This window comes from Oryzias latipes, chromosome 6 (assembly GCF_053564925.1).
Source record: "Oryzias latipes strain Hd-rR chromosome 6, Olatipes_Hd-rR_3.1".
Taxonomy (NCBI): domain Eukaryota; kingdom Metazoa; phylum Chordata; class Actinopteri; order Beloniformes; family Adrianichthyidae; genus Oryzias; species Oryzias latipes.
In genome coordinates this window covers 6,612,782-6,684,870 of record NC_136242.1, presented here as the reverse complement: position 1 = coordinate 6,684,870, position 72,089 = coordinate 6,612,782, and the positions used below count along the sequence as shown (strand labels likewise).

At 42.1% G+C, this 72,089-nt stretch overlaps 1 protein-coding gene and 1 long non-coding RNA gene across 2 annotated transcripts; one reads left to right on the top strand and one right to left on the bottom strand.

The window, feature by feature from the left end:
- Nucleotides 1–8,960: 8,960 nt before the first annotated feature.
- LOC100049429 (protamine) lies at nt 8,961–9,119 on the bottom strand. The gene is given in 1 exon segment (NM_001104804.2): nt 8,961–9,119. A coding segment is annotated over 1 exon segment (99 nt). The 3' UTR covers nt 8,961–9,020.
- A 29,632-nt stretch (nt 9,120–38,751) lies between these two features.
- LOC144992400 (uncharacterized) lies at nt 38,752–56,789 on the top strand. Its single transcript, XR_013656308.1, has 3 exons — nt 38,752–38,993; nt 40,956–41,505; nt 56,584–56,789. It is a non-coding gene; the product is annotated as an uncharacterized LOC144992400 (long non-coding RNA).
- Nucleotides 56,790–72,089: the final 15,300 nt, after the last annotated feature.

Here is a 72,089-nt window from a genome sequence, read left to right as displayed (position 1 = left end):
TCGGCTGCGTTCAACTGAATGTGTTTTTAATCTGATCAGGAGAGGTGCAAACAGGTCAATAACGCAGCCAGTTAGTCGGTTGCATATGGCTTGTTTTCCTGACACGTTGATAAATAAGCTGAGTCGTTGAAATGTAATAACATTTCATCAATCATAAGTATTTCGTGCAAAAAGTCAGTCATTTAATTTTAAATAAAATTAAATTAAAAAGCAAGATTTTCTAATGATGGTTAAAATTAATTGATCCTGCACACAATTGAAATGTAATATATTTAATGTTTTTACTGTGAATATGAATGACTTAGACACCAGAAGGATGCTCTGTCCAGATGTTTGTTTATTTGTTGGTGTAAGGGTCATTGAAAGAGGAATGTTGAGTTACAAAGAATTACCAGTTAAATACTTTTGGATGAACGGTGAAATATTCAGTTGTTACAATCACCAGCATCAACCTCACTGCACGTCACTGAGTAGTTGTGTGTGTCAGAGAGGCAGAGAAAAGAGTGAGAGTGTGTGTGTATGAGATGAGAGAGAGGTGCCTGTGTGAGTGGTGGGGGTATCTGACCTCCAGGGTAGTTACTGTGTTAACTCTGGCTAAACTGTATTTGATGTGTGAATTTTGGACACTTGCCTTGAAATAAACACAAGTACAATACTTGCTGTTCTGTTGCAGGGAAAGGAGTGTGTAATGTAAAAAAATACGTTTTTAATTGCGTGTTTGTGTGTGTACGTCTTGGCAGGTCAATGTGTGGTTTGGCTCTTTGATTCTCACAGCGAAAGAATTTGGCTCTTGGTGTCAAACTAGTTCGCCAAACCTGGTATAGTGGGACGTGTATCAGTATACGTATCGTATCCCAAGACACTGGCCAATACACAAAGCTAATTTGAAATGTTTTGATGCAAAACCAAAAACACCGTCTTAAAGTCGGAAATACTCATACCAGACAGCTGGCATTGATTGATAGGTGAATGTGGTTTTTTTTGTTTGTTTTTTTTCGTTGTTGCTACAAAGAGCCTCCCCAAATGGAGGCATGCTACATTAGTAGCAAGCCTCTAATTAAAGGGCTTAGTGTCTGCGACGGCCAACTCTTCGGCGTCTGCGAACAACACGAGTCCTGCGGACTCGACGTCGTCTGCGGGCGGGGAGAGAGGCCTGCCTGCGCATGCGAGTTTGTCTATGTGCAGGTGGCATGCTTTTAATTGTTAACCCAACTTTGGCAAAGAGCTCCTATTTATGTACAATGAAGGCAATATTTCGATGACATCACATCCTGATGTGTCACAATTTCAGATGAAAGACTGACTGAAAGTTAAGACATGTTAGGACATGTCCGGGCCCAATCCTACACAATATCAAGATACGTATCGTATAGTGGGACGTGTATCAGGATACGTATCGTATCCCAAGACACTGACCAATACACAAAGCTAATTTGAAATGTTTTGATGCAAAACCAAAAACACCGTCTTAAAGTCGGAAATACTCATACCAGACAGCTGGCATTGATTGATAGGTGAATGTGTTTTTTTTTGTTTGTTTTTTTTCGTTGTTGCTACAAAGCCTCCCCAAATGGAGGTGTGCTACATTAGTAGCAAGCCTCTAATTAAAGGGCTTAGTATCTGCGACGGCCAACTCTTCGGCGTCTGCGAACAACACGAGTCCTGCGGACTCGACGTCGTCTGCGGGCGGGGAGAGAGGCCTGCCTGGGCATGCGAGTTTGTCTATGTGCAGGTGGCATGCTTTTAATTGTTAACCCAACTTTGGCAAAGAGCTCCTATTTATGTACAATGAAGGCAATATTTCGATGACATCACATCCTGATGTGTCACAATTTCAGATGAAAGACTGACTGAAAGTTAAGACATGTTAGGACATGTCCGGGCCCAATCCTACACAATATCAAGATACGTATCGTATAGTGGGACGTGTATCAGGATACGTATCGTATCCCAAAACACTGGCCAATACACAAAGCTAATTGAAAATGTTTTGATGCAAAACCAAAAATATCGTCTTAAAGTCGGAAATACTCATGCCAGACAGCTGTCATTGATTGATAGGTGAATGTTTTGTTTTTTTTTTGTTGTCGCTGCAAAGCCTCCCCAAATGGAGGTGTGCTACATTAGTAGCAAGCCTCTAATTAAAGGGCTTAATGTCTGCGACGGCCAACTCTTCGGCGTCTGCGAACAACACGAGTCCTGCGGACTCGACGTTGTCTGCGGGCGGGGAGAGAGGCCTGCCTGCGCATGCGAGTTTGTCTACGAGCAGGTGGCATGCTTTTAATTGTTAACCCAACTTTGGCAAAGAGCTCCTATTTATGTACAATGAAGGCAATATTTCGATGACATCACATCCTGATGTGTCACAATTTCAGATGAAAGACTGACTGAAAGTTAAGACATATTAGGACATGTCCGGGCCCAATCCTACACAATATCAAGATGCGTATCGTATAGTGCAGGGGTGGCGAACACGCGGCTCTCTTGGCCAATGAGCTTTCGGCTCTATGCGTCTCATCATATTTTCTATATACTGTGCTTCTTTTCATAGTTTTTTCCCTCTTAAACCACACTCAAATTCATCAGAGAGTCTTAAAACTAAATACTAAAAAAGGAATGTGGCAGTTTGTGTTTGATGCTGCTCCTGACACATACGCAGAGACTGACTGCCTGAGATCCCCGCTTGTCACTGATGAGGCAGCGAGAGAACCGGAGATGATTGAGCTGATATCTCTCTGAAAGAAGGTCCTGTTGTGTTTTGGAGAACAGAGAAATACCCGTGTGTCAAAGAGCTGCTCTCAAGCTGCTGTCGATGTACTCCTAAATATATGTCTGCCAGTCCCTGTTTATTACCTTGAAACACGTGAAATCAAGGCATCGGTCCGTTCTGACTGACACTCACGTAAAGGGACTGATCAGAGAGGATACAACTGGCCTGAGGGTTAGCCCCGCCGTCAGCCCCTAAGAGTCATGGGAAGTGGGAAATCTTGGGTGTAAAACCATGAGCCAGGAGGCTGTCAGCAGAAGTCAGATCCATTTTGTTCGGCTGCGTTCAACTGAATGTGTTTTTAATCTGATCAGGAGAGGTGCAAACAGGTCAATAACGCAGCCAGTTAGTCGGTTGCATATGGCTTGTTTTCCTGACACGTTGATAAATAAGCTGAGTCGTTGAAATGTAATAACATTTCATCAATCATAAGTATTTCGTGCAAGAAGTCAGTCATTTAATTTTAAATAAAATTAAATTAAAAAGCAAGATTTTCTAATGATGGTTAAACTTAATTGATGCTGCACACAACTGAAATGTAATATATTTAATGTTTTTACTGTGAATATGAATGACTTAGACACCAGAAGGATGCTCTGTCCAGATGTTTGTTTATTTGTTGGTGTAAGGGTCATTGAAAGAGGAATGTTGAGTTACAAAGAATTACCAGTTAAATACTTTTGGATGAACGGTGAAATATTCAGTTGTTACAATCACCAGCATCAACCTCACTGCACGTCACTGAGTAGTTGTGTGTGTCAGAGAGGCAGAGAAAAGAGTGAGAGTGTGTGTGTATGAGATGAGAGAGAGGTGCCTGTGTGAGTGGTGGGGGTATCTGACCTCCAGGGTAGTTACTGTGTTAACTCTGGCTAAACTGTATTTGATGTGTGTATTTTGGACACTTGCCTTGAAATAAACACAAGTACAATACTTGCTGTTCTGTTGCAGGGAAAGGAGTGTGTAATGTAAAAAAATACGTTTTTAATCGCGTGTTTGTGTGTGTACGTCTTGGCAGGTCAATGTGTGGTTTGGCTCTTTGATTCTCACAGCGAAAAAATTTGGCTCTTGGTGTCAAACTAGTTCGCCAAACCTGGTATAGTGGGACGTGTATCAGGATACGTATCGTATCCCAAGACACTGGCCAATACACAAAGCTAATTTGAAATGTTTTGATGCAAAACCAAAAACACCGTCCTAAAGTCGGAAATACTCATACCAGACAGCTGGCATTGATTGATAAGTGAATGTGGTTTTTTTTGTTTGTTTTTTTTCGTTGTTGCTACAAAGCCTCCCCAAATGGAGGCATGCTACATTAGTAGCAAGCCTCTAATTAAAGGGCTTAGTATCTGCGACGGCCAACTCTTCGGCGTCTGCGAACAACACGAGTCCTGCGGACTCGACGTCGTCTGCGGGCGGGGAGAGAGGCCTGCCTGGGCATGCGAGTTTGTCTACGTGCAGGTGGCATGCTTTTAATTGTTAACCCAACTTTGGCAAAGAGCTCCTATTTTTGTACAATGAAGGCAATATTTCGATGACATCACATCCTGATGTGTCACAATTTCAGATGAAAGACTGACTGAAAGTTAAGACATGTTAGGACATGTCCGGGCCCAATCCTACACAATATCAAGATACGTATTGTAGAAAATGTATGTTTTAATATCTTATTCTTCATTATGTTATAGCTTTATCTTTAGTGTGAAGTGAACTCATTTTGAACTCATCAGGACTTATTCTCCAGTGACCTTCACTTGTGCTTTGTAGTTGCAGCAGCAACTAGGACTTCTTTGTGCAAATCTAGGAGTTTCCAGAGATGCAATAAATATGTCATGGACTACATTTCTACTATCTGGGTTGAACACCTTATCCTTGGGAAAGTGTTCAGATTCGTGTTCTCATGTGGAGGTTGGAGCTGACTTTTGCTCTGGATACCGGTAAAGGAACCTTGGGTTGTCCAGGAATGATTTACTCTGACCAGATGGGGACTCTTTTGATCATCGGACTGTGTGCGCCGGTGAAAACGGGCCCCCGAGAAGCGGAGCGCATCTGAAGTTGGCAGCCGTCAGCTATTGGCCAGAGGAAGCAGGCGGGCTATCAGCTGACGAATCAGAGGGACCAGGGGCGGAGATCCAGCGACCATGCTCTTTCCGGAAGGCGGAGATTCAAACACATCTTAAAAAGACTGGTTTTAAAGTTTTACATTGTTCTTATGAAAATCTACGAGTAATTCACATGTAACTTGTGCGTCAGTAGATCTTTACTTGAGAATCCAGATATATCTGCATTAATGTTTTAAACTGTGCTTTAGAACTATTGTCAGGGAAATAAACTCCGTGTATTTTTAAACCGGTTGAATCCTTGTTTGTTTTACCACTCTCGACTATCGAACACGCATGGATGGAAAGAACTCAAAAACAGACGATTCTCTTTCCTTCAGTATCGTATAGTGGGACGTGTAAAAGGATACGTATCGTATCCCAAAACACTGGCCAATACACAAAGCTAATTGAAAATGTTTTGATGCAAAACCAAAAATACCGTCTTAAAGTCGGAAATACTTATGCCAGACAGCTGGCATTGATTGATAGGTGAATGTGTTTTTTTGTTTTTTTTGTTGCTGCAAAGCCTCCCCAAATGGAGGTGTGCTACATTAGTAGCAAGCCTCTAATTAAAGGGCTTAGTGTCTGCGACGGCCAACTCTTCGGCGTCTGCGAACAACACGAGTCCGTCGTCTGCGGGCGGGGAGAGAGGCCTGCCTGCGCATGCGAGTTTGTCTACGAGCAGGTGGCATGCTTTTAATTGTTAACCCAACTTTGGCAAAGAGCTCCTATTTATGTACAATGAAGGCAATATTTCGATGACATCACATCCTGATGTGTCACAATTTCAGATGAAAGACTGACTGAAAGTTAAGACATGTTAGGACATGTCCGGGCCCAATCTTACACAATATCAAGATACGTATCGTATAGTGGGACGTGTATCAGGATACGTATCGTATCCCAAAACACTGGCCAATACACAAAGCTAATTGAAAATGTTTTGATGCAAAACCAAAAATACCGTCTTAAAGTCGGAAATACTTATGCCAGACAGCTGGCATTGATTGATAGGTGAATGTGTTTTTTTGTTTTTTTTGTTGCTGCAAAGCCTCCCCAAATGGAGGCGTGCTACATTAGTTGCAAGCCTCTAATTAAAGGGCTTAGTGTCTGCGACGGCCAACTCTTCGGCGTCTGCGAACAACACGAGTCTTGCGGACTCGACGTCTTCTGCGGGCGGGGAGAGAGGCCTGCCTGCGCATGCGAGTTTGTCTACGATCAGGTGGCATGCTTTTAATTGTTAACCCAACTTTGGCAAAGAGCTCCTATTTATGTACAATGAAGGCAATATTTCGATGACATCACATCCTGATGTGTCACAATTTCAGATGAAAGACTGACTGAAAGTTAAGACATGTTAGGACATGTCCAGGCCCAATCCTACACAATATCAAGATGCGTATCGTATAGTGCAGGGGTGGCGAACACGCGGCTCTCTTGGCCAATGAGCTTTCGGCTCTATGCGTCTCATCATATTTTCTATATACTGTGCTTCTTTTCATAGTTTTTTCCCTCTTAAACCACACTCAAATTCATCAGAGAGTCTTAAAACTAAATACTAAAAAAGGAATGTGGCAGTTTGTGTTTGATGCTGCTCCTGACACATACGCGATCCTCTAATGCAGAGACTGACTGCCTGAGATCCCCGCTTGTCACTGATGAGGCAGCGAGAGAACCGGAGATGATTGAGCTGATATCTCTCTGAAAGAAGGTCCTGTTGTGTTTTGGAGAACAGAGAAATACCCGTGTGTCAAAGAGCTGCTCTCAAGCTGCTGTCGATGTACTCCTAAATATATGTCTGCCAGTCCCTGTTTATTACCTTGAAACACGTGAAATCAAGGCATCGGTCCGTTCTGACTGACACTCACGTAAAGGGACTGATCAGAGAGGATACAACTGGCCTGAGGGTTAGCCCCGCCGTCAGCCCCTAAGAGTCATGGGAAGTGGGAAATCTTGGGTGTAAAACCATGAGCCAGGAGGCTGTCAGCAGAAGTCAGATCCATTTTGTTCGGCTGCGTTCAACTGAATGTGTTTTTAATCTGATCAGGAGAGGTGCAAACAGGTCAATAACGCAGCCAGTTAGTCGGTTGCATATGGCTTGTTTTCCTGACACGTTGATAAATAAGCTGAGTCGTTGAAATGTAATAACATTTCATCAATCATAAGTATTTCGTGCAAAAAGTCAGTCATTTAATTTTAAATAAAATTAAATTAAAAAGCAAGATTTTCTAATGATGGTTAAACTTAATTGATGCTGCACACAACTGAAATGTAATATATTTAATGTTTTTACTGTGAATATGAATGACTTAGACACCAGAAGGATGCTCTGTCCAGATGTTTGTTTATTTGTTGGTGTAAGGGTCATTGAAAGAGGAATGTTGAGTTACAAAGAATTACCAGTTAAATACTTTTGGATGAACGGTGAAATATTCAGTTGTTACAATCACCAGCATCAACCTCACTGCACGTCACTGAGTAGTTGTGTGTGTCAGAGAGGCAGAGAAAAGAGTGAGAGTGTGTGTATGAGATGAGAGAGAGGTGCCTGTGTGAGTGGTGGGGGTATCTGACCTCCAGGGTAGTTACTGTGTTAACTCTGGCTAAACTGTATTTGATGTGTGAATTTTGGACACTTGCCTTGAAATAAACACAAGTACAATACTTGCTGTTCTGTTGCAGGGAAAGGAGTGTGTAATGTAAAAAAATACGTTTTTAATCGCGTGTTTGTGTGTGTACGTCTTGGCAGGTCAATGTGTGGTTTGGCTCTTTGATTCTCACAGCGAAAAAATTTGGCTCTTTGTGTCAAACTAGTTCGCCAAACCTGGTATAGTGGGACGTGTATCAGGATACGTATCGTATCCCAAGACACTGGCCAATACACGAAGCTAATTTGAAATGTTTTGATGCAAAACCAAAAACACCGTCTTAAAGTCGGAAATACTCATACCAGACAGCTGGCATTGATTGATAGGTGAATGTGGTTTTTTTTGTTTGTTTTTTTTCGTTGTTGCTACAAAGCCTCCCCAAATGGAGGCATGCTACATTAGTAGCAAGCCTCTAATTAAAGGGCTTAGTATCTGCGACGGCCAACTCTTCGGCGTCTGCGAACAACACGAGTCCTGCGGACTCGACGTCGTCTGCGGGCGGGGAGAGAGGCCTGCCTGCGCATGCGAGTTTGTCTATGTGCAGGTGGCATGCTTTTAATTGTTAACCCAACTTTGGCAAAGAGCTCCTATTTATGTACAATGAAGGCAATATTTCGATGACATCACATCCTGATGTGTCACAATTTCAGATGAAAGACTGACTGAAAGTTAAGACATGTTAGGACATGTCCGGGCCCAATCCTACACAATATCAAGATACGTATCGTATAGTGGGACGTGTATCAGGATACGTATCGTATCCCAAGACACTGACCAATACACAAAGCTAATTTGAAATGTTTTGATGCAAAACCAAAAACACCGTCTTAAAGTCGGAAATACTCATACCAGACAGCTGGCATTGATTGATAGGTGAATGTGTTTTTTTTTGTTTGTTTTTTTTCGTTGTTGCTACAAAGCCTCCCCAAATGGAGGTGTGCTACATTAGTAGCAAGCCTCTAATTAAAGGGCTTAGTGTCTGCTACGGCCAACTCTTCGGCGTCTGCGAACAACACGAGTCCTGCGGACTCGACGTCGTCTGCGGGCGGGGAGAGAGGCCTGCCTGGGCATGGGAGTTTGTCTATGTGCAGGTGGCATGCTTTTAATTGTTAACCCAACTTTGGCAAAGAGCTCCTATTTATGTACAATGAAGGCAATATTTCGATGACATCACATCCTGATGTGTCACAATTTCAGATGAAAGACTGACTGAAAGTTAAGACATGTTAGGACATGTCCGGGCCCAATCCTACACAATATCAAGATACGTATCGTATAGTGGGACGTGTATCAGGATACGTATCGTATCCCAAAACACTGGCCAATACACAAAGCTAATTGAAAATGTTTTGATGCAAAACCAAAAATACCGTCTTAAAGTCGGAAATACTTATGCCAGATAGCTGGCATTGATTGATAGGTGAATGTGTTTTTTTGTTTTTTTTGTTGCTGCAAAGCCTCCCCAAATGGAGGTGTGCTACATTAGTAGCAAGCCTCTAATTAAAGGGCTTAGTGTCTGCGACGGCCAACTCTTCGGCGTCTGCGAACAACACGAGTCCTGCGGACTCGACGTCGTCTGCGGGCGGGGAGAGAGGCCTGCCTGCGCATGCGAGTTTGTCTATGTGCAGGTGGCATGCTTTTAATTGTTAACCCAACTTTGGCAAAGAGCTCCTATTTATGTACAATGAAGGCAATATTTCGATGACATCACATCCTGATGTGTCACAATTTCAGATGAAAGACTGACTGAAAGTTAAGACATGTTAGGACATGTCCGGGCCCAATCCTACACAATATCAAGATACGTATCGTATAGTGGGACGTGTATCAGGATACGTATCGTATCCCAAGACACTGACCAATACACAAAGCTAATTTGAAATGTTTTGATGCAAAACCAAAAACACCGTCTTAAAGTCGGAAATACTCATACCAGACAGCTGGCATTGATTGATAGGTGAATGTGTTTTTTTTTGTTTGTTTTTTTTCGTTGTTGCTACAAAGCCTCCCCAAATGGAGGTGTGCTACATTAGTAGCAAGCCTCTAATTAAAGGGCTTAGTGTCTGCTACGGCCAACTCTTCGGCGTCTGCGAACAACACGAGTCCTGCGGACTCGACGTCGTCTGCGGGCGGGGAGAGAGGCCTGCCTGCGCATGCGAGTTTGTCTACGAGCAGGTGGCATGCTTTTAATTGTTAACCCAACTTTGGCATAGAGCTCCTATTTATGTACAATGAAGGCAATATTTCGATGACATCACATCCTGATGTGTCACAATTTCAGATGAAAGACTGACTGAAAGTCAAGACATGTTAGGACATGTCCGGGCCCAATCCTACACAATATCAAGATACGTATCGTATAGTGCAGGGGTGGCGAACACGCGGCTCTCTTGGCCAATGAGCTTTCGGCTCTTTATGTCTCATCATATTTTCTATATACTGTGCTTCTTTTCATAGTTTTTTCCCTCTTAAACCACACTCAAATCCATCAGAGAGTCTTAAAACTAAATACTAAAAAAGGAATGTGGCAGTTTGTGTTTGATGCTGCTCCTGACACATACGCGATCCTCTAATGCAGAGACTGACTGCCTGATATCCCCGCTTGTCACTGATGAGGCAGCGAGAGAACCGGAGATGATTGAGCTGATATCTCTCTGAAAGAAGGTCCTGTTGTGTTTTGGAGAACTGAGAAATACCCGTGTGTCAAAGAGCTGCTCTCAAGCTGCTGTCGATGTACTCCTAAATATATGTCTGCCAGTCCCTGTTTATTACCTTGAAACACGTGAAATCAAGGCATCGGTCCGTTCTGACTGACACTCACGTAAAGGGACTGATCAGAGAGGATACAACTGGCCTGAGGGTTAGCCCCGCCGTCAGCCCCTAAGAGTCATGGGAAGTGGGAAATCTTGGGTGTAAAACCATGAGCCAGGAGGCTGTCAGCAGAAGTCAGATCCATTTTGTTCGGCTGCGTTCAACTGAATGTGTTTTTAATCTGATCAGGAAAGGTGCAAACAGGTCAATAACGCAGCCAGTTAGTCGGTTGCATATGGCTTGTTTTCCTGACACGTTGATAAATAAGCTGAGTCGTTGAAATGTAATAACATTTCATCAATCATAAGTATTTCGTGCAAAAAGTCAGTCATTTAATTTTAAATAAAATAAAATTATAAAAGCAAGATTTTCTAATGATGGTTAAACTTAATTGATGCTGCACACAACTGAAATGTAATATATTTAATGTTTTTACTGTGAATATGAATGACTTAGACACCAGAAGGATGCTCTGTCCAGATGTTTGTTTATTTGTTGGTGTAAGGGTCATTGAAAGAGGAATGTTGAGTTACAAAGAATTACCAGTTAAATACTTTTGGATGAACGGTGAAATATTCAGTTGTTACAATCACCAGCATCAACCTCACTGCACGTCACTGAGTAGTTGTGTGTGTCAGAGAGGCAGAGAAAAGAGTGAGAGTGTTTGTGTATGAGATGAGAGAGAGGTGCCTGTGTGAGTGGTGGGGGTATCTGACCTCCAGGGTAGTTACTGTGTTAACTCTAGCTAAACTGTATTTGATGTGTGTATTGTGGACACTTGCCTTGAAATAAACACTAGTACAATACTTGCTTTTCTGTTGCAGGGAAAGGAGTGTGTGATGTAAAAAAATACGGTTTTAATCGCCTGTTTGTGTGTGTACGTCTTGGCAGGTCAATGTGTGGTTTGGCTCTTTTGATGCTCACAGCGAAAAAATTTGGCTCTTGGTGTCAAACTAGTTCGCCAAACCTGGTATAGTGGGACGTGTATCAGGATACGTATCGTATCCCAAGACACTGGCCAATACACAAAGTTAATTTAAAATGATTTGATGCAAAACCAAAAATACTGTCTTAAAGTCGGAAATACTCATACCAGACAGCTGGCATTGATTGATAGGTGAATGTGGTTTTTTTTTTTGTTTTTTTTTTCCGTTGTTGCTGCAAAGCCTCCCCAAATGGAGGCATGCTACATTAGTAGCAAGCCTCTAATTAAAGGGCTTAGTGTCTGCGACGGCCAACTCTTCGGCATCTGCGAACAACACGAGTCCTGCGGACTCGACGTCGTCTGCGGGCGGGGAGAGAGGCCTGCCTGCGCATGCGAGTTTGTATACGAGCAGGTGGAATGCTTTTAATTGTTAACCCAACTTTGGCAAAGAGCTCCTATTTATGTACAATGAAGGCAATATTTCGATGACATCACATCCTGATGTGTCACAATTTCAGATGAAAGACTGACTGAAAGTTAAGACATGTTAGGACATGTCCGGGCCCAATCCTACACAATATCAAGATACGTATCGTATAGTGCAGGGGTGGCGAACACGCGGCTCTCTTGGCCAATGAGCTTTCGGCTCTTTATGTCTCATCATATTTTCTATATACTGTGCTTCTTTTCATAGTTTTTTCCCTCTTAAACCACACTCAAATCCATCAGAGAGTCTTAAAACTAAATACTAAAAAAGGAATGTGGCAGTTTGTGTTTGATGCTGCTCCTGACACATACGCGATCCTCTAATGCAGAGACTGACTGCCTGAGATCCCCGCTTGTCACTGATGAGGCAGCGAGAGAACCGGAGATGATTGAGCTGATATCTCTCTGAAAGAAGGTCCTGTTGTGTTTTGGAGAACTGAGAAATACCCGTGTGTCAAAGAGCTGCTCTCAAGCTGCTGTCGATGTACTCCTAAATATATGTCTGCCAGTCCCTGTTTATTACCTTGAAACACGTGAAATCAAGGCATCGGTCCGTTCTGACTGACACTCACGTAAAGGGACTGATCAGAGAGGATACAACTGGCCTGAGGGTTAGCCCCGCCGTCAGCCCCTAAGAGTCATGGGAAGTGGGAAATCTTGGGTGTAAAACCATGAGCCAGGAGGCTGTCAGCAGAAGTCAGATCCATTTTGTTCGGCTGCGTTCAACTGAATGTGTTTTTAATCTGATCAGGAAAGGTGCAAACAGGTCAATAACGCAGCCAGTTAGTCGGTTGCATATGGCTTGTTTTCCTGACACGTTGATAAATAAGCTGAGTCGTTGAAATGTAATAACATTTCATCAATCATAAGTATTTCGTGCAAAAAGTCAGTCATTTAATTTTAAATAAAATAAAATTATAAAAGCAAGATTTTCTAATGATGGTTAAAATTAATCGATGCTGCACACAACTGAAATGTAATATATTTAATGTTTTTACTGTGAATATGAATGACTTAGACACCAGAAGGATGCTCTGTCCAGATGTTTGTTTATTTGTTGGTGTAAGGGTCATTGAAAGAGGAATGTTGAGTTACAAAGAATTACCAGTTAAATACTTTTGGATGAACGGTGAAATATTCAGTTGTTACAATCACCAGCATCAACCTCACTGCACGTCACTGAGTAGTTCTGTGTGTCAGAGAGGCAGAGAAAAGAGTGAGAGTGTTTGTGTATGAGATGAGAGAGAGGTGCCTGTGTGAGTGGTGGGGGTATCTGACCTCCAGGGTAGTTACTGTGTTAACTCTAGCTAAACTGTATTTGATGTGTGTATTGTGGACACTTGCCTTGAAATAAACACAAGTACAATACTTGCTTTTCTGTTGCAGGGAAAGGAGTGTGTGATGTAAAAAAATACGGTTTTAATCGCCTGTTTGTGTGTGTACGTCTTGGCAGGTCAATGTGTGGTTTGGCTCTTTTGATGCTCACAGCGAAAAAATTTGGCTCTTGGTGTGAAACTAGTTCGCCAAACTTGGTATAGTGGGACGTGTATCAGGATACGTATCGTATCCCAAGACACTGGCCAATACACAAAGCTAATTTAAAATGATTTGATGCAAAACCAAAAATACTGTCTTAAAGTCGGAAATACTCATACCAGACAGCTGGCATTGATTGATAGGTGAATGTGTTTTTTTTTTTTGTTTTTTTTTTCCGTTGTTGCATCAAAGCCTCCCCAAATGGAGGCATGCTACATTAGTAGCAAGCCTCTAATTAAAGGGCTTAGTGTCTGCGACGGCCAACTCTTCGGCGTCTGCGAACAACACGAGTCCTGCGGACTCGACGTCGTCTGCGGGCGGGGAGAGAGGCCTGCCTGCGCATGCGAGTTTGTATACGAGCAGGTGGAATGCTTTTAATTGTTAACCCAACTTTGGCAAAGAGCTCCTATTTATGTACAATGAAGGCAATATTTCGATGACATCACATCTTGATGTGTCACAATTTCAGATGAAAGACTGACTGAAAGTTAAGACATGTTAGGACATGTCCGGGCCCAATCCTACACAATATCAAGATACGTATCGTATAGTGCAGGGGTGGCGAACACGCGGCTCTCTTGGCCAATGAGCTTTCGGCTCTTTATGTCTCATCATATTTTCTATATACTGTGCTTCTTTTCATAGTTTTTTCCCTCTTAAACCACACTCAAATCCATCAGAGAGTCTTAAAACTAAATACTAAAAAAGGAATGTGGCAGTTTGTGTTTGATGCTGCTCCTGACACATACGCGATCCTTTAATGCAGAGACTGACTGCCTGAGATCCCCGCTTGTCACTGATGAGGCAGCGAGATGATTGAGCTGATATCTCTCTGAAAGAAGGTCCTGTTGTGTTTTGGAGAACTGAGAAATACCCGTGTGTCAAAGAGCTGCTCTCAAGCTGCTGTCGATGTACTCCTAAATATATGTCTGCCAGTCCCTGTTTATTACCTTGAAACACGTGAAATCAAGGCATCGGTCCGTTCTGACTGACACTCACGTAAAGGGACTGATCAGAGAGGATACAACTGGCCTGAGGGTTAGCCCCGCCGTCAGCCCCTAAGAGTCATGGGAAGTGGGAAATCTTGGGTGTAAAACCATGAGCCAGGAGGCTGTCAGCAGAAGTCAGATCCATTTTGTTCGGCTGCGTTCAACTGAATGTGTTTTTAATCTGATCAGGAGAGGTGCAAACAGGTCAATAACGCAGCCAGTTAGTCGGTTGCATATGGCTTGTTTTCCTGACACGTTGATAAATAAGCTGAGTCGTTGAAATGTAATAACATTTCATCAATCATAAGTATTTCGTGCAAAATGTCAGTCATTTAATTTTAAATAAAATAAAATTATAAAAGCAAGATTTTCTAATGATGGTTAAAATTAATTGATGCTGCACACAACTGAAATGTAATATATTTAATGTTTTTACTGTGAATATGAATGACTTAGACACCAGAAGGATGCTCTGTCCAGATGTTTGTTTATTTGTTGGTGTAAGGGTCATTGAAAGAGGAATGTTGAGTTACAAAGAATTACCAGTTAAATACTTTTGGATGAACGGTGAAATATTCAGTTGTTACAATCACCAGCATCAACCTCACTGCACGTCACTGAGTAGTTGTGTGTGTCAGAGAGGCAGAGAAAAGAGTGAGAGTGTTTGTGTATGAGATGAGAGAGAGGTGCCTGTGTGAGTGGTGGGGGTATCTGACCTCCAGGGTAGTTACTGTGTTAACTCTAGCTAAACTGTATTTGATGTGTGTATTGTGGACACTTGCTTTGAAATAAACACAAGTACAATACTTGCTTTTCTGTTGCAGGGAAAGGAGTGTGTGATGTAAAAAAATACGGTTTTAATCGCCTGTTTGTGTGTGTACGTCTTGGCAGGTCAATGTGTGGTTTGGCTCTTTTGATTATCACAGCGAAAAAATTTGGCTCTTGGTGTCAAACTAGTTCGCCAAACCTGGTATAGTGGGACGTGTATCAGGATACGTATCGTATCCCAAGACACTGGCCAATACACAAAGCTAATTTAAAATGTTTTGATGCAAAACCAAAAATACTGTCTTAAAGTCGGAAATACTCATACCAGACAGCTGGCATTGATTGATAGGTGAATGTGTTTTTTTTTTTGTTTTTTTTTTCCGTTGTTGCTGCAAAGCCTCCCCAAATGGAGGCATGCTACATTAGTAGCAAGCCTCTAATTAAAGGGCTTAGTGTCTGCGACGGCCAACTCTTCGGCGTCTGCGAACAACACGAGTCCTGCGGACTCAACGTCGTCTGCGGGCGGGGAGAGAGGCCTGTCTGCGCATGCGAGTTTGTATACGAGCAGGTGGCATGCTTTTAATTGTTAACCCAACTTTGGCAAAGAGCTCCTATTTATGTACAATGAAGGCAATATTTCGATGACATCACATCCTGATGTGTCACAATTTCAGATGAAAGACTGACTGAAAGTTAAGACATGTTAGGACATGTCCGGGCCCAATCCTACACAATATCAAGATACGTATCGTATAGTGGGACGTGTATCAGGATACGTATCGTATCCCAAAACACTGGCCAATACACAAAGCTAATTGAAAATGTTTTGATGCAAAACCAAAAATACCGTCTTAAAGTCGGAAATACTTATGCCAGACAGCTGGCATTGATTGATAGGTGAATGTGTTTTTTTTTTTTTTTTTTGTTGCTGCAAAGCCTCCCCAAATGGAGGCATGCTACATTAGTAGCAAGCCTCTAATTAAAGGGCTTAGTGTCTGCTACGGCCAACTCTTCGGCGTCTGCGAACAACACGAGTCCTGCGGACTCGACGTCGTCTGCGGGCGGGGAGAGAGGCCTGCCTGCGCATGCGAGTTTGTCTACGAGCAGGTGGCATGCTTTTAATTGTTAACCCAACTTTGGCAAAGAGCTCCTATTTATGTACAATGAAGGCAATATTTCGATGACATCACATCCTGATGTGTCACAATTTCAGATGAAAGACTGACTGAAAGTTAAGACATGTTAGGACATGTCCGGGCCCAATCTTACACAATATCAAGATACGTATCGTATAGTGCAGGGGTGGCGAACACGCGGCTCTCTTGGCCAATGAGCTTTCGGCTCTTTATGTCTCATCATATTTTCTATATACTGTGCTTCTTTTCATAGTTTTTTCCCTCTTAAACCACACTCAAATCCATCAGAGAGTCTTAAAACTAAATACTAAAAAAGGAATGTGGCAGTTTGTGTTTGATGCTGCTCCTGACACATACGCGATCCTCTAATGCAGAGACTGACTGCCTGAGATCCCCGCTTGTCACTGATGAGGCAGCGAGAGAACCGGAGATGATTGAGCTGATATCTCTCTGAAAGAAGGTCCTGTTGTGTTTTGGAGAACTGAGAAATACCCGTGTGTCAAAGAGCTGCTCTCAAGCTGCTGTCGATGTACTCCTAAATATATGTCTGCCAGTCCCTGTTTATTACCTTGAAACACGTGAAATCAAGGCATCGGTCCGTTCTGACTGACACTCACGTAAAGGGACTGATCAGAGAGGATACAACTGGCCTGAGGGTTAGCCCCGCCGTCAGCCCCTAAGAGTCATGGGAAGTGGGAAATCTTGGGTGTAAAACCATGAGCCAGGAGGCTGTCAGCAGAAGTCAGATCCATTTTGTTCGGCTGCGTTCAACTGAATGTGTTTTTAATCTGATCAGGAGAGGTGCAAACAGGTCAATAACGCAGCCAGTTAGTCGGTTGCATATGGCTTGTTTTCCTGACACGTTGATAAATAAGCTGAGTCGTTGAAATGTAATAACATTTCATCAATCATAAGTATTTCGTGCAAAAAGTCAGTCATTTAATTTTAAATAAAATTAAATTAAAAAGCAAGATTTTCTAATGATGGTTAAAATTAATTGATGCTGCACACAACTAAAATGTAATATATTTAATGTTTTTACTGTGAATATGAATGACTTAGACACCAGAAGGATGCTCTGTCCAGATGTTTGTTTATTTGTTGGTGTAAGGGTCATTGAAAGAGGAATGTTGAGTTACAAAGAATTACCAGTTAAATACTTTTGGATGAACGGTGAAATATTCAGTTGTTACAATCACCAGCATCAACCTCACTGCACGTCACTGAGTAGTTGTGTGTGTCAGAGAGGCAGAGAAAAGAGTGAGAGTGTTTGTGTATGAGATGAGAGAGAGGTGCCTGTGTGAGTGGTGGGGGTATCTGACCTCATGGGTAGTTACTGTGTTAACTCTAGCTAAACTGTATTTGATGTGTGTATTGTGGACACTTGCCTTGAAATAAACACAAGTACAATACTTGCTTTTCTGTTGCAGGGAAAGGAGTGTGTGATGTAAAAAAATACGGTTTTAATCGCCTGTTTGTGTGTGTACGTCTTGGCAGGTCAATGTGTGGTTTGGCTCTTTTGATGCTCACAGCGAAAAAATTTGGCTCTTGGTGTCAAACTAGTTCGCCAAACCTGGTATAGTGGGACGTGTATCAGGATACGTATCGTATCCCAAGACACTGGCCAATACACAAAGCTAATTTAAAATGTTTTGATGCAAAACCAAAAATACTGTCTTAAAGTCGGAAATACTCATACCAGACAGCTGGCATTGATTGATAGGTGAATGTGTTTTTTTTTTTGTTTTTTTTTTCCGTTGTTGCTGCAAAGCCTCCCCAAATGGAGGCATGCTACATTAGTAGCAAGCCTCTAATTAAAGGGCTTAGTGTCTGCTACGGCCAACTCTTCGGCGTCTGCGAACAACACGAGTCCTGCGGACTCGACGTCGTCTGCGGGCGGGGAGAGAGGCCTGCCTGCGCATGCGAGTTTGTATATGAGCAGGTGGCATGCTTTTAATTGTTAACCCAACTTTGGCAAAGAGCTCCTATTTATGTACAATGAAGGCAATATTTCGATGACATCACATCCTGATGTGTCACAATTTCAGATGAAAGACTGACTGAAAGTTAAGACATGTTAGGACATGTCCGGGCCCAATCCTACACAATATCAAGATACGTATCGTATAGTGCAGGGGTGGCGAACACGCGGCTCTCTTGGCCAATGAGCTTTCGGCTCTTTATGTCTCATCATATTTTCTATATACTGTGCTTCTTTTCATAGTTTTTTCCCTCTTAAACCACACTCAAATCCATCAGAGAGTCTTAAAACTAAATACTAAAAAAGGAATGTGGCAGTTTGTGTTTGATGCTGCTCCTGACACATACGCGATCCTCTAATGCAGAGACTGACTGCCTGAGATCCCCGCTTGTCACTGATGAGGCAGCGAGAGAACCGGAGATGATTGAGCTGATATCTCTCTGAAAGAAGGTCCTGTTGTGTTTTGGAGAACTGAGAAATACCCGTGTGTCAAAGAGCTGCTCTCAAGCTGCTGTCGATGTACTCCTAAATATATGTCTGCCAGTCCCTGTTTATTACCTTGAAACACGTGAAATCAAGGCATCGGTCCGTTCTGACTGACACTCACGTAAAGGGACTGATCAGAGAGGATACAACTGGCCTGAGGGTTAGCCCCGCCGTCAGCCCCTAAGAGTCATGGGAAGTGGGAAATCTTGGGTGTAAAACCATGAACCAGGAAGCTGTCAGCAGAAGTCAGATCCATTTTGTTCGGCTGCGTTCAACTGAATGTGTTTTTAATCTGATCAGGAAAGGTGCAAACAGGTCAATAACGCAGCCAGTTAGTCGGTTGCATATGGCTTGTTTTCCTGACACGTTGATAAATAAGCTGAGTCGTTGAAATGTAATAACATTTCATCAATCATAAGTATTTCGTGCAAAAAGTCAGTCATTTAATTTTAAATAAAATAAAATTATAAAAGCAAGATTTTCTAATGATGGTTAAAATTAATCGATGCTGCACACAACTGAAATGTAATATATTTAATGTTTTTACTGTGAATATGAATGACTTAGACACCAGAAGGATGCTCTGTCCAGATGTTTGTTTATTTGTTGGTGTAAGGGTCATTGAAAGAGGAATGTTGAGTTACAAAGAATTACCAGTTAAATACTTTTGGATGAACGGTGAAATATTCAGTTGTTACAATCACCAGCATCAACCTCACTGCACGTCACTGAGTAGTTGTGTGTGTCAGAGAGGCAGAGAAAAGAGTGAGAGTGTTTGTGTATGAGATGAGAGAGAGGTGCCTGTGTGAGTGGTGGGGGTATCTGACCTCCAGGGTAGTTACTGTGTTAACTCTAGCTAAACTGTATTTGATATGTGTATTGTGTACACTTGCCTTGAAATAAACACAAGTACAATACTTGCTGTTCTGTTGCAGGGAAAGGAGTGTGTAATGTAAAAAAATACGTTTTTAATCGCGTGTTTGTGTGTGTACGTCTTGGCAGGTCAATGTGTGGTTTGGCTCTTTGATTCTCACAGCGAAAAAATTTGGCTCTTGGTGTCAAACTAGTTCGCCAAACCTGGTATAGTGGGACGTGTATCAGGCTACGTATCGTATCCCAAGACACTGGCCAATACACAAAGTTAATTTAAAATGTTTTGATGCAAAACCAAAAATACTGTCTTAAAGTCGGAAATACTCATACCAGACAGCTGGCATTGATTGATAGGTGAATGTGTTTTTTTTTTGTTTTTTTTTTCCGTTGTTGCATCAAAGCCTCCCCAAATGGAGGCATGCTACATTAGTAGCAAGCCTCTAATTAAAGGGCTTAGTGTCTGCGACGGCCAACTCTTCGGCGTCTGCGAACAACACGAGTCCTGCGGACTCGACGTCGTCTGCGGGCGGGGAGAGAGGCCTGCCTGCGCATGCGAGTTTGTATACGAGCAGGTGGCATGCTTTTATTGTTAACCCAACTTTGGCAAAGAGCTCCTATTTATGTACAATGAAGGCAATATTTCGATGACATCACATCCTGATGTGTCACAATTTCAGATGAAAGACTGACTGAAAGTTAAGACATGTTAGGACATGTCCGGGCCCAATCCTACACAATATCAAGATACGTATCGTATAGTGGGACGTGTATCAGGATACGTATCGTATCCCAAAACACTGGCCAATACACAAAGATAATTGAAAATGTTTTGATGCAAAACCAAAAATACCGTCTTAAAGTCGGAAATACTTATGCCAGACAGCTGGCATTGATTGATAGGTGAATGTGTTTTTTTTTTTTTTTTTTGTTGCTGCAAAGCCTCCCCAAATGGAGGCATGCTACATTAGTAGCAAGCCTCTAATTAAAGGGCTTAGTGTCTGCTACGGCCAACTCTTCGGCGTCTGCGAACAACACGAGTCCTGCGGACTCGACGTCGTCTGCGGGCGGGGAGAGAGGCCTGCCTGCGCATGCGAGTTTGTATACGAGCAGGTGGCATGCTTTTAATTGTTAACCCAACTTTGGCAAAGAGCTCCTATTTATGTACAATGAAGGCAATATTTCGATGACATCACATCCTGATGTGTCACAATTTCAGATGAAATACTGACTGAAAGTTAAGACATGTTAGGACATGTCCGGGCCCAATCTTACACAATATCAAGATACGTATCGTATAGTGCAGGGGTGGCGAACACGCGGCTCTCTTGGCCAATGAGCTTTCGGCTCTTTATGTCTCATCATATTTTCTATATACTGTGCTTCTTTTCATAGTTTTTTCCCTCTTAAACCACACTCAAATCCATCAGAGAGTCTTAAAACTAAATACTAAAAAAGGAATGTGGCAGTTTGTGTTTGATGCTGCTCCTGACACATACGCGATCCTCTAATGCAGAGGCTGACTGCCTGAGATCCCCGCTTGTCACTGATGAGGCAGCGAGAGAACCGGAGATGATTGAGCTGATATCTCTCTGAAAGAAGGTCCTGTTGTGTTTTGGAGAACTGAGAAATACCCGTGTGTCAAAGAGCTGCTCTCAAGCTGCTGTCGATGTACTCCTAAATATATGTCTGCCAGTCCCTGTTTATTACCTTGAAACACGTGAAATCAAGGCATCGGTCCGTTCTGACTGACACTCACGTAAAGGGACTGATCAGAGAGGATACAACTGGCCTGAGGGTTAGCCCCGCCGTCAGCCCCTAAGAGTCATGGGAAGTGGGAAATCTTGGGTGTAAAACCATGAGCCAGGAGGCTGTCAGCAGAAGTCAGATCCATTTTGTTCGGCTGCGTTCAACTGAATGTGTTTTTAATCTGATCAGGAGAGGTGCAAACAGGTCAATAACGCAGCCAGTTAGTCGGTTGCATATGGCTTGTTTTCCTGTCACGTTGATAAATAAGCTGAGTCGTTGAAATGTAATAACATTTCATCAATCATAAGTATTTCGTGCAAAAAGTCAGTCATTTAATTTTAAATAAAATAAAATTATAAAAGCAAGATTTTCTAATGATGGTTAAAATTAATTGATGCTGCACACAACTGAAATGTAATATATTTAATGTTTTTACTGTGAATATGAATGACTTAGACACCAGAAGGATGCTCTGTCCAGATGTTTGTTTATTTGTTGGTGTAAGGGTCATTGAAAGAGGAATGTTGAGTTACAAAGAATTACCAGTTAAATACTTTTGGATGAACGGTGAAATATTCAGTTGTTACAATCACCAGCATCAACCTCACTGCACGTCACTGAGTAGTTGTGTGTGTCAGAGAGGCAGAGAAAAGAGTGAGAGTGTTTGTGTATGAGATGAGAGAGAGGTGCCTGTGTGAGTGGTGGGGGTATCTGACTTCCAGGGTAGTTACTGTGTTAACTCTAGCTAAACTGTATTTGATGTGTGTATTGTGGACACTTGCCTTGAAATAAACACAAGTACAATACTTGCTTTTCTGTTGCAGGGAAAGGAGTGTGTGATGTAAAAGAATACGGTTTTAATCGCCTGTTTGTGTGTGTACGGCTTGGCAGGTCTATGTGTGGTTTGGCTCTTTTGATTCTCACAGCAAAAAAATTTGGCTCTTGGTGTCAAACTAGTTCGCCAAACCTGGTATAGTGGGACGTGTATCAGGATACGTATCGTATCCCAAGACACTGGCCAATACACAAAGCTAATTTAAAATGTTTTGATGCAAAACCAAAAATACTGTCTTAAAGTCGGAAATACTCATACCAGACAGCTGGCATTGATTGATAGGTGAATGTGTTTTTTTTTTTGTTTGTTTTTTTCCGTTGTTGCTGCAAAGCCTCCCCAAATGGAGGCATGCTACATTAGTAGCAAGCCTCTAATTAAAGGGCTTAGTGTCTGCGACGGCCAACTCTTCAGCGTCTGCGAACAACACGAGTCCTGCGGACTCGACGTCGTCTGCGGGCGGGGAGAGAGGCCTGCCTGCGCATGCGAGTTTGTATACGAGCAGGTGGCATGCTTTTAATTGTTAACCCAACTTTGGCAAAGAGCTCCTATTTATGTACAATGAAGGCAATATTTCGATGACATCACATCCTGATGTGTCACAATTTCAGATGAAAGACTGACTGAAAGTTAAGACATGTTAGGACATGTCCGGGCCCAATCCTACACAATATCAAGATACGTATCGTATAGTGGGACGTGTATCAGGATACGTATCGTATCCCAAAACACTGGCCAATACACAAAGCTAATTTAAAATGTTTTGATGCAAAACCAAAAATACTGTCTTAAAGTCGGAAATACTCATACCAGACAGCTGGCATTGATTGATAGGTGAATGTGTTTTTTTGTTTTTTTTTTGTTGCTGCAAAGCCTCCCCAAATGGAGGCATGCTACATTAGTAGCAAGCCTCTAATTAAAGGGCTTAGTGTCTGCTACGGCCAACTCTTCGGCGTCTGCGAACAACACGAGTCCTGCGGACTCGACGTCGTCTGCGGGCGGGGAGAGAGGCCTGCCTGCTGTAGAAAATGTATGTTTTAATATCTTATTCTTCATTATGTTATAGCTTTATCTTTAGTGTGAAGTGAACTCATTTTGAACTCAACAGGACTTATTCTCCAGTGACCTTCACTTGTGCTTTGTAGTTGCAGCAGCAACTAGGACTTCTTTGTGCAAATCTAGGAGTTTCCAGAGACGCAATAAATATGTCATGGACTACATTTCTACTATCTGGGTTGAACACCTTATCCTTGGGAAAGTGTTCAGGTTCGTGTTCTCATGTGGAGGATGAAGCTGACCTCTGATCTCGTGCCGGCGATGGAGTATTCGTTTGGCTGGTATGATTTACTTTGGACCAGAGGAGGACTCCTTTTGATCATGGATTGTGTGCGCCGGTGAATGGCCCCCACCCCTGGAAAGGCGGAGCGGATCTGGACTTTGCAACCTTCAGCTATTGGCCGGTGGAAGCAGGCGGGCTATCAGCTGACGAATCAGAGCGACCAGGGGCGGAGGACCAGCGACCATGATCTTTCCGGAAGGCGGAGATTCAAACACATCTTAAAAAGACTGTTTTCAAAGTTTTCCATTGTTCTTAGGAAAATCTACGAGTAATTCGCATGTAACTTGTGCGTCAGTAGATCTTTACTTGAGAATCCAGATATATCTGCATTAATGTTTTAAACTGTGCTTTAGAACTATTGTCAGGGAAATAAACTCTGTGTATTTTTAAACCGGTTGAATCCTTGTTTGTTTTACCACTCTCGACTATCGAACACGCATGGATGGAAAGAACCCAAAAACGGACGATTCTCTTTCCTTCAATTTGGTGACCTCGAGACGTGAAGTCGGGGGTGAATAGGAAACGCGGACCAGACCGGTTGGACCACATCATAGTGGCTTATTACGAGATTTCTGAGACTTTCGACGTAAAGTCTGGGGATGCTTCCTGCCATGCGGTCGACTTCTTCAGAGGCCTCATTCATAATCATGGTGAGCAGAGCCTTTTGTAAAGTCTGCGTATTGATGATCTCAAATTAAAGGAGAAGTCGATTGTATGAGTGGCACAGTGTACCCTATACGAACGAACGGGCGAGCGCACCCCAGTAAATAAGTGTTGGGTTCACCCTCCCTAGAACAGCGAATTGAACGGTGGCAAAATATACACTTTGGGCGGCAGTAAAAGATTTTGAAAAATTGGACAATTATAATTATGCAGGTTTTTCGTCTGTTCGGCCTGTACAAAATTGAACGTTGGCAAATTGGGAGCTTGTGATATTTGGAAAGCAGCAAATTGACTAGGTTTGTGTCTGTTCAACCTGTTAAGAAATCCCTTACGAAAAACAGAGTTATTATAGGAACTAATTTTGCGCGTCTAGGATTTTCGGAAACACCAAGGAGGCTTCGGCCTCTACAAATTATTTTTTTATACGCGGAGAGAAACCAAAGAAGGATTCAAAATAAACATGAGCGCTGAATTTGACAGAAGATGAGGAAAATTGTGCATTTTGTCAGGACAAAAACGACAACATGACTTGACGACTGACTGATGACAATACAGACGTGATCGCTGATGAACGGACTGAATGTATGAGATTTTGGAGACGTGACTGCTTATGAATGAAATGTATGCATGAGATTTTGGAAAGTATGGGATGAAAAACTGTTTGAAAGTAGCGAATTTTGGCTTTATTTTCCATGTTTCTGTGTGAAATGTTTTCTCTATGGACGTGGCCATCTTGTTTCGAATTAGCCAATAACGGGACGTTTTAGTTTCTTTCGAATGCGTCGACAGCTCTGATTGGCTTTGTTTGTACCATGTGGTCGGCGTGACGGCGTCCATGGAGACCGAAATGTTCAACCTGCGCTAAACTTTCACGTAACAAGGCTTAAGAGTTTGCGAACTAATTTGTGGTAAAATAACAACTGACATTGTAGTTATTGAGCGTGGTCATGACCTCGGTTGTAAGACGTCGATAAAAACAAATTTCAGTGGTCTTAGTTCGACGAAAAAGATTTTTAAGTAGAAAGGGGTCTATGAGCAGCGCTTCCGATGGAAGTTTAAGCCACAACAGCAGCTTGACTGCAGCTGCAGCCTGCAGCAACGGTCTCTGTTCTGCCTCTGTCGAACGTAGCCTAACTTTCTCTGGAATTTGCCTAAAGTTGGGCAAATCTTTCTAAAACACAGTAAGGTAATATCGGTCCAATATATTTTGTGTAAAATGATTTTGCAATTATTTCGGTTTTCTTATTTTGAATAAATGTCTCTACTTTATTTTGTAATTCCTAATTACCATGATTTAGTTAAGTTTTGCTAAAAAGTAATGCTATTGACACTAATTGTAAGTATTTGTTGGTTTAGATCCGGACTCCCTTAAAAAGAATGTTTGCAATGTTTAATTTAGTTTATATGTTTATATGTTTTGATATTTCTCAGATTACTTAGTGTTGGTGTTAAAGGATTTATTGGTGTTTAAAGATAGTTTGCAGCAGATCCCATGTTTTGATGTAATTATAGTTTGAAGACAGTGTAAGTGGATGTTGTACAGAATGGGGAAAGGACAAAGCAGTGAATTAAAGTAGAAATGAACGGCATTGGAAGTGATAGAGGGTCTGTGGACACAGAAAGGTATGGTAAGGTAAGGAAAGGTGCTGGTTCTAGTAGAACAGAAGAAGGGAGAACATGAATGTTAATGCTAGTGATAAACGATTCATTTCAGTGAAATGGTTTATCTTGTTTATCTGTAAGGTGCCTAATTTGTTGTGTTATGTCTTTTGGTGTGGTTTTGAGAAAACGGTTAAAAGTTATTGTCTGCGTATTGATTGTCTGTGTTTTAACGAACCTGTTGTGGTTTAGAGTGTGAATTGTGTTTTTAGTTAAATAAGGAAAAGCTTAAATTGTGGAATTTTGTTGCTTTTAGCACTTCTCAGAATTCTTTTTGTAGGACAGCAAGTCCTTAATGGTAAGTCAAAACAAATTGTCTTTGTTTCTGGATTAAAAGTGAATGATTAGCTGCAAGTATGCATCTAAAACAATGTATTTTTCAAAGATTTTGCTCCACATCCGTCATATAGTTCAGAGAAAAGTTTAAGGTTTTTTTCCTTTGCTGATTTTCATCATTGATTAACCAACTTTAGCATCCATAGAGTTGGTGATGGTGAAAAGAAAGCATGACAGTAACAAATCTGCTTTAACAACATCTGCAGTAACAACATGTTTTTTCCAAGCAGCACATAGCTTTAATGTTGCAGGAAAGGCGCAGAGCCGTCCTGAGACCTCATAAATCTTTACACAGAAAACCCCCTCTGCTTCATTGGGTGAGTGACAAAAAGAGCATTTCTCAGTTCTTTGGCTTCACAGGAAGGAGCCGTGTTAGGGGGGTCTGACCCTCAGGTCAGCTCCGCTAATCAAATGAAGCCATGACTGCATGCATGGAGAATGCATCGGAGCGTCTGCGAGGTGATAAGAGTCGATTTAAAATACATCTGATTCATCACTGCAGAGCACATTTGAAGAAAAAGGACAAAGGGAGGAGTTGAACAACTGAAAAACAGTCATTTACACTGCAGGAACAATCCACTCTGGATAATGAAGGTGTTTAAAAAAAAAAAAGCACATAACATGATGAGTTTAAATACCCTCAGGACCTGTAGCAATGTTCAGGTATCGGAGGCCGGGACGGGAGGACGGGTATCCCCTCCTGGAAGGCGTGGGCCACCCAGGGACCCCCCAGCAGCAGCTGGAAATGGCATCTGTGGCGCTCAGGACATATGGCAACGACTGCCCACAACAAGGTACCCAACAGCAGAATGCACAGACCAGGAGCAGAGGACACGAACAGCACCCACGACCGCTCCAAGCTCCTCCACTGTGGCGAAGACCACAGGTGACAAGTCGGACAATACCACTTGGTGATGTAGGAGCCATGGTCCCTTTCAAGCTCAGAGGTAACTCCATGAATGGACACTGGTGCAATGTGTTCCTCTATAAACTGCCGGTTGCCTCCATCAGCTCTGACAAATGAACATATGACTCCTCAAACCCGGCAAAAGACCATCCAACTGACTTTTGACCAGATGGTGGAACATTCATTTGTGCATTCACCACACACGCCTGTGAATCTGTTGGGACGGAACGTTTTTGTCAAAACAGGAGCCAGCATTCTTTCAGACTGGATGCCATGCCACACCCCACAGCCAACCCCTGCTGCTGACACCTGCTGGATCCAGAGGGCCCTGAAACGCCAGGTGTGTCCATGTATTTCGGGTTTGGATGCCATGAGTCCTGTCCTAGAAGCAATATTTTTCCGCCTCCGATGACCTGAACTGCACATTCTATTATGACAGAGAGGATGATCAACTGTACTGGGAAGCATTTCATCAGGTAGATGGCCATACGTGGTATTTAAACTACACTGACATATAAATTGGTCAAGAGGGTGTATAGTTTATTTTGTATTCACACACTCACATTTGCAATGATACCGGAAGTTAGTCACACCTGTATTGCACATAGAATTAGCACTCCCCTGGTCATGAAGCTCGACAACTCAGACCCATGACTGAGAGGGATGTAAACAAACATCTGTCTAAACTGGGATTTTCAGGTGTTCACTTCTCTCCCTCAATAAATATGTACAGGATAACTTTGTCTTCAAGTACTACCTCCTCAGTTCTGGAGCATTTCTACATCGTCAGTCATCGCAGCAGATAGAAGACAGATCATGAAGATGCAGAGGTGATGTTAAAAACGCTCTCTGATGCTTCATGGTCAACAGGTTCATTTGATGTTTGTTCATGCTCCACCGCTTCCCCGGTGGAGATTCAGGTAACTGTAGGAACAAATGTTTTTAGATCTCAGCGCAGCTGAGTGAAGGATGCAGATGAAGGGATGATGGAAACTCAGTTTGGTTTGTGGAACTCTGGTGTAATTGAGCATTCGTATTTTTCGTGGTGTACTCCTTTTTAGACCGGTTTTACAAGCAGATAATAAAACTTATCGCATGGCACATGATTTAAGGGCTGTTGATGATGTAACCATTACTCCAGTCCTCCCTGTGCCTGATCCACATCATTTCAACTTTAACCCCACCATGTGCGTGGTTCACTGCTATTGCTTTAGAAAGTGCTTTCTTTTGCATTCCATTACATGAAATAGCAGACATCTATTCGCATTTCAGTATAAAGGTATCCGTTTGCAGTACACAGCTTGCCACAAGGATTTAAATATTCTCCTGGCATTTTCAATCACTGTTTAAAGTTTCTCCGACAGGATATTATGCTATTAGAGGGTTGTGTTTTTGATGTAAGGTTGATTAGCTCCTGCTAACGGCACCGACTGCTGAAATCTGCCTGCAAGTAATGAAAGATCTTCTTTTGACGTTGTTTGATTTGGGTTTTGAAGTGTCTAACAGGAATTTGCAACGTTGCAGAAGGGAAGTCCCATTTTTAGGTACAACTGTTTCCAGCACAGGTTCTTCAATGTCTACGGAGCATAGAAAGTCTGTTTTGCAGCATAAATGTCCAGAGACAGTAAGAGAAATGATGGTTTTCTTGAGTCTTTGTGGTTATGGAAGACATTTTCTTCTTTGTTTTGTGGAACCTACTACCCCTTGAGGTCAATGCTAAACGACAAGGGTGACAGACCTCACGGCTGCAAGGCAACGACAATAAGTGGTTTCATTTCTTCACCTTGTGATCTTGCTTTTCACAGGACCGTGGACAAGGATGCCTGTTAATCTGAACTGTGCACTGATCTGTCTGTTGTTCTCCTATTTTATGTTCAATTTCTATTTTTAATCAATTTATATTTTTCCTTTCAATTAATCTGGTTGTGTGTTTGTGCCTTATCTCTGTTTGACTCTGCAATGTTTCCACTCCAAGAGAGGGAGATGGACATTAGGGAGTCTTAAGGAAATTGTTTTATTATCATCGTCAAATTGTTTTATTATTATCATTTAAATGTATTTGTTTAGAAGGGATGTTTAAATGGTAACTCAGATTGACCTTTTTCACTTTTTCTACAGCTTTGTGTGTGTGTTCCTCTCGTTCACTCATCCTGGGCACGGATGAGGAAGTTTTACGACACTGTCCTGGGTTGATAAGGCAGTTATACGACTGTCTCTAATGAACTTTTCTTTTTGTCTTGAATTTTTTTCTTCCCCACTTGTGTTCTTAATGACAGCATGAGGAGAAGCAGACCTTTGAGAAGAGAAACACTGATGGACTTTTTCCCATCACATTTGCTGCTCTCCCCTCCGCAGGCGTAACATGATTCTTGTGTCTTGTGTTTTGTTTTTCTAATATGGTTTTTGGATTATTGTTTTTTATATTTAAGTTACTGACCCTAACGCTAATCAATATTTAGATCCACAGCAGATTCATCTTTGGGAGAAGGTACATATGTGTGGACACTCCAATTCTTTTACAGCTGTTCTGTTGTGTCCTCTGTATCAGATCTCTAATTACCAGGTTTATTGAGAAGTTCATAGGAGGCCTGGTCCAAGCTGGTCAGAGCTTGTGGGACATACAGAAGGACGCGAGTGTTCGAGGCCCTGAAGGATCTTTTGGATTTTGTTGCATTTTACTTATTGCTATTCTTATTTAGGTAGAGCGCATGTATCACAGCCCCTCCAATGGGACCCCATGGAGGAGATGGAAGTAATTTCCTGAATTACGCTTGCTGTTCTGTTTAACAATTCTGTTTTTCTTTTAGTCATCTGTGGGATTTTGTTCTGCCTTAACATGTCTCGCTTTCCTCCCCCTTAATTCCAGGTGTTCTTTTGCTTCACAGGAACTGTTGTCTTTTTTACTATTTGAATTTAAATTAGACTGAATTACACTTTGAATTTGTTTTATTTACCTTATTTACTACTTTAGTTTTTGTACTATGTAACTTTTATTAATGACATTGTGCCAAGGGGTTAGGTCGATCTTGTGAGCATGAGCATCCTTTGGGGTGGTTGCCGCAGGAGCACGGAGCCGTCGCAAGACTTTTCCTGTCAGACTGAACACTGAATGTTTAACTGATGCTCCGACAGTTTTCGCTTGCACGTTCATGCATGGACGCCTAACTCCTTTGAAATATTTTGTGTTCCAGATTGTGCGGGCTTCAGACCACAGCTGTCAGGTTAGGTTAGGTTTGTAATGTTTTGTTGTTTTGAGTGTTGTAGTGTTAAATCTTTTAGGTGACCACACTTTGTGTGATCAAGAGAGGGAAATGTAGAAAATGTATGTTTTAATATCTTATTCTTCATTATGTTATAGCTTTATCTTTAGTGTGAAGTGAACTCATTTTGAACTCAACAGGACTTATTCTCCAGTGACCTTCACTTGTGCTTTGTAGTTGCAGCAGCAACTAGGACTTCTTTGTGCAAATCTAGGAGTTTCCAGAGACGCAATAAATATGTCATGGACTACATTTCTACTATCTGGGTTGAACACCTTATCCTTGGGAAAGTGTTCAGGTTCGTGTTCTCATGTGGAGGATGAAGCTGACCTCTGATCTCGTGCCGGCGATGGAGTATTCGTTTGGCTGGTATGATTTACTTTGGACCAGAGGAGGACTCCTTTTGATCATGGATTGTGTGCGCCGGTGAATGGCCCCCACCCCTGGAAAGGCGGAGCGGATCTGGACTTTGCAACCTTCAGCTATTGGCCGGTGGAAGCAGGCGGGCTATCAGCTGACGAATCAGAGCGACCAGGGGCGGAGGACCAGCGACCATGATCTTTCCGGAAAGCGGAGATTCAAACACATCTTAAAAAGACTGTTTTCAAAGTTTTCCATTGTTCTTAGGAAAATCTACGAGTAATTCGCATGTAACTTGTGCGTCAGTAGATCTTTACTTGAGAATCCAGATATATCTGCATTAATGTTTTAAACTGTGCTTTAGAACTATTGTCAGGGAAATAAACTCTGTGTATTTTTAAACCGGTTGAATCCTTGTTTGTTTTACCACTCTCGACTATCGAACACGCATGGATGGAAAGAACCCAAAAACGGACGATTCTCTTTCCTTCACTGCGCATGCGAGTTTGTCTACGAGCAAGTGGCATGCTTTTAATTGTTAACCCAACTTTGGCAAAGAGCTCCTATTTATGTACAATGAAGGCAATATTTCGATGACATCACATCCTGATGTGTCACAATTTCAGATGAAAGACTGACTGAAAGTTAAGACATGTTAGGACATGTCCGGGCCCAATCCTACACAATATCAAGATACGTATCGTATAGTGCAGGGGTGGCGAACACGCGGCTCTCTTGGCCAATGAGCTTTCGGCTCTTTATGTCTCATCATATTTTCTATATACTGTGCTTCTTTTCATAGTTTTTTCCCTCTTAAACCACACTCAAATCCATCAGAGAGTCTTAAAACTAAATACTAAAAAAGGAATGTGGCAGTTTGTGTTTGATGCTGCTCCTGACACATACGCGATCCTCTAATGCAGAGACTGACTGCCTGAGATCCCCGCTTGTCACTGATGAGGCAGCGAGAGAACCGGAGATGATTGAGCTGATATCTCTCTGAAAGAAGGTCCTGTTGTGTTTTGGAGAACTGAGAAATACCCGTGTGTCAAAGAGCTGCTCTCAAGCTGCTGTCGATGTACTACTAAATATATGTCTGCCAGTCCCTGTTTATTACCTTGAAACACGTGAAATCAAGGCATCGGTCCGTTCTGACTGACACTCACGTAAAGGGACTGATCAGAGAGGATACAACTGGCCTGAGGGTTAGCCCCGCCGTCAGCCCCTAAGAGTCATGGGAAGTGGGAAATCTTGGGTGTAAAACCATGAGCCAGGAGGCTGTCAGCAGAAGTCAGATCCATTTTGTTCGGCTGCGTTCAACTGAATGTGTTTTTAATCTGATCAGGAGAGGTGCAAACAGGTCAATAACGCAGCCAGTTAGTCGGTTGCATATGGCTTGTTTTCCTGTCACGTTGATAAATAAGCTGAGTCGTTGAAATGTAATAACATTTCATCAATCATAAGTATTTCGTGCAAAAAGTCAGTCATTTAATTTTAAATAAAATAAAATTATAAAAGCAAGATTTTCTAATGATGGTTAAAATTAATTGATGCTGCACACAACTGAAATGTAATATATTTAATGTTTTTACTGTGAATATGAATGACTTAGACACCAGAAGGATGCTCTGTCCAGATGTTTGTTTATTTGTTGGTGTAAGGGTCATTGAAAGAGGAATGTTGAGTTACAAAGAATTACCAGTTAAATACTTTTGGATGAACGGTGAAATATTCAGTTGTTACAATCACCAGCATCAACCTCACTGCACGTCACTGAGTAGTTGTGTGTGTCAGAGAGGCAGAGAAAAGAGTGAGAGTGTTTGTGTATGAGATGAGAGAGAGGTGCCTGTGTGAGTGGTGGGGTATCTGACCTCCAGGGTAGTTACTGTGTTAACTCTAGCTAAACTGTATTTGATGTGTGTATTGTGGACACTTGCCTTGAAATAAACACAAGTACAATACTTGCTGTTCTGTTGCAGGGAAAGGAGTGTGTGATGTAAAAAAATACGGTTTTAATCGCCTGTTTGTGTGTGTACGTCTTGGCAGGTCAATGTGTGGTTTGGCTCTTTTGATTCTCACAGCGAAAAAATTTGGCTCTTGGTGTCAAACTAGTTCGCCAAACCTGGTATAGTGGGACGTGTATCAGGATACGTATCGTATCCCAAGACACTGGCCAATACACAAAGCTAATTTAAAATGTTTTGATGCAAAACCAAAAATACTGTCTTAAAGTCGGAAATACTCATACCAGACAGCTGGCATTGATTGATAGGTGAATGTGTTTTTTTTTTTGTTTGTTTTTTTCCGTTGTTGCTGCAAAGCCTCCCCAAATGGAGGCATGCTACATTAGTAGCAAGCCTCTAATTAAAGGGCTTAGTGTCTGCGACGGCCAACTCTTCGGCGTCTGCGAACAACACGAGTCCTGCGGACTCGACGTCGTCTGCGGGCGGGGAGAGAGGCCTGCCTGCGCATGCGAGTTTGTATACGAGCAGGTGGCATGCTTTTAATTGTTAACCCAACTTTGGCAAAGAGCTCCTATTTATGTACAATGAAGGCAATATTTCGATGACATCACATCCTGATGTGTCACAATTTCAGATGAAAGACTGACTGAAAGTTAAGACATGTTAGGACATGTCCGGGCCCAATCCTACACAATATCAAGATACGTATCGTATAGTGCAGGGGTGGCGAACACGCGGCTCTCTTGGCCAATGAGCTTTCGGCTCTTTATGTCTCATCATATTTTCTATATACTGTGCTTCTTTTCATAGTTTTTTCCCTCTTAAACCACACTCAAATCCATCAGAGAGTCTTAAAACTAAATACTAAAAAAGGAATGTGGCAGTTTGTGTTTGATGCTGCTCCTGACACATACGCGATCCTCTAATGCAGAGACTGACTGCCTGAGATCCCCGCTTGTCACTGATGAGGCAGCGAGAGAACCGGAGATGATTGAGCTGATATCTCTCTGAAAGAAGGTCCTGTTGTGTTTTGGAGAACTGAGAAATACCCGTGTGTCAAAGAGCTGCTCTCAAGCTGCTGTCGATGTACTCCTAAATATATGTCTGCCAGTCCCTGTTTATTACCTTGAAACACGTGAAATCAAGGCATCGGTCCGTTCTGACTGACACTCACGTAAAGGGACTGATCAGAGAGGATACAACTGGCCTGAGGGTTAGCCCCGCCGTCAGCCCCTAAGAGTCATGGGAAGTGGGAAATCTTGGGTGTAAAACCATGAGCCAGGAGGCTGTCAGCAGAAGTCAGATCCATTTTGTTCGGCTGCGTTCAACTGAATGTGTTTTTAATCTGATCAGGAGAGGTGCAAACAGGTCAATAACGCAGCCAGTTAGTCAGTTGCATATGGCTTGTTTTCCTGTCACGTTGATAAATAAGCTGAGTCGTTGAAATGTAATAACATTTCATCAATCATAAGTATTTCGTGCAAAAAGTCAGTCATTTAATTTTAAATAAAATAAAATTATAAAAGCAAGATTTTCTAATGATGGTTAAAATTAATTGATGCTGCACACAACTGAAATGTAATATATTTAATGTTTTTACTGTGAATATGAATGACTTAGACACCAGAAGGATGCTCTGTCCAGATGTTTGTTTATTTGTTGGTGTAAGGGTCATTGAAAGAGGAATGTTGAGTTACAAAGAATTACCAGTTAAATACTTTTGGATGAACGGTGAAATATTCAGTTGTTACAATCACCAGCATCAACCTCACTGCACGTCACTGAGTAGTTGTGTGTGTCAGAGAGGCAGAGAAAAGAGTGAGAGTGTTTGTGTATGAGATGAGAGAGAGGTGCCTGTGTGAGTGGTGGGGGTATCTGACCTCCAGGGTAGTTACTGTGTTAACTCTAGCTAAACTGTATTTGATGTGTGTATTGTGGACACTTGCCTTGAAATAAACACAGGTACAATACTTGCTGTTCTGTTGCAGGGAAAGGAGTGTGTGATGTAAAAAAATACGGTTTTAATCGCCTGTTTGTGTGTGTACGTCTTGGCAGGTCAATGTGTGGTTTGGCTCTTTTGATTCTCACAGCGAAAAAATTTGGCTCTTGGTGTCAAACTAGTTCGCCAAACCTGGTATAGTGGGACGTGTATCAGGATACGTATCGTATCCCAAGACACTGGCCAATACACAAAGCTAATTTAAAATGTTTTGATGCAAAACCAAAAATACTGTCTTAAAGTCGGAAATACTCATACCAGACAGCTGGCATTGATTGATAGGTGAATGTGTTTTTTTTTTTTTTTTTTTTTCCGTTGTTGCTACAAAGCCTCCCCAAATGGAGGCATGCTACATTAGTAGCAAGCCTCTAATTAAAGGGCTTACTGTCTGCGACGGCCAACTCTTCGGCGTCTGCGAACAACACGAGTCCTGCGGACTCGACGTCGTCTGCGGGCGGGGAGAGAGGCCTGCCTGCGCATGCGAGTTTGTATACGAGCAGGTGGCATGCTTTTAATTGTTAACCCAACTTTGGCAAAGAGCTCCTATTTATGTACAATGAAGGCAATATTTCGATGACATCACATCCTGATGTGTCACAATTTCAGATAAAAGACTGACTGAAAGTTAAGACATGTTAGGACATGTCCGGGCCCAATCCTACACAATATCAAGATACGTATCGTATAGTGGGACGTGTATCAGGATACGTATCGTATCCCAAAACACTGGCCAATACACAAAGCTAATTGAAAATGTTTTGATGCAAAACCAAAAATACCGTCTTAAAGTCGGAAATACTTATGCCAGACAGCTGGCATTGATTGATAGGTGAATGTGTTTTTTTTTTTTTTTGTTGCTGCAAAGCCTCCCCAAATGGAGGCATGCTACATTAGTAGCAAGCCTCTAATTAAAGGGCTTAGTGTCTGCTACGGCCAACTCTTCGGCGTCTGCGAACAACACGAGTCCTGCGGACTCGACGTCGTTTGCGGGCGGGGAGAGAGGCTTGCCTGCGCATGCGAGTTTGTATACGAGCAGGTGGCATGCTTTTAATTGTTAACCCAACTTTGGCAAAGACCTCCTATTTATGTACAATGAAAGCAATATTTCGATGACATCACATCCTGATGTGTCACAATTTCAGATGAAAGACTGACTGAAAGTTAAGACATGTTAGGACATGTCCGGGCCCAATCCTACACAATATCAAGATACGTATCGTATAGTGGGACGTGTATCAGGATACGTATCGTATCCCAAAACACTGGCCAATACACAAAGCTAATTTAAAATGTTTTGATGCAAAACCAAAAATACTGTCTTAAAGTCGGAAATACTCATACCAGACAGCTGGCATTGATTGATAGGTGAATGTGGTTTTTTTTTTGTTTGTTTTTTTCCGTTGTTGCTGCAAAGCCTCCCCAAATGGAGGCATGCTACATTAGTAGCAAGCCTCTAATTAAAGGGCTTAGTGTCTGCGACGGCCAACTCTTCGGCGTCTGCGAACAACACGAGTCCTGCGGACTCGACGTCGTCTGCGGGCGGGGAGAGAGGCCTGCCTGCGCATGCGAGTTTGTATACGAGCAGGTGGCATGCTTTTAATTGTTAACCCAACTTTGGCAAAGAGCTCCTATTTATGTACAATGAAGGCAATATTTCCATGACATCACATCCTGATGTGTCACAATTTCAGATGAAAGACTGACTGAAAGTTAAGACATGTTAGGACATGTCCGGGCCCAATCCTACACAATATCAAGATACGTATCGTATAGTGGGACGTGTATCAGGATACGTATCGTATCCCAAAACACTGGCCAATACACAAAGCTAATTGAAAATGTTTTGATGCAAAACCAAAAATACTGTCTTAAAGTCGGAAATACTCATACCAGACAGCTGGCATTGATTGATAGGTGAATGTGTTTTTTTTTTTTTTTTTGTTGCTGCAAAGCCTCCCCAAATGGAGGCATGCTACATTAGTAGCAAGCCTCTAATTAAAGGGCTTAGTGTCTGCTACGGCCAACTCTTCGGCGTCTGCGAACAACACGAGTCCTGCGGACTCGACGTCGTTTGCGGGCGGGGAGAGAGGCTTGCCTGCGCATGCGAGTTTGTATACGAGCAGGTGGCATGCTTTTAATTGTTAACCCAACTTTGGCAAAGACCTCCTATTTATGTACAATGAAGGCAATATTTCGATGACATCACATCCTGATGTGTCACAATTTCAGATGAAAGACTGACTGAAAGTTAAGACATGTTAGGACATGTCCGGGCCCAATCCTACACAATATCAAGATACGTATCGTATAGTGCAGGGGTGGCGAACACGCGGCTCTCTTGGCCAATGAGCTTTCGGCTCTTTATGTCTCATCATATTTTCTATATACTGTGCTTCTTTTCATAGTTTTTTCCCTCTTAAACCACACTCAAATCCATCAGAGAGTCTTAAAACTAAATACTAAAAAAGGAATGTGGCAGTTTGTGTTTGATGCTGCTCCTGACACATACGCGATCCTCTAATGCAGAGGCTGACTGCCTGAGATCCCCGCTTGTCACTGATGAGGCAGCGAGAGAACCGGAGATGATTGAGCTGATATCTCTCTGAAAGAAGGTCCTGTTGTGTTTTGGAGAACTGAGAAATACCCGTGTGTCAAAGAGCTGCTCTCAAGCTGCTGTCGATGTACTCCTAAATATATGTCTGCCAGTCCCTGTTTATTACCTTGAAACACGTGAAATCAAGGCATCGGTCCGTTCTGACTGACACTCACGTAAAGGGACTGATCAGAGAGGATACAACTGGCCTGAGGGTTAGCCCCGCCGTCAGCCCCTAAGAGTCATGGGAAGTGGGAAATCTTGGGTGTAAAACCATGAGCCAGGAGGCTGTCAGCAGAAGTCAGATCCATTTTGTTCGGCTGCGTTCAACTGAATGTGTTTTTAATCTGATCAGGAGAGGTGCAAACAGGTCAATAACGCAGCCAGTTAGTCGGTTGCGTATGGCTTGTTTTCCTGACACGCTGATAAATAAGCTAAGTCGTTGAAATGTAATAACATTTCATCAATCATAAGTATTTCGTGCAAAAAGTCAGTCATTTAATTTTAAATAAAATAAAATTATAAAAGCAAGATTTTCTAATGATGGTTAAAATTAATTGATGCTGCACACAACTGAAATGTAATATATTTAATGTTTTTACTGTGAATATGAATGACTTAGACACCAGAAGGATGCTCTGTCCAGATGTTTGTTTATTTGTTGGTGTAAGGGTCATTGAAAGAGGAATGTTGAGTTACAAAGAATTACCAGTTAAATACTTTTGGATGAACGGTGAAATATTCAGTTGTTACAATCACCAGCATCAACCTCACTGCACGTCACTGAGTAGTTGTGTGTGTCAGAGAGGCAGAGAAAAGAGTGAGAGTGTTTGTGTATGAGATGAGAGAGAGGTGCCTGTGTGAGTGGTGGGGGTATCTGACCTCCAGGGTAGTTACTGTGTTAACTCTAGCTAAACTGTATTTGATGTGTGTATTGTGGACACTTGCCTTGAAATAAACACAAGTACAATACTTGCTTTTCTGTTGCAGGGAAAGGAGTGTGTGATGTAAAAGAATACGGTTTTAATCGCCTGTTTGTGTGTGTACGTCTTGGCAGGTCAATGTGTGGTTTGGCTCTTTTGATTCTCACAGCGAAAAAATTTGGCTCTTGGTGTCAAACTAGTTCGCCAAACCTGGTATAGTGGGACGTGTATCAGGATACGTATCGTATCCCAAGACACTGGCCAATACACAAAGCTAATTTAAAATGTTTTGATGCAAAACCAAAAATACTGTCTTAAAGTCGGAAATACTCATACCAGACAGCTGGCATTGATTGATAGGTGAATGTGTTTTTTTTTTTTTTTTTTTTTTTTCCGTTGTTGCTGCAAAGCCTCCCCAAATGGAGGCATGCTACATTAGTAGCAAACCTCTAATTAAAGGGCTTAGTGTCTGCGACGGCCAACTCTTCAGCGTCTGCGAACAACACGAGTCCTGCGGACTCGACGTCGTCTGCGGGCGGGGAGAGAGGCCTGCCTGCGCATGCGAGTTTGTATACGAGCAGGTGGCATGCTTTTAATTGTTAACCCAACTTTGGCAAAGAGCTCCTATTTATGTACAATGAAGGCAATATTTCCATGACATCACATCCTGATGTGTCACAATTTCAGATAAAAGACTGACTGAAAGTTAAGACATGTTAGGACATGTCCGGGCCCAATCCTACACAATATCAAGATACGTATCGTATAGTGGGACGTGTATCAGGATACGTATCGTATCCCAAAACACTGGCCAATACACAAAGCTAATTGAAAATGTTTTGATGCAAAACCAAAAATACCGTCTTAAAGTCGGAAATACTTATGCCAGACAGCTGGCATTGATTGATAGGTGAATGTGTTTTTTTTTCTTTTTTTGTTGCTACAAAGCCTCCCCAAATGGAGGCATGCTACATTAGTAGCAAGCCTCTAATTAAAGGGCTTAGTGTCTGCTACGGCCAACTCTTCGGCGTCTGCGAACAACACGAGTCCTGCGGACTCGACGTCGTTTGCGGGCGGGGAGAGAGGCTTGCCTGCGCATGCGAGTTTGTATACGAGCAGGTGGCATGCTTTTAATTGTTAACCCAACTTTGGCAAAGACCTCCTATTTATGTACAATGAAGGCAATATTTCGATGACATCACATCCTGATGTGTCACAATTTCAGATGAAAGACTGACTGAAAGTTAAGACATGTTAGGACATGTCCGGGCCCAATCCTACACAATATCAAGATACGTATCGTATAGTGCAGGGGTGGCGAACACGCGGCTCTCTTGGCCAATGAGCTTTCGGCTCTTTATGTCTCATCATATTTTCTATATACTGTGCTTCTTTTCATAGTTTTTTCCCTCTTAAACCACACTCAAATCCATCAGAGAGTCTTAAAACTAAATACTAAAAAAGGAATGTGGCAGTTTGTGTTTGATGCTGCTCCTGACACATACGCGATCCTCTAATGCAGAGGCTGACTGCCTGAGATCCCCGCTTGTCACTGATGAGGCAGCGAGAGAACCGGAGATGATTGAGCTGATATCTCTCTGAAAGAAGGTCCTGTTGTGTTTTGGAGAACTGAGAAATACCCGTGTGTCAAAGAGCTGCTCTCAAGCTGCTGTCGATGTACTCCTAAATATATGTCTGCCAGTCCCTGTTTATTACCTTGAAACACGTGAAATCAAGGCATCGGTCCGTTCTGACTGACACTCACGTAAAGGGACTGATCAGAGAGGATACAACTGGCCTGAGGGTTAGCCCCGCCGTCAGCCCCTAAGAGTCATGGGAAGTGGGAAATCTTGGGTGTAAAACCATGAGCCAGGAGGCTGTCAGCAGAAGTCAGATCCATTTTGTTCGGCTGCGTTCAACTGAATGTGTTTTTAATCTGATCAGGAGAGGTGCAAACAGGTCAATAACGCAGCCAGTTAGTCGGTTGCATATGGCTTGTTTTCCTGACACGTTGATAAATAAGCTGAGTCGTTGAAATGTAATAACATTTCATCAATCATAAGTATTTCGTGCAAAAAGTCAGTCATTTAATTTTAAATAAAATAAAATTATAAAAGCAAGATTTTCTAATGATGGTTAAAATTAATTGATGCTGCACACAACTGAAATGTAATATATTTAATGTTTTTACTGTGAATATGAATGACTTAGACACCAGAAGGATGCTCTGTCCAGATGTTTGTTTATTTGTTGGTGTAAGGGTCATTGAAAGAGGAATGTTGAGTTACAAAGAATTACCAGTTAAATACTTTTGGATGAACGGTGAAATATTCAGTTGTTACAATCACCAGCATCAACCTCACTGCACGTCACTGAGTAGTTGTGTGTGTCAGAGAGGCAGAGAAAAGAGTGAGAGTGTTTGTGTATGAGATGAGAGAGAGGTGCCTGTGTGAGTGGTGGGGGTATCTGACCTCCAGGGTAGTTACTGTGTTAACTCTAGCTAAACTGTATTTGATGTGTGTATTGTGGACACTTGCCTTGAAATAAACACAAGTACAATACTTGCTTTTCTGTTGCAGGGAAAGGAGTGTGTGATGTAAAAGAATACGGTTTTAATCGCCTGTTTGTGTGTGTACGTCTTGGCAGGTCAATGTGTGGTTTGGCTCTTTTGATTCTCACAGCGAAAAAATTTGGCTCTTGGTGTCAAACTAGTTCGCCAAACCTGGTATAGTGGGACGTGTATCAGGATACGTATCGTATCCCAAGACACTGGCCAATACACAAAGCTAATTTAAAATGTTTTGATGCAAAACCAAAAATACTGTCTTAAAGTCGGAAATACTCATACCAGACAGCTGGCATTGATTGATAGGTGAATGTGTTTTTTTTTTTTTTTTTTTTTTTTCCGTTGTTGCTGCAAAGCCTCCCCAAATGGAGGCATGCTACATTAGTAGCAAGCCTCTAATTAAAGGGCTTAGTGTCTGCGACGGCCAACTCTTCAGCGTCTGCGAACAACACGAGTCCTGCGGACTCGACGTCGTCTGCGGGCGGGGAGAGAGGCCTGCCTGCGCATGCGAGTTTGTATACGAGCAGGTGGCATGCTTTTAATTGTTAACCCAACTTTGGCAAAGAGCTCCTATTTATGTACAATGAAGGCAATATTTCGATGACATCACATCCTGATGTGTCACAATTTCAGATAAAAGACTGACTGAAAGTTAAGACATGTTAGGACATGTCCGGGCCCAATCCTACACAATATCAAGATACGTATCGTATAGTGGGACGTGTATCAGGATACGTATCGTATCCCAAAACACTGGCCAATACACAAAGCTAATTGAAAATGTTTTGATGCAAAACCAAAAATACCGTCTTAAAGTCGGAAATACTTATGCCAGACAGCTGGCATTGATTGATAGGTGAATGTGTTTTTTTTTCTTTTTTTGTTGCTGCAAAGCCTCCCCAAATGGAGGCATGCTACATTAGTAGCAAGCCTCTAATTAAAGGGCTTAGTGTCTGCTACGGCCAACTCTTCGGCGTCTGCGAACAACACGAGTCCTGCGGACTCGACGTCGTTTGCGGGCGGGGAGAGAGGCTTGCCTGCGCATGCGAGTTTGTATACGAGCAGGTGGCATGCTTTTAATTGTTAACCCAACTTTGGCAAAGACCTCCTATTTATGTACAATGAAGGCAATATTTCGATGACATCACATCCTGATGTGTCACAATTTCAGATGAAAGACTGACTGAAAGTTAAGACATGTTAGGACATGTCCGGGCCCAATCCTACACAATATCAAGATACGTATCGTATAGTGCAGGGGTGGCGAACACGCGGCTCTCTTGGCCAATGAGCTTTCGGCTCTTTATGTCTCATCATATTTTCTATATACTGTGCTTCTTTTCATAGTTTTTTCCCTCTTAAACCACACTCAAATCCATCAGAGAGTCTTAAAACTAAATACTAAAAAAGGAATGTGGCAGTTTGTGTTTGATGCTGCTCCTGACACATACGCGATCCTCTAATGCAGAGGCTGACTGCCTGAGATCCCCGCTTGTCACTGATGAGGCAGCGAGAGAACCGGAGATGATTGAGCTGATATCTCTCTGAAAGAAGGTCCTGTTGTGTTTTGGAGAACTGAGAAATACCCGTGTGTCAAAGAGCTGCTCTCAAGCTGCTGTCGATGTACTCCTAAATATATGTCTGCCAGTCCCTGTTTATTACCTTGAAACACGTGAAATCAAGGCATCGGTCCGTTCTGACTGACACTCACGTAAAGGGACTGATCAGAGAGGATACAACTGGCCTGAGGGTTAGCCCCGCCGTCAGCCCCTAAGAGTCATGGGAAGTGGGAAATCTTGGGTGTAAAACCATGAGCCAGGAGGCTGTCAGCAGAAGTCAGATCCATTTTGTTCGGCTGCGTTCAACTGAATGTGTTTTTAATCTGATCAGGAGAGGTGCAAACAGGTCAATAACGCAGCCAGTTAGTCGGTTGCATATGGCTTGTTTTCCTGACACGTTGATAAATAAGCTGAGTCGTTGAAATGTAATAACATTTCATCAATCATAAGTATTTCGTGCAAAAAGTCAGTCATTTAATTTTAAATAAAATAAAATTATAAAAGCAAGATTTTCTAATGATGGTTAAAATTAATTGATGCTGCACACAACTGAAATGTAATATATTTAATGTTTTTACTGTGAATATGAATGACTTAGACACCAGAAGGATGCTCTGTCCAGATGTTTGTTTATTTGTTGGTGTAAGGGTCATTGAAAGAGGAATGTTGAGTTACAAAGAATTACCAGTTAAATACTTTTGGATGAACGGTGAAATATTCAGTTGTTACAATCACCAGCATCAACCTCACTGCACGTCACTGAGTAGTTGTGTGTGTCAGAGAGGCAGAGAAAAGAGTGAGAGTGTTTGTGTATGAGATGAGAGAGAGGTGCCTGTGTGAGTGGTGGGGGTATCTGACCTCCAGGGTAGTTACTGTGTTAACTCTAGCTAAACTGTATTTGATGTGTGTATTGTGGACACTTGCCTTGAAATAAACACAAGTACAATACTTGCTTTTCTGTTGCAGGGAAAGGAGTGTGTGATGTAAAAGAATACGGTTTTAATCGCCTGTTTGTGTGTGTACGTCTTGGCAGGTCAATGTGTGGTTTGGCTCTTTTGATTCTCACAGCGAAAAAATTTGGCTCTTGGTGTCAAACTAGTTCGCCAAACCTGGTATAGTGGGACGTGTATCAGGATACGTATCGTATCCCAAGACACTGGCCAATACACAAAGCTAATTTAAAATGTTTTGATGCAAAACCAAAAATACTGTCTTAAAGTCGGAAATACTCATACCAGACAGCTGGCATTGATTGATAGGTGAATGTGTTTTTTTTTTTTTTTTTTTTTTTCCGTTGTTGCTGCAAAGCCTCCCCAAATGGAGGCATGCTACATTAGTAGCAAGCCTCTAATTAAAGGGCTTAGTGTCTGCGACGGCCAACTCTTCAGCGTCTGCGAACAACACGAGTCCTGCGGACTCGACGTCGTCTGCGGGCGGGGAGAGAGGCCTGCCTGCGCATGCGAGTTTGTATACGAGCAGGTGGCATGCTTTTAATTGTTAACCCAACTTTGGCAAAGAGGCTCCTATTTATGTACAATGAAGGCAATATTTCCATGACATCACATCCTGATGTGTCACAATTTCAGATGAAAGACTGACTGAAAGTTAAGACATGTTAGGACATGTCCGGGCCCAATCCTACACAATATCAAGATACGTATCGTATAGTGGGACGTGTATCAGGATACGTATCGTATCCCAAAACACTGGCCAATACACAAAGCTAATTTAAAATGTTTTGATGCAAAACCAAAAATACTGTCTTAAAGTCGGAAATACTCATACCAGACAGCTGGCATTGATTGATAGGTGAATGTGTTTTTGTTTTTTTTTTTGTTGCTGCAAAGCCTCCCCAAATGGAGGCATGCTACATTAGTAGCAAGCCTCTAATTAAAGGGCTTAGTGTCTGCTACGGCCAACTCTTCGGCGTCTGCGAACAACACGAGTCCTGCGGACTCGACGTCGTCTGCGGGCGGGGAGAGAGGCCTGCCTGCTGTAGAAAATGTATGTTTTAATATCTTATTCTTCATTATGTTATAGCTTTATCTTTAGTGTGAAGTGAACTCATTTTGAACTCAACAGGACTTATTCTCCAGTGACCTTCACTTGTGCTTTGTAGTTGCAGCAGCAACTAGGACTTCTTTGTGCAAATCTAGGAGTTTCCAGAGACGCAATAAATATGTCATGGACTACATTTCTACTATCTGGGTTGAACACCTTATCTTTGGGAAAGTGTTCAGGTTCGTGTTCTCATGTGGAGGATGAAGCTGACCTCTGATCTCGTGCCGGCGATGGAGTATTCGTTTGGCTGGTATGATTTACTTTGGACCAGAGGAGGACTCCTTTTGATCATGGATTGTGTGCGCCGGTGAATGGCCCCCACCCCTGGAAAGGCGGAGCGGATCTGGACTTTGCAACCTTCAGCTATTGGCCGGTGGAAGCAGGCGGGCTATCAGCTGACGAATCAGAGCGACCAGGGGCGGAGGACCAGCGACCATGATCTTTCCGGAAGGCGGAGATTCAAACACATCTTAAAAAGACTGTTTTCAAAGTTTTCCATTGTTCTTAGGAAAATCTACGAGTAATTCGCATGTAACTTGTGCGTCAGTAGATCTTTACTTGAGAATCCAGATATATCTGCATTAATGTTTTAAACTGTGCTTTAGAACTATTGTCAGGGAAATAAACTCTGTGTATTTTTAAACCGGTTGAATCCTTGTTTGTTTTACCACTCTCGACTATCGAACACGCATGGATGGAAAGAACCCAAAAACGGACGATTCTCTTTCCTTCAATTTGGTGACCTCGAGACGTGAAGTCGGGGGTGAATAGGAAACGCGGACCAGACCGGTTGGACCACATCATAGTGGCTTATTACGAGATTTCTGAGACTTTCGACGTAAAGTCTGGGGATGCTTCCTGCCATGCGGTCGACTTCTTCAGAGGCCTCATTCATAATCATGGTGAGCAGAGCCTTTTGTAAAGTCTGCGTATTGATGATCTCAAATTAAAGGAGAAGTCGATTGTATGAGTGGCACAGTGTACCCTATACGAACGAACGGGCGAGCGCACCCCAGTAAATAAGTGTTGGGTTCACCCTCCCTAGAACAGCGAATTGAACGGTGGCAAAATATACACTTTGGGCGGCAGTAAAAGATTTTGAAAAATTGGACAATTATAATTATGCAGGTTTTTCGTCTGTTCGGCCTGTACAAAATTGAACGTTGGCAAATTGGGAGCTTGTGATATTTGGAAAGCAGCAAATTGACTAGGTTTGTGTCTGTTCAACCTGTTAAGAAATCCCTTACGAAAAACAGAGTTATTATAGGAACTAATTTTGCGCGTCTAGGATTTTCGGAAACACCAAGGAGGCTTCGGCCTCTACAAATTATTTTTTTATACGCGGAGAGAAACCAAAGAAGGATTCAAAATAAACATGAGCGCTGAATTTGACAGAAGATGAGGAAAATTGTGCATTTTGTCAGGACAAAAACGACAACATGACTTGACGACTGACTGATGACAATACAGACGTGATCGCTGATGAACGGACTGAATGTATGAGATTTTGGAGACGTGACTGCTTATGAATGAAATGTATGCATGAGATTTTGGAAAGTATGGGATGAAAAACTGTTTGAAAGTAGCGAATTTTGGCTTTATTTTCCATGTTTCTGTGTGAAATGTTTTCTCTATGGACGTGGCCATCTTGTTTCGAATTAGCCAATAACGGGACGTTTTAGTTTCTTTCGAATGCGTCGACAGCTCTGATTGGCTTTGTTTGTACCATGTGGTCGGCGTGACGGCGTCCATGGAGACCGAAATGTTCAACCTGCGCTAAACTTTCACGTAACAAGGCTTAAGAGTTTGCGAACTAATTTGTGGTAAAATAACAACTGACATTGTAGTTATTGAGCGTGGTCATGACCTCGGTTGTAAGACGTCGATAAAAACAAATTTCAGTGGTCTTAGTTCGACGAAAAAGATTTTTAAGTAGAAAGGAGTCTATGAGCAGCGCTTCCGATGGAAGTTTAAGCCACAACAGCAGCTTGACTGCAGCTGCAGCCTGCAGCAACGGTCTCTGTTCTGCCTCTGTCGAACGTAGCCTAACTTTCTCTGGAATTTGCCTAAAGTTGGGCAAATCTTTCTAAAACACAGTAAGGTAATATCGGTCCAATATATTTTGTGTAAAATGATTTTGCAATTATTTCGGTTTTCTTATTTTGAATAAATGTCTCTACTTTATTTTGTAATTCCTAATTACCATGATTTAGTTAAGTTTTGCTAAAAAGTAATGCTATTGACACTAATTGTAAGTATTTGTTGGTTTAGATCCGGACTCCCTTAAAAAGAATGTTTGCAATGTTTAATTTAGTTTATATGTTTATATGTTTTGATATTTCTCAGATTACTTAGTGTTGGTGTTAAAGGATTTATTGGTGTTTAAAGATAGTTTGCAGCAGATCCCATGTTTTGATGTAATTATAGTTTGAAGACAGTGTAAGTGGATGTTGTACAGAATGGGGAAAGGACAAAGCAGTGAATTAAAGTAGAAATGAACGGCATTGGAAGTGATAGAGGGTCTGTGGACACAGAAAGGTATGGTAAGGTAAGGAAAGGTGCTGGTTCTAGTAGAACAGAAGAAGGGAGAACATGAATGTTAATGCTAGTGATAAACGATTCATTTCAGTGAAATGGTTTATCTTGTTTATCTGTAAGGTGCCTAATTTGTTGTGTTATGTCTTTTGGTGTGGTTTTGAGAAAACGGTTAAAAGTTATTGTCTGCGTATTGATTGTCTGTGTTTTAACGAACCTGTTGTGGTTTAGAGTGTGAATTGTGTTTTTAGTTAAATAAGGAAAAGCTTAAATTGTGGAATTTTGTTGCTTTTAGCACTTCTCAGAATTCTTTTTGTAGGACAGCAAGTCCTTAATGGTAAGTCAAAACAAATTGTCTTTGTTTCTGGATTAAAAGTGAATGATTAGCTGCCAGTATGCATCTAAAACAATGTATTTTTCAAAGATTTTGCTCCACATCCGTCATATAGTTCAGAGAAAAGTTTAAGGTTTTTTTCCTTTGCTGATTTTCATCATTGATTAACCAACTTTAGCATCCATAGAGTTGGTGATGGTGAAAAGAAAGCATGACAGTAACAAATCTGCTTTAACAACATCTGCAGTAACAACATGTTTTTTCCAAGCAGCACATAGCTTTAATGTTGCAGGAAAGGCGCAGAGCCGTCCTGAGACCTCATAAATCTTTACACAGAAAACCCCCTCTGCTTCATTGGGTGAGTGACAAAAAGAGCATTTCTCAGTTCTTTGGCTTCACAGGAAGGAGCCGTGTTAGGGGGGTCTGACCCTCAGGTCAGCTCCGCTAATCAAATGAAGCCATGACTGCATGCATGGAGAATGCATCGGAGCGTCTGCGAGGTGATAAGAGTCGATTTAAAATACATCTGATTCATCACTGCAGAGCACATTTGAAGAAAAAGGACAAAGGGAGGAGTTGAACAACTGAAAAACAGTCATTTACACTGCAGGAACAATCCACTCTGGATAATGAAGGTGTTTAAAAAAAAAAAAGCACATAACATGATGAGTTTAAATACCCTCAGGACCTGTAGCAATGTTCAGGTATCGGAGGCCGGGACGGGAGGACGGGTATCCCCTCCTGGAAGGCGTGGGCCACCCAGGGACCCCCCAGCAGCAGCTGGAAATGGCATCTGTGGCGCTCAGGACATATGGCAACGACTGCCCACAACAAGGTACCCAACAGCAGAATGCACAGACCAGGAGCAGAGGACACGAACAGCACCCACGACCGCTCCAAGCTCCTCCACTGTGGCGAAGACCACAGGTGACAAGTCGGACAATACCACTTGGTGATGTAGGAGCCATGGTCCCTTTCAAGCTCAGAGGTAACTCCATGAATGGACACTGGTGCAATGTGTTCCTCTATAAACTGCCGGTTGCCTCCATCAGCTCTGACAAATGAACATATGACTCCTCAAACCCGGCAAAAGACCATCCAACTGACTTTTGACCAGATGGTGGAACATTCATTTGTGCATTCACCACACACGCCTGTGAATCTGTTGGGACGGAACGTTTTTGTCAAAACAGGAGCCAGCATTCTTTCAGACTGGATGCCATGCCACACCCCACAGCCAACCCCTGCTGCTGACACCTGCTGGATCCAGAGGGCCCTGAAACGCCAGGTGTGTCCATGTATTTCGGGTTTGGATGCCATGAGTCCTGTCCTAGAAGCAATATTTTTCCGCCTCCGATGACCTGAACTGCACATTCTATTATGACAGAGAGGATGATCAACTGTACTGGGAAGCATTTCATCAGGTAGATGGCCATACGTGGTATTTAAACTACACTGACATATAAATTGGTCAAGAGGGTGTATAGTTTATTTTGTATTCACACACTCACATTTGCAATGATACCGGAAGTTAGTCACACCTGTATTGCACATAGAATTAGCACTCCCCTGGTCATGAAGCTCGACAACTCAGACCCATGACTGAGAGGGATGTAAACAAACATCTGTCTAAACTGGGATTTTCAGGTGTTCACTTCTCTCCCTCAATAAATATGTACAGGATAACTTTGTCTTCAAGTACTACCTCCTCAGTTCTGGAGCATTTCTACATCGTCAGTCATCGCAGCAGATAGAAGACAGATCATGAAGATGCAGAGGTGATGTTAAAAACGCTCTCTGATGCTTCATGGTCAACAGGTTCATTTGATGTTTGTTCATGCTCCACCGCTTCCCCGGTGGAGATTCAGGTAACTGTAGGAACAAATGTTTTTAGATCTCAGCGCAGCTGAGTGAAGGATGCAGATGAAGGGATGATGGAAACTCAGTTTGGTTTGTGGAACTCTGGTGTAATTGAGCATTCGTATTTTTCGTGGTGTACTCCTTTTTAGACCGGTTTTACAAGCAGATAATAAAACTTATCGCATGGCACATGATTTAAGGGCTGTTGATGATGTAACCATTACTCCAGTCCTCCCTGTGCCTGATCCACATCATTTCAACTTTAACCCCACCATGTGCGTGGTTCACTGCTATTGCTTTAGAAAGTGCTTTCTTTTGCATTCCATTACATGAAATAGCAGACATCTATTCGCATTTCAGTATAAAGGTATCCGTTTGCAGTACACAGCTTGCCACAAGGATTTAAATATTCTCCTGGCATTTTCAATCACTGTTTAAAGTTTCTCCGACAGGATATTATGCTATTAGAGGGTTGTGTTTTTGATGTAAGGTTGATTAGCTCCTGCTAACGGCACCGACTGCTGAAATCTGCCTGCAAGTAATGAAAGATCTTCTTTTGACGTTGTTTGATTTGGGTTTTGAAGTGTCTAACAGGAATTTGCAACGTTGCAGAAGGGAAGTCCCATTTTTAGGTACAACTGTTTCCAGCACAGGTTCTTCAATGTCTACGGAGCATAGAAAGTCTGTTTTGCAGCATAAATGTCCAGAGACAGTAAGAGAAATGATGGTTTTCTTGAGTCTTTGTGGTTATGGAAGACATTTTCTTCTTTGTTTTGTGGAACCTACTACCCCTTGAGGTCAATGCTAAACGACAAGGGTGACAGACCTCACGGCTGCAAGGCAACGACAATAAGTGGTTTCATTTCTTCACCTTGTGATCTTGCTTTTCACAGGACCGTGGACAAGGATGCCTGTTAATCTGAACTGTGCACTGATCTGTCTGTTGTTCTCCTATTTTATGTTCAATTTCTATTTTTAATCAATTTATATTTTTCCTTTCAATTAATCTGGTTGTGTGTTTGTGCCTTATCTCTGTTTGACTCTGCAATGTTTCCACTCCAAGAGAGGGAGATGGACATTAGGGAGTCTTAAGGAAATTGTTTTATTATCATCGTCAAATTGTTTTATTATTATCATTTAAATGTATTTGTTTAGAAGGGATGTTTAAATGGTAACTCAGATTGACCTTTTTCACTTTTTCTACAGCTTTGTGTGTGTGTTCCTCTCGTTCACTCATCCTGGGCACGGATGAGGAAGTTTTACGACACTGTCCTGGGTTGATAAGGCAGTTATACGACTGTCTCTAATGAACTTTTCTTTTTGTCTTGAATTTTTTTCTTCCCCACTTGTGTTCTTAATGACAGCATGAGGAGAAGCAGACCTTTGAGAAGAGAAACACTGATGGACTTTTTCCCATCACATTTGCTGCTCTCCCCTCCGCAGGCGTAACATGATTCTTGTGTCTTGTGTTTTGTTTTTCTAATATGGTTTTTGGATTATTGTTTTTTATATTTAAGTTACTGACCCTAACGCTAATCAATATTTAGATCCACAGCAGATTCATCTTTGGGAGAAGGTACATATGTGTGGACACTCCAATTCTTTTACAGCTGTTCTGTTGTGTCCTCTGTATCAGATCTCTAATTACCAGGTTTATTGAGAAGTTCATAGGAGGCCTGGTCCAAGCTGGTCAGAGCTTGTGGGACATACAGAAGGACGCGAGTGTTCGAGGCCCTGAAGGATCTTTTGGATTTTGTTGCATTTTACTTATTGCTATTCTTATTTAGGTAGAGCGCATGTATCACAGCCCCTCCAATGGGACCCCATGGAGGAGATGGAAGTAATTTCCTGAATTACGCTTGCTGTTCTGTTTAACAATTCTGTTTTTCTTTTAGTCATCTGTGGGATTTTGTTCTGCCTTAACATGTCTCGCTTTCCTCCCCCTTAATTCCAGGTGTTCTTTTGCTTCACAGGAACTGTTGTCTTTTTTACTATTTGAATTTAAATTAGACTGAATTACACTTTGAATTTGTTTTATTTACCTTATTTACTACTTTTGTTTTTGTACTATGTAACTTTTATTAATGACATTGTGCCAAGGGGTTAGGTCGATCTTGTGAGCATGAGCATCCTTTGGGGTGGTTGCCGCAGGAGCACGGAGCCGTCGCAAGACTTTTCCTGTCAGACTGAACACTGAATGTTTAACTGATGCTCCGACAGTTTTCGCTTGCACGTTCATGCATGGACGCCTAACTCCTTTGAAATATTTTGTGTTCCAGATTGTGCGGGCTTCAGACCACAGCTGTCAGGTTAGGTTAGGTTTGTAATGTTTTGTTGTTTTGAGTGTTGTAGTGTTAAATCTTTTAGGTGATCACACTTTGTGTGATCAAGAGAGGGAAATGTAGAAAATGTATGTTTTAATATCTTATTCTTCATTATGTTATAGCTTTATCTTTAGTGTGAAGTGAACTCATTTTGAACTCAACAGGACTTATTCTCCAGTGACCTTCACTTGTGCTTTGTAGTTGCAGCAGCAACTAGGACTTCTTTGTGCAAATCTAGGAGTTTCCAGAGACGCAATAAATATGTCATGGACTACATTTCTACTATCTGGGTTGAACACCTTATCCTTGGGAAAGTGTTCAGGTTCGTGTTCTCATGTGGAGGATGAAGCTGACCTCTGATCTCGTGCCGGCGATGGAGTATTCGTTTGGCTGGTATGATTTACTTTGGACCAGAGGAGGACTCCTTTTGATCATGGATTGTGTGCGCCGGTGAATGGCCCCCACCCCTGGAAAGGCGGAGCGGATCTGGACTTTGCAACCTTCAGCTATTGGCCGGTGGAAGCAGGCGGGCTATCAGCTGACGAATCAGAGCGACCAGGGGCGGAGGACCAGCGACCATGATCTTTCCGGAAAGCGGAGATTCAAACACATCTTAAAAAGACTGTTTTCAAAGTTTTCCATTGTTCTTAGGAAAATCTACGAGTAATTCGCATGTAACTTGTGCGTCAGTAGATCTTTACTTGAGAATCCAGATATATCTGCATTAATGTTTTAAACTGTGCTTTAGAACTATTGTCAGGGAAATAAACTCTGTGTATTTTTAAACCGGTTGAATCCTTGTTTGTTTTACCACTCTCGACTATCGAACACGCATGGATGGAAAGAACCCAAAAACGGACGATTCTCTTTCCTTCACTGCGCATGCGAGTTTGTCTACGAGCAAGTGGCATGCTTTTAATTGTTAACCCAACTTTGGCAAAGAGCTCCTATTTATGTACAATGAAGGCAATATTTCGATGACATCACATCCTGATGTGTCACAATTTCAGATGAAAGACAGACTGAAAGTTAAGACATGTTAGGACATGTCCGGGCCCAATCCTACACAATATCAAGATGCGTATCGTATAGTGCAGGGGTGGCGAACACGCGGCTCTCTTGGCCAATGAGCTTTCGGCTCTATGCGTCTCATCATATTTTCTATATACTGTGCTTCTTTTCATAGTTTTTTCCCTCTTAAACCACACTCAAATCCATCAGAGAGTCTTAAAACTAAATACTAAAAAAGGAATGTGGCAGTTTGTGTTTGATGCTGCTCCTGACACATACGCGATCCTCTAATGCAGAGACTGACTGCCTGAGATCCCCGCTTGTCACTGATGAGGCAGCGAGAGAACCGGAGATGATTGAGCTGATATCTCTCTGAAAGAAGGTCCTGTTGTGTTTTGGAGAACAGAGAAATACCCGTGTGTCAAAGAGCTGCTCTCAAGCTGCTGTCGATGTACTCCTAAATATATGTCTGCCAGTCCCTGTTTATTACCTTGAAACACGTGAAATCAAGGCATCGGTCCGTTCTGACTGACACTCACGTAAAGGGACTGATCAGAGAGGATACAACTGGCCTGAGGGTTAGCCCCGCCGTCAGCCCCTAAGAGTCATGGGAAGTGGGAAATCTTGGGTGTAAAACCATGAGCCAGGAGGCTGTCAGCAGAAGTCAGATCCATTTTGTTCGGCTGCGTTCAACTGAATGTGTTTTTAATCTGATCAGGAGAGGTGCAAACAGGTCAATAACGCAGCCAGTTAGTCGGTTGCATATGGCTTGTTTTCCTGTCACGTTGATAAATAAGCTGAGTCGTTGAAATGTAATAACATTTCATCAATCATAAGTATTTCGTGCAAAAAGTCAGTCATTTAATTTTAAATAAAATAAAATTATAAAAGCAAGATTTTCTAATGATGGTTAAAATTAATTGATGCTGCACACAACTGAAATGTAATATATTTAATGTTTTTACTGTGAATATGAATGACTTAGACACCAGAAGGATGCTCTGTCCAGATGTTTGTTTATTTGTTGGTGTAAGGGTCATTGAAAGAGGAATGTTGAGTTACAAAGAATTACCAGTTAAATACTTTTGGATGAACGGTGAAATATTCAGTTGTTACAATCACCAGCATCAACCTCACTGCACGTCACTGAGTAGTTGTGTGTGTCAGAGAGGCAGAGAAAAGAGTGAGAGTGTTTGTGTATGAGATGAGAGAGAGGTGCCTGTGTGAGTGGTGGGGGTATCTGACCTCCAGGGTAGTTACTGTGTTAACTCTAGCTAAACTGTATTTGATGTGTGTATTGTGGACACTTGCCTTGAAATAAACACAAGTACAATACTTGCTGTTCTGTTGCAGGGAAAGGAGTGTGTGATGTAAAAAAATACGGTTTTAATCGCCTGTTTGTGTGTGTACGTCTTGGCAGGTCAATGTGTGGTTTGGCTCTTTTGATTCTCACAGCGAAAAAATTTGGCTCTTGGTGTCAAACTAGTTCGCCAAACCTGGTATAGTGGGACGTGTATCAGGATACGTATCGTATCCCAAGACACTGGCCAATACACAAAGCTAATTTAAAATGTTTTGATGCAAAACCAAAAATACTGTCTTAAAGTCGGAAATACTCATACCAGACAGCTGGCATTGATTGATAGGTGAATGTGTTTTTTTTTTTGTTTGTTTTTTTCCGTTGTTGCTGCAAAGCCTCCCCAAATGGAGGCATGCTACATTAGTAGCAAGCCTCTAATTAAAGGGCTTAGTGTCTGTGACGGCCAACTCTTCGGCGTCTGCGAACAACACGAGTCCTGCGGACTCGACGTCGTCTGCGGGCGGGGAGAGAGGCCTGCCTGCGCATGCGAGTTTGTATAAGAGCAGGTGGCATGCTTTTAATTGTTAACCCAACTTTGGCAAAGAGCTCCTATTTATGTACAATGAAGGCAATATTTCGATGACATCACATCCTGATGTGTCACAATTTCAGATGAAAGACTGACTGAAAGTTAAGACATGTTAGGACATGTCCGGGCCCAATCCTACACAATATCAAGATACGTATCGTAACATTGCCAAATTTACCATGCGACTTGTTCGCTGTGGCGACCCCTGATGGGAGAAGCCGAAAGTGGAAGAAGAAGTATCGTATAGTGGGACGTGTATCAGGATACGTATCGTATCCCAAGACACTGGCCAATACACAAAGCTAATTGAAAATGTTTTGATGCAAAACCAAAAATACTGTCTTAAAGTCGGAAATACTCATACCAGACAGCTGGCATTGATTGATAGGTGAATGTGTTTTTTTTTTTGTTTGTTTTTTTCCGTTGTTGCTGCAAAGCCTCCCCAAATGGAGGCATGCTACATTAGTAGCAAGCCTCTAATTAAAGGGCTTAGTGTCTGCTACGGCCAACTCTTCGGCGTCTGCGAACAACACGAGTCCTGCGGACTCGACGTCGTTTGCGGGCGGGGAGAGAGGCTTGCCTGCGCATGCGAGTTTGTATACGAGCAGGTGGCATGCTTTTAATTGTTAACCCAACTTTGGCAAAGACCTCCTATTTATGTACAATGAAGGCAATATTTCGATGACATCACATCCTGATGTGTCACAATTTCAGATGAAAGACTGACTGAAAGTTAAGACATGTTAGGACATGTCCGGGCCCAATCCTACACAATATCAAGATACGTATCGTATAGTGCAGGGGTGGCGAACACGCGGCTCTCTTGGCCAATGAGCTTTCGGCTCTTTATGTCTCATCATATTTTCTATATACTGTGCTTCTTTTCATAGTTTTTTCCCTCTTAAACCACACTCAAATCCATCAGAGAGTCTTAAAACTAAATATTAAAAAAGGAATGTGGCAGTTTGTGTTTGATGCTGCTCCTGACACATACGCGATCCTCTAATGCAGAGGCTGACTGCCTGAGATCCCCGCTTGTCACTGATGAGGCAGCGAGAGAACCGGAGATGATTGAGCTGATATCTCTCTGAAAGAAGGTCCTGTTGTGTTTTGGAGAACTGAGAAATACCCGTGTGTCAAAGAGCTGCTCTCAAGCTGCTGTCGATGTACTCCTAAATATATGTCTGCCAGTCCCTGTTTATTACCTTGAAACACGTGAAATCAAGGCATCGGTCCGTTCTGACTGACACTCACGTAAAGGGACTGATCAGAGAGGATACAACTGGCCTGAGGGTTAGCCCCGCCGTCAGCCCCTAAGAGTCATGGGAAGTGGGAAATCTTGGGTGTAAAACCATGAGCCAGGAGGCTGTCAGCAGAAGTCAGATCCATTTTGTTCGGCTGCGTTCAACTGAATGTGTTTTTAATCTGATCAGGAGAGGTGCAAACAGGTCAATAACGCAGCCAGTTAGTCGGTTGCATATGGCTTGTTTTCCTGACACGTTGATAAATAAGCTGAGTCGTTGAAATGTAATAACATTTCATCAATCATAAGTATTTCGTGCAAAAAGTCAGTCATTTAATTTTAAATAAAATAAAATTATAAAAGCAAGATTTTCTAATGATGGTTAAAATTAATTGATGCTGCACACAACTGAAATGTAATATATTTAATGTTTTTACTGTGAATATGAATGACTTAGACACCAGAAGGATGCTCTGTCCAGATGTTTGTTTATTTGTTGGTGTAAGGGTCATTGAAAGAGGAATGTTGAGTTACAAAGAATTACCAGTTAAATACTTTTGGATGAACGGTGAAATATTCAGTTGTTACAATCACCAGCATCAACCTCACTGCACGTCACTGAGTAGTTGTGTGTGTCAGAGAGGCAGAGAAAAGAGTGAGAGTGTTTGTGTATGAGATGAGAGAGAGGTGCCTGTGTGAGTGGTGGGGGTATCTGACCTCCAGGGTAGTTACTGTGTTAACTCTAGCTAAACTGTATTTGATGTGTGTATTGTGGACACTTGCCTTGAAATAAACACAAGTACAATACTTGCTTTTCTGTTGCAGGGAAAGGAGTGTGTGATGTAAAAGAATACGGTTTTAATCGCCTGTTTGTGTGTGTACGTCTTGGCAGGTCAATGTGTGGTTTGGCTCTTTTGATTCTCACAGCGAAAAAATTTGGCTCTTGGTGTCAAACTAGTTCGCCAAACCTGGTATAGTGGGACGTGTATCAGGATACGTATCGTATCCCAAGACACTGGCCAATACACAAAGCTAATTTAAAATGTTTTGATGCAAAACCAAAAATACTGTCTTAAAGTCGGAAATACTCATACCAGACAGCTGGCATTGATTGATAGGTGAATGTGTTTTTTTTTTTTTTTTTTTTTTTTCCGTTGTTGCTGCAAAGCCTCCCCAAATGGAGGCATGCTACATTAGTAGCAAGCCTCTAATTAAAGGGCTTAGTGTCTGCGACGGCCAACTCTTCAGCGTCTGCGAACAACACGAGTCCTGCGGACTCGACGTCGTCTGCGGGCGGGGAGAGAGGCCTGCCTGCGCATGCGAGTTTGTATACGAGCAGGTGGCATGCTTTTAATTGTTAACCCAACTTTGGCAAAGAGCTCCTATTTATGTACAATGAAGGCAATATTTCCATGACATCACATCCTGATGTGTCACAATTTCAGATAAAAGACTGACTGAAAGTTAAGACATGTTAGGACATGTCCGGGCCCAATCCTACACAATATCAAGATACGTATCGTATAGTGGGACGTGTATCAGGATACGTATCGTATCCCAAAACACTGGCCAATACACAAAGCTAATTGAAAATGTTTTGATGCAAAACCAAAAATACCGTCTTAAAGTCGGAAATACTTATGCCAGACAGCTGGCATTGATTGATAGGTGAATGTGTTTTTTTTTCTTTTTTTGTTGCTGCAAAGCCTCCCCAAATGGAGGCATGCTACATTAGTAGCAAGCCTCTAATTAAAGGGCTTAGTGTCTGCTACGGCCAACTCTTCGGCGTCTGCGAACAACACGAGTCCTGCGGACTCGACGTCGTTTGCGGGCGGGGAGAGAGGCTTGCCTGCGCATGCGAGTTTGTATACGAGCAGGTGGCATGCTTTTAATTGTTAACCCAACTTTGGCAAAGACCTCCTATTTATGTACAATGAAGGCAATATTTCGATGACATCACATCCTGATGTGTCACAATTTCAGATGAAAGACTGACTGAAAGTTAAGACATGTTAGGACATGTCCGGGCCCAATCCTACACAATATCAAGATACGTATCGTATAGTGCAGGGGTGGCGAACACGCGGCTCTCTTGGCCAATGAGCTTTCGGCTCTTTATGTCTCATCATATTTTCTATATACTGTGCTTCTTTTCATAGTTTTTTCCCTCTTAAACCACACTCAAATCCATCAGAGAGTCTTAAAACTAAATACTAAAAAAGGAATGTGGCAGTTTGTGTTTGATGCTGCTCCTGACACATACGCGATCCTCTAATGCAGAGGCTGACTGCCTGAGATCCCCGCTTGTCACTGATGAGGCAGCGAGAGAACCGGAGATGATTGAGCTGATATCTCTCTGAAAGAAGGTCCTGTTGTGTTTTGGAGAACTGAGAAATACCCGTGTGTCAAAGAGCTGCTCTCAAGCTGCTGTCGATGTACTCCTAAATATATGTCTGCCAGTCCCTGTTTATTACCTTGAAACACGTGAAATCAAGGCATCGGTCCGTTCTGACTGACACTCACGTAAAGGGACTGATCAGAGAGGATACAACTGGCCTGAGGGTTAGCCCCGCCGTCAGCCCCTAAGAGTCATGGGAAGTGGGAAATCTTGGGTGTAAAACCATGAGCCAGGAGGCTGTCAGCAGAAGTCAGATCCATTTTGTTCGGCTGCGTTCAACTGAATGTGTTTTTAATCTGATCAGGAGAGGTGCAAACAGGTCAATAACGCAGCCAGTTAGTCGGTTGCATATGGCTTGTTTTCCTGACACGTTGATAAATAAGCTGAGTCGTTGAAATGTAATAACATTTCATCAATCATAAGTATTTCGTGCAAAAAGTCAGTCATTTAATTTTAAATAAAATAAAATTATAAAAGCAAGATTTTCTAATGATGGTTAAAATTAATTGATGCTGCACACAACTGAAATGTAATATATTTAATGTTTTTACTGTGAATATGAATGACTTAGACACCAGAAGGATGCTCTGTCCAGATGTTTGTTTATTTGTTGGTGTAAGGGTCATTGAAAGAGGAATGTTGAGTTACAAAGAATTACCAGTTAAATACTTTTGGATGAACGGTGAAATATTCAGTTGTTACAATCACCAGCATCAACCTCACTGCACGTCACTGAGTAGTTGTGTGTGTCAGAGAGGCAGAGAAAAGAGTGAGAGTGTTTGTGTATGAGATGAGAGAGAGGTGCCTGTGTGAGTGGTGGGGGTATCTGACCTCCAGGGTAGTTACTGTGTTAACTCTAGCTAAACTGTATTTGATGTGTGTATTGTGGACACTTGCCTTGAAATAAACACAAGTACAATACTTGCTTTTCTGTTGCAGGGAAAGGAGTGTGTGATGTAAAAGAATACGGTTTTAATCGCCTGTTTGTGTGTGTACGTCTTGGCAGGTCAATGTGTGGTTTGGCTCTTTTGATTCTCACAGCGAAAAAATTTGGCTCTTGGTGTCAAACTAGTTCGCCAAACCTGGTATAGTGGGACGTGTATCAGGATACGTATCGTATCCCAAGACACTGGCCAATACACAAAGCTAATTTAAAATGTTTTGATGCAAAACCAAAAATACTGTCTTAAAGTCGGAAATACTCATACCAGACAGCTGGCATTGATTGATAGGTGAATGTGTTTTTTTTTTTTTTTTTTTTTTTTCCGTTGTTGCTGCAAAGCCTCCCCAAATGGAGGCATGCTACATTAGTAGCAAGCCTCTAATTAAAGGGCTTAGTGTCTGCGACGGCCAACTCTTCAGCGTCTGCGAACAACACGAGTCCTGCGGACTCGACGTCGTCTGCGGGCGGGGAGAGAGGCCTGCCTGCGCATGCGAGTTTGTATACGAGCAGGTGGCATGCTTTTAATTGTTAACCCAACTTTGGCAAAGAGGCTCCTATTTATGTACAATGAAGGCAATATTTCCATGACATCACATCCTGATGTGTCACAATTTCAGATGAAAGACTGACTGAAAGTTAAGACATGTTAGGACATGTCCGGGCCCAATCCTACACAATATCAAGATACGTATCGTATAGTGGGACGTGTATCAGGATACGTATCGTATCCCAAAACACTGGCCAATACACAAAGCTAATTTAAAATGTTTTGATGCAAAACCAAAAATACTGTCTTAAAGTCGGAAATACTCATACCAGACAGCTGGCATTGATTGATAGGTGAATGTGTTTTTGTTTTTTTTTTTGTTGCTGCAAAGCCTCCCCAAATGGAGGCATGCTACATTAGTAGCAAGCCTCTAATTAAAGGGCTTAGTGTCTGCTACGGCCAACTCTTCGGCGTCTGCGAACAACACGAGTCCTGCGGACTCGACGTCGTCTGCGGGCGGGGAGAGAGGCCTGCCTGCTGTAGAAAATGTATGTTTTAATATCTTATTCTTCATTATGTTATAGCTTTATCTTTAGTGTGAAGTGAACTCATTTTGAACTCAACAGGACTTATTCTCCAGTGACCTTCACTTGTGCTTTGTAGTTGCAGCAGCAACTAGGACTTCTTTGTGCAAATCTAGGAGTTTCCAGAGACGCAATAAATATGTCATGGACTACATTTCTACTATCTGGGTTGAACACCTTATCTTTGGGAAAGTGTTCAGGTTCGTGTTCTCATGTGGAGGATGAAGCTGACCTCTGATCTCGTGCCGGCGATGGAGTATTCGTTTGGCTGGTATGATTTACTTTGGACCAGAGGAGGACTCCTTTTGATCATGGATTGTGTGCGCCGGTGAATGGCCCCCACCCCTGGAAAGGCGGAGCGGATCTGGACTTTGCAACCTTCAGCTATTGGCCGGTGGAAGCAGGCGGGCTATCAGCTGACGAATCAGAGCGACCAGGGGCGGAGGACCAGCGACCATGATCTTTCCGGAAGGCGGAGATTCAAACACATCTTAAAAAGACTGTTTTCAAAGTTTTCCATTGTTCTTAGGAAAATCTACGAGTAATTCGCATGTAACTTGTGCGTCAGTAGATCTTTACTTGAGAATCCAGATATATCTGCATTAATGTTTTAAACTGTGCTTTAGAACTATTGTCAGGGAAATAAACTCTGTGTATTTTTAAACCGGTTGAATCCTTGTTTGTTTTACCACTCTCGACTATCGAACACGCATGGATGGAAAGAACCCAAAAACGGACGATTCTCTTTCCTTCAATTTGGTGACCTCGAGACGTGAAGTCGGGGGTGAATAGGAAACGCGGACCAGACCGGTTGGACCACATCATAGTGGCTTATTACGAGATTTCTGAGACTTTCGACGTAAAGTCTGGGGATGCTTCCTGCCATGCGGTCGACTTCTTCAGAGGCCTCATTCATAATCATGGTGAGCAGAGCCTTTTGTAAAGTCTGCGTATTGATGATCTCAAATTAAAGGAGAAGTCGATTGTATGAGTGGCACAGTGTACCCTATACGAACGAACGGGCGAGCGCACCCCAGTAAATAAGTGTTGGGTTCACCCTCCCTAGAACAGCGAATTGAACGGTGGCAAAATATACACTTTGGGCGGCAGTAAAAGATTTTGAAAAATTGGACAATTATAATTATGCAGGTTTTTCGTCTGTTCGGCCTGTACAAAATTGAACGTTGGCAAATTGGGAGCTTGTGATATTTGGAAAGCAGCAAATTGACTAGGTTTGTGTCTGTTCAACCTGTTAAGAAATCCCTTACGAAAAACAGAGTTATTATAGGAACTAATTTTGCGCGTCTAGGATTTTCGGAAACACCAAGGAGGCTTCGGCCTCTACAAATTATTTTTTTATACGCGGAGAGAAACCAAAGAAGGATTCAAAATAAACATGAGCGCTGAATTTGACAGAAGATGAGGAAAATTGTGCATTTTGTCAGGACAAAAACGACAACATGACTTGACGACTGACTGATGACAATACAGACGTGATCGCTGATGAACGGACTGAATGTATGAGATTTTGGAGACGTGACTGCTTATGAATGAAATGTATGCATGAGATTTTGGAAAGTATGGGATGAAAAACTGTTTGAAAGTAGCGAATTTTGGCTTTATTTTCCATGTTTCTGTGTGAAATGTTTTCTCTATGGACGTGGCCATCTTGTTTCGAATTAGCCAATAACGGGACGTTTTAGTTTCTTTCGAATGCGTCGACAGCTCTGATTGGCTTTGTTTGTACCATGTGGTCGGCGTGACGGCGTCCATGGAGACCGAAATGTTCAACCTGCGCTAAACTTTCACGTAACAAGGCTTAAGAGTTTGCGAACTAATTTGTGGTAAAATAACAACTGACATTGTAGTTATTGAGCGTGGTCATGACCTCGGTTGTAAGACGTCGATAAAAACAAATTTCAGTGGTCTTAGTTCGACGAAAAAGATTTTTAAGTAGAAAGGAGTCTATGAGCAGCGCTTCCGATGGAAGTTTAAGCCACAACAGCAGCTTGACTGCAGCTGCAGCCTGCAGCAACGGTCTCTGTTCTGCCTCTGTCGAACGTAGCCTAACTTTCTCTGGAATTTGCCTAAAGTTGGGCAAATCTTTCTAAAACACAGTAAGGTAATATCGGTCCAATATATTTTGTGTAAAATGATTTTGCAATTATTTCGGTTTTCTTATTTTGAATAAATGTCTCTACTTTATTTTGTAATTCCTAATTACCATGATTTAGTTAAGTTTTGCTAAAAAGTAATGCTATTGACACTAATTGTAAGTATTTGTTGGTTTAGATCCGGACTCCCTTAAAAAGAATGTTTGCAATGTTTAATTTAGTTTATATGTTTATATGTTTTGATATTTCTCAGATTACTTAGTGTTGGTGTTAAAGGATTTATTGGTGTTTAAAGATAGTTTGCAGCAGATCCCATGTTTTGATGTAATTATAGTTTGAAGACAGTGTAAGTGGATGTTGTACAGAATGGGGAAAGGACAAAGCAGTGAATTAAAGTAGAAATGAACGGCATTGGAAGTGATAGAGGGTCTGTGGACACAGAAAGGTATGGTAAGGTAAGGAAAGGTGCTGGTTCTAGTAGAACAGAAGAAGGGAGAACATGAATGTTAATGCTAGTGATAAACGATTCATTTCAGTGAAATGGTTTATCTTGTTTATCTGTAAGGTGCCTAATTTGTTGTGTTATGTCTTTTGGTGTGGTTTTGAGAAAACGGTTAAAAGTTATTGTCTGCGTATTGATTGTCTGTGTTTTAACGAACCTGTTGTGGTTTAGAGTGTGAATTGTGTTTTTAGTTAAATAAGGAAAAGCTTAAATTGTGGAATTTTGTTGCTTTTAGCACTTCTCAGAATTCTTTTTGTAGGACAGCAAGTCCTTAATGGTAAGTCAAAACAAATTGTCTTTGTTTCTGGATTAAAAGTGAATGATTAGCTGCCAGTATGCATCTAAAACAATGTATTTTTCAAAGATTTTGCTCCACATCCGTCATATAGTTCAGAGAAAAGTTTAAGGTTTTTTTCCTTTGCTGATTTTCATCATTGATTAACCAACTTTAGCATCCATAGAGTTGGTGATGGTGAAAAGAAAGCATGACAGTAACAAATCTGCTTTAACAACATCTGCAGTAACAACATGTTTTTTCCAAGCAGCACATAGCTTTAATGTTGCAGGAAAGGCGCAGAGCCGTCCTGAGACCTCATAAATCTTTACACAGAAAACCCCCTCTGCTTCATTGGGTGAGTGACAAAAAGAGCATTTCTCAGTTCTTTGGCTTCACAGGAAGGAGCCGTGTTAGGGGGGTCTGACCCTCAGGTCAGCTCCGCTAATCAAATGAAGCCATGACTGCATGCATGGAGAATGCATCGGAGCGTCTGCGAGGTGATAAGAGTCGATTTAAAATACATCTGATTCATCACTGCAGAGCACATTTGAAGAAAAAGGACAAAGGGAGGAGTTGAACAACTGAAAAACAGTCATTTACACTGCAGGAACAATCCACTCTGGATAATGAAGGTGTTTAAAAAAAAAAAAGCACATAACATGATGAGTTTAAATACCCTCAGGACCTGTAGCAATGTTCAGGTATCGGAGGCCGGGACGGGAGGACGGGTATCCCCTCCTGGAAGGCGTGGGCCACCCAGGGACCCCCCAGCAGCAGCTGGAAATGGCATCTGTGGCGCTCAGGACATATGGCAACGACTGCCCACAACAAGGTACCCAACAGCAGAATGCACAGACCAGGAGCAGAGGACACGAACAGCACCCACGACCGCTCCAAGCTCCTCCACTGTGGCGAAGACCACAGGTGACAAGTCGGACAATACCACTTGGTGATGTAGGAGCCATGGTCCCTTTCAAGCTCAGAGGTAACTCCATGAATGGACACTGGTGCAATGTGTTCCTCTATAAACTGCCGGTTGCCTCCATCAGCTCTGACAAATGAACATATGACTCCTCAAACCCGGCAAAAGACCATCCAACTGACTTTTGACCAGATGGTGGAACATTCATTTGTGCATTCACCACACACGCCTGTGAATCTGTTGGGACGGAACGTTTTTGTCAAAACAGGAGCCAGCATTCTTTCAGACTGGATGCCATGCCACACCCCACAGCCAACCCCTGCTGCTGACACCTGCTGGATCCAGAGGGCCCTGAAACGCCAGGTGTGTCCATGTATTTCGGGTTTGGATGCCATGAGTCCTGTCCTAGAAGCAATATTTTTCCGCCTCCGATGACCTGAACTGCACATTCTATTATGACAGAGAGGATGATCAACTGTACTGGGAAGCATTTCATCAGGTAGATGGCCATACGTGGTATTTAAACTACACTGACATATAAATTGGTCAAGAGGGTGTATAGTTTATTTTGTATTCACACACTCACATTTGCAATGATACCGGAAGTTAGTCACACCTGTATTGCACATAGAATTAGCACTCCCCTGGTCATGAAGCTCGACAACTCAGACCCATGACTGAGAGGGATGTAAACAAACATCTGTCTAAACTGGGATTTTCAGGTGTTCACTTCTCTCCCTCAATAAATATGTACAGGATAACTTTGTCTTCAAGTACTACCTCCTCAGTTCTGGAGCATTTCTACATCGTCAGTCATCGCAGCAGATAGAAGACAGATCATGAAGATGCAGAGGTGATGTTAAAAACGCTCTCTGATGCTTCATGGTCAACAGGTTCATTTGATGTTTGTTCATGCTCCACCGCTTCCCCGGTGGAGATTCAGGTAACTGTAGGAACAAATGTTTTTAGATCTCAGCGCAGCTGAGTGAAGGATGCAGATGAAGGGATGATGGAAACTCAGTTTGGTTTGTGGAACTCTGGTGTAATTGAGCATTCGTATTTTTCGTGGTGTACTCCTTTTTAGACCGGTTTTACAAGCAGATAATAAAACTTATCGCATGGCACATGATTTAAGGGCTGTTGATGATGTAACCATTACTCCAGTCCTCCCTGTGCCTGATCCACATCATTTCAACTTTAACCCCACCATGTGCGTGGTTCACTGCTATTGCTTTAGAAAGTGCTTTCTTTTGCATTCCATTACATGAAATAGCAGACATCTATTCGCATTTCAGTATAAAGGTATCCGTTTGCAGTACACAGCTTGCCACAAGGATTTAAATATTCTCCTGGCATTTTCAATCACTGTTTAAAGTTTCTCCGACAGGATATTATGCTATTAGAGGGTTGTGTTTTTGATGTAAGGTTGATTAGCTCCTGCTAACGGCACCGACTGCTGAAATCTGCCTGCAAGTAATGAAAGATCTTCTTTTGACGTTGTTTGATTTGGGTTTTGAAGTGTCTAACAGGAATTTGCAACGTTGCAGAAGGGAAGTCCCATTTTTAGGTACAACTGTTTCCAGCACAGGTTCTTCAATGTCTACGGAGCATAGAAAGTCTGTTTTGCAGCATAAATGTCCAGAGACAGTAAGAGAAATGATGGTTTTCTTGAGTCTTTGTGGTTATGGAAGACATTTTCTTCTTTGTTTTGTGGAACCTACTACCCCTTGAGGTCAATGCTAAACGACAAGGGTGACAGACCTCACGGCTGCAAGGCAACGACAATAAGTGGTTTCATTTCTTCACCTTGTGATCTTGCTTTTCACAGGACCGTGGACAAGGATGCCTGTTAATCTGAACTGTGCACTGATCTGTCTGTTGTTCTCCTATTTTATGTTCAATTTCTATTTTTAATCAATTTATATTTTTCCTTTCAATTAATCTGGTTGTGTGTTTGTGCCTTATCTCTGTTTGACTCTGCAATGTTTCCACTCCAAGAGAGGGAGATGGACATTAGGGAGTCTTAAGGAAATTGTTTTATTATCATCGTCAAATTGTTTTATTATTATCATTTAAATGTATTTGTTTAGAAGGGATGTTTAAATGGTAACTCAGATTGACCTTTTTCACTTTTTCTACAGCTTTGTGTGTGTGTTCCTCTCGTTCACTCATCCTGGGCACGGATGAGGAAGTTTTACGACACTGTCCTGGGTTGATAAGGCAGTTATACGACTGTCTCTAATGAACTTTTCTTTTTGTCTTGAATTTTTTTCTTCCCCACTTGTGTTCTTAATGACAGCATGAGGAGAAGCAGACCTTTGAGAAGAGAAACACTGATGGACTTTTTCCCATCACATTTGCTGCTCTCCCCTCCGCAGGCGTAACATGATTCTTGTGTCTTGTGTTTTGTTTTTCTAATATGGTTTTTGGATTATTGTTTTTTATATTTAAGTTACTGACCCTAACGCTAATCAATATTTAGATCCACAGCAGATTCATCTTTGGGAGAAGGTACATATGTGTGGACACTCCAATTCTTTTACAGCTGTTCTGTTGTGTCCTCTGTATCAGATCTCTAATTACCAGGTTTATTGAGAAGTTCATAGGAGGCCTGGTCCAAGCTGGTCAGAGCTTGTGGGACATACAGAAGGACGCGAGTGTTCGAGGCCCTGAAGGATCTTTTGGATTTTGTTGCATTTTACTTATTGCTATTCTTATTTAGGTAGAGCGCATGTATCACAGCCCCTCCAATGGGACCCCATGGAGGAGATGGAAGTAATTTCCTGAATTACGCTTGCTGTTCTGTTTAACAATTCTGTTTTTCTTTTAGTCATCTGTGGGATTTTGTTCTGCCTTAACATGTCTCGCTTTCCTCCCCCTTAATTCCAGGTGTTCTTTTGCTTCACAGGAACTGTTGTCTTTTTTACTATTTGAATTTAAATTAGACTGAATTACACTTTGAATTTGTTTTATTTACCTTATTTACTACTTTTGTTTTTGTACTATGTAACTTTTATTAATGACATTGTGCCAAGGGGTTAGGTCGATCTTGTGAGCATGAGCATCCTTTGGGGTGGTTGCCGCAGGAGCACGGAGCCGTCGCAAGACTTTTCCTGTCAGACTGAACACTGAATGTTTAACTGATGCTCCGACAGTTTTCGCTTGCACGTTCATGCATGGACGCCTAACTCCTTTGAAATATTTTGTGTTCCAGATTGTGCGGGCTTCAGACCACAGCTGTCAGGTTAGGTTAGGTTTGTAATGTTTTGTTGTTTTGAGTGTTGTAGTGTTAAATCTTTTAGGTGATCACACTTTGTGTGATCAAGAGAGGGAAATGTAGAAAATGTATGTTTTAATATCTTATTCTTCATTATGTTATAGCTTTATCTTTAGTGTGAAGTGAACTCATTTTGAACTCAACAGGACTTATTCTCCAGTGACCTTCACTTGTGCTTTGTAGTTGCAGCAGCAACTAGGACTTCTTTGTGCAAATCTAGGAGTTTCCAGAGACGCAATAAATATGTCATGGACTACATTTCTACTATCTGGGTTGAACACCTTATCCTTGGGAAAGTGTTCAGGTTCGTGTTCTCATGTGGAGGATGAAGCTGACCTCTGATCTCGTGCCGGCGATGGAGTATTCGTTTGGCTGGTATGATTTACTTTGGACCAGAGGAGGACTCCTTTTGATCATGGATTGTGTGCGCCGGTGAATGGCCCCCACCCCTGGAAAGGCGGAGCGGATCTGGACTTTGCAACCTTCAGCTATTGGCCGGTGGAAGCAGGCGGGCTATCAGCTGACGAATCAGAGCGACCAGGGGCGGAGGACCAGCGACCATGATCTTTCCGGAAAGCGGAGATTCAAACACATCTTAAAAAGACTGTTTTCAAAGTTTTCCATTGTTCTTAGGAAAATCTACGAGTAATTCGCATGTAACTTGTGCGTCAGTAGATCTTTACTTGAGAATCCAGATATATCTGCATTAATGTTTTAAACTGTGCTTTAGAACTATTGTCAGGGAAATAAACTCTGTGTATTTTTAAACCGGTTGAATCCTTGTTTGTTTTACCACTCTCGACTATCGAACACGCATGGATGGAAAGAACCCAAAAACGGACGATTCTCTTTCCTTCACTGCGCATGCGAGTTTGTCTACGAGCAAGTGGCATGCTTTTAATTGTTAACCCAACTTTGGCAAAGAGCTCCTATTTATGTACAATGAAGGCAATATTTCGATGACATCACATCCTGATGTGTCACAATTTCAGATGAAAGACAGACTGAAAGTTAAGACATGTTAGGACATGTCCGGGCCCAATCCTACACAATATCAAGATGCGTATCGTATAGTGCAGGGGTGGCGAACACGCGGCTCTCTTGGCCAATGAGCTTTCGGCTCTATGCGTCTCATCATATTTTCTATATACTGTGCTTCTTTTCATAGTTTTTTCCCTCTTAAACCACACTCAAATCCATCAGAGAGTCTTAAAACTAAATACTAAAAAAGGAATGTGGCAGTTTGTGTTTGATGCTGCTCCTGACACATACGCGATCCTCTAATGCAGAGACTGACTGCCTGAGATCCCCGCTTGTCACTGATGAGGCAGCGAGAGAACCGGAGATGATTGAGCTGATATCTCTCTGAAAGAAGGTCCTGTTGTGTTTTGGAGAACAGAGAAATACCCGTGTGTCAAAGAGCTGCTCTCAAGCTGCTGTCGATGTACTCCTAAATATATGTCTGCCAGTCCCTGTTTATTACCTTGAAACACGTGAAATCAAGGCATCGGTCCGTTCTGACTGACACTCACGTAAAGGGACTGATCAGAGAGGATACAACTGGCCTGAGGGTTAGCCCCGCCGTCAGCCCCTAAGAGTCATGGGAAGTGGGAAATCTTGGGTGTAAAACCATGAGCCAGGAGGCTGTCAGCAGAAGTCAGATCCATTTTGTTCGGCTGCGTTCAACTGAATGTGTTTTTAATCTGATCAGGAGAGGTGCAAACAGGTCAATAACGCAGCCAGTTAGTCGGTTGCATATGGCTTGTTTTCCTGTCACGTTGATAAATAAGCTGAGTCGTTGAAATGTAATAACATTTCATCAATCATAAGTATTTCGTGCAAAAAGTCAGTCATTTAATTTTAAATAAAATAAAATTATAAAAGCAAGATTTTCTAATGATGGTTAAAATTAATTGATGCTGCACACAACTGAAATGTAATATATTTAATGTTTTTACTGTGAATATGAATGACTTAGACACCAGAAGGATGCTCTGTCCAGATGTTTGTTTATTTGTTGGTGTAAGGGTCATTGAAAGAGGAATGTTGAGTTACAAAGAATTACCAGTTAAATACTTTTGGATGAACGGTGAAATATTCAGTTGTTACAATCACCAGCATCAACCTCACTGCACGTCACTGAGTAGTTGTGTGTGTCAGAGAGGCAGAGAAAAGAGTGAGAGTGTTTGTGTATGAGATGAGAGAGAGGTGCCTGTGTGAGTGGTGGGGGTATCTGACCTCCAGGGTAGTTACTGTGTTAACTCTAGCTAAACTGTATTTGATGTGTGTATTGTGGACACTTGCCTTGAAATAAACACAAGTACAATACTTGCTGTTCTGTTGCAGGGAAAGGAGTGTGTGATGTAAAAAAATACGGTTTTAATCGCCTGTTTGTGTGTGTACGTCTTGGCAGGTCAATGTGTGGTTTGGCTCTTTTGATTCTCACAGCGAAAAAATTTGGCTCTTGGTGTCAAACTAGTTCGCCAAACCTGGTATAGTGGGACGTGTATCAGGATACGTATCGTATCCCAAGACACTGGCCAATACACAAAGCTAATTTAAAATGTTTTGATGCAAAACCAAAAATACTGTCTTAAAGTCGGAAATACTCATACCAGACAGCTGGCATTGATTGATAGGTGAATGTGTTTTTTTTTTTGTTTGTTTTTTTCCGTTGTTGCTGCAAAGCCTCCCCAAATGGAGGCATGCTACATTAGTAGCAAGCCTCTAATTAAAGGGCTTAGTGTCTGTGACGGCCAACTCTTCGGCGTCTGCGAACAACACGAGTCCTGCGGACTCGACGTCGTCTGCGGGCGGGGAGAGAGGCCTGCCTGCGCATGCGAGTTTGTATATGAGCAGGTGGCATGCTTTTAATTGTTAACCCAACTTTGGCAAAGAGCTCCTATTTATGTACAATGAAGGCAATATTTCGATGACATCACATCCTGATGTGTCACAATTTCAGATGAAAGACTGACTGAAAGTTAAGACATGTTAGGACATGTCCGGGCCCAATCCTACACAATATCAAGATACGTATCGTAACATTGCCAAATTTACCATGCGACTTGTTCGCTGTGGCGACCCCTGATGGGAGAAGCCGAAAGTGGAAGAAGAAGTATCGTATAGTGGGACGTGTATCAGGATACGTATCGTATCCCAAGACACTGGCCAATACACAAAGCTAATTGAAAATGTTTTGATGCAAAACCAAAAATACTGTCTTAAAGTCGGAAATACTCATACCAGACAGCTGGCATTGATTGATAGGTGAATGTGTTTTTTTTTTTGTTTGTTTTTTTCCGTTGTTGCTGCAAAGCCTCCCCAAATGGAGGCATGCTACATTAGTAGCAAGCCTCTAATTAAAGGGCTTAGTGTCTGCGACGGCCAACTCTTCGGCGTCTGCGAACAACACGAGTCCTGCGGACTCGACGTCGTCTGCGGGCGGGGAGAGAGGCCTGCCTGCGCATGCGAGTTTGTATACGAGCAGGTGGCATGCTTTTAATTGTTAACCCAACTTTGGCAAAGAGCTCCTATTTATGTACAATGAAGGCAATATTTCGATGACATCACATCCTGATGTGTCACAATTTCAGATGAAAGACTGACTGAAAGTTAAGACATGTTAGGACATGTCCGGGCCCAATCCTACACAATATCAAGATACGTATCGTATAGTGCAGGGGTGGCGAACACGCGGCTCTCTTGGCCAATGAGCTTTCGGCTCTTTATGTCTCATCATATTTTCTATATACTGTGCTTCTTTTCATAGTTTTTTCCCTCTTAAACCACACTCAAATCCATCAGAGAGTCTTAAAACTAAATACTAAAAAAGGAATGTGGCAGTTTGTGTTTGATGCTGCTCCTGACACATACGCGATCCTCTAATGCAGAGACTGACTGCCTGAGATCCCCGCTTGTCACTGATGAGGCAGCGAGAGAACCGGAGATGATTGAGCTGATATCTCTCTGAAAGAAGGTCCTGTTGTGTTTTGGAGAACTGAGAAATACCCGTGTGTCAAAGAGCTGCTCTCAAGCTGCTGTCGATGTACTCCTAAATATATGTCTGCCAGTCCCTGTTTATTACCTTGAAACACGTGAAATCAAGGCATTGGTCCGTTCTGACTGACACTCACGTAAAGGGACTGATCAGAGAGGATACAACTGGCCTGAGGGTTAGCCCCGCCGTCAGCCCCTAAGAGTCATGGGAAGTGGGAAATCTTGGGTGTAAAACCATGAGCCAGGAGGCTGTCAGCAGAAGTCAGATCCATTTTGTTCGGCTGCGTTCAACTGAATGTGTTTTTAATCTGATCAGGAGAGGTGCAAACAGGTCAATAACGCAGCCAGTTAGTCGGTTGCATATGGCTTGTTTTCCTGTCACGTTGATAAATAAGCTGAGTCGTTGAAATGTAATAACATTTCATCAATCATAAGTATTTCGTGCAAAAAGTCAGTCATTTAATTTTAAATAAAATAAAATTATAAAAGCAAGATTTTCTAATGATGGTTAAAATTAATTGATGCTGCACACAACTGAAATGTAATATATTTAATGTTTTTACTGTGAATATGAATGACTTAGACACCAGAAGGATGCTCTGTCCAGATGTTTGTTTATTTGTTGGTGTAAGGGTCATTGAAAGAGGAATGTTGAGTTACAAAGAATTACCAGTTAAATACTTTTGGATGAACGGTGAAATATTCAGTTGTTACAATCACCAGCATCAACCTCACTGCACGTCACTGAGTAGTTGTGTGTGTCAGAGAGGCAGAGAAAAGAGTGAGAGTGTTTGTGTATGAGATGAGAGAGAGGTGCCTGTGTGAGTGGTGGGGGTATCTGACCTCCAGGGTAGTTACTGTGTTAACTCTAGCTAAACTGTATTTGATGTGTGTATTGTGGACACTTGCCTTGAAATAAACACAAGTACAATACTTGCTGTTCTGTTGCAGGGAAAGGAGTGTGTGATGTAAAAAAATACGGTTTTAATCGCCTGTTTGTGTGTGTACGTCTTGGCAGGTCAATGTGTGGTTTGGCTCTTTTGATTCTCACAGCGAAAAAATTTGGCTCTTGGTGTCAAACTAGTTCGCCAAACCTGGTATAGTGGGACGTGTATCAGGAT